The sequence below is a fragment of the Jaculus jaculus genome, chromosome 14, assembly GCF_020740685.1.
Source record: "Jaculus jaculus isolate mJacJac1 chromosome 14, mJacJac1.mat.Y.cur, whole genome shotgun sequence".
NCBI classification, from domain to species: domain Eukaryota; kingdom Metazoa; phylum Chordata; class Mammalia; order Rodentia; family Dipodidae; genus Jaculus; species Jaculus jaculus.
This window is the reverse complement of record NC_059115.1, coordinates 39,167,082-39,239,170: the sequence shown is the minus strand read 5'-3', so window position 1 is coordinate 39,239,170 and position 72,089 is coordinate 39,167,082.

Here is a 72,089-nt window from a genome sequence, read left to right as displayed (position 1 = left end):
AAGCAGGGGACCCTGCTATAAGCAATCAACCATTCTGACAAGATGTACACACCTGTGCAAGAGTGGCATCCACCCTACGTAGGTAACCAATGGCTTTCTGCTTGGCTAAGAAATCCATTCAGTGGAAAGGAAACCATAGCTAGAACTGGGAATCAAGTCAGAATAATATGGAGATTAATAATAATTAAATAATATGGACTCAAATGAGAAGCTTCTATTATTCTTTTACCAAAAGTAGGGCTGCACCCATCAAAAGCTCTCTAAATTAACAATGCTATACCTTTAACCTATCATGATCTCACTTTCTGTTGGATAATCTGCTTTTCTTTTCCAGAAAGCAGTGTGAACCAAGGACAACCAAATTTATCAATAGGACAAGGGTTGGTGACTCCACATCAGCAGATGAGCTGCCTCTAGCACAGCACATAGGGCCCAAAGTAAAAGCACAAAGGAAGTGGCAAGATTAGCCAGAATGTCACTTCCATGGTGAACCTGACAACCTGAGCCAGGATGATGGAGACAGACACTGAGAACACTCAAAACGCAACAAAGCAGAAATTCAGAAGCTGCTGAGAGCTCAACACTAACATAGACTTAAAGCATCTCCACCAAGGTTCAGGGAACTTGCAGAAGAGGGAGCATAAAGAACCTAAGAGCGGAGCCCAGCATGGTAGTTCATGCCTTTAATCTCAGCACTCAGGAGACAGAGGTAGGAGGATTGCCAAGAGTTCGAGGCCACCCTGACACTACATAGTGAATTCCAGGTAGATCAGCCTGGACCAGAGTGAGACCCTACTTTGAAAAACCAAAAAAAAAAAAAAAAGAACCTAAGAGCCAGGGCTGGAGAGATGGCTTAGTGGTCAAGTCATTTGCCTGCAAAGCCAACAGACCTCGGTTTGACTCCCCAAGACCCACATAAGTCAGATGCACAAGGTAGCACATGCATCTGGAGTTTGTTTACAGTGGCTGGATGCCCTGGTGCGCCCATTCTCCCTCTCACTTTCTATTTCCCTCCTCACAAACACCCCCCGCATGTGTGTCTGCCTCTTTCCCTCTCTCAAATAAATTAATTAATTATATTTTTTAAAAAATCTTCTAAGAGCCACAGGGTGGGAAGGAGTAGTCAGAGGCATTTCCCCCCACTCTCCTCACACACACACATGGCTAACTACTGCTCTCATAATTCATAACCCACAACTCCATGGTGAATACCAGCAATCTCACTAAGGAGGGCCCTCAGTGGACTGGGGAACTGAAGGTGGGGGATAATGGTACCAACACTTGATTTATCATACAAAGTTTCAACTTAATAAAAAATACAAAAATGTATAAACAAATGCATAAACAAACATTTAGAGGGCAATTCGATGGGAATCATGTATTTATTTAACCAAACAGTAATAACTTCCCCATTTCAACTTTCCTAGGCATAGACTTTTGACCAGGTTTTCAGTATTGGACACAAGTTTACTTCTATGGAGGAGGTTTACGTCCAGTTAGAGAGCAGATAGTTACCCACATAATAGACATACTGGTCGAGTGGGCACATTTTGCCACTCTTGGTTCCACAATCTGTATTAGTCAGTGTGGTAGTTTGAATAGATGGCCCCCAATATATTCAAATATGTAATATATATATATATATATATATATATATATATATATATATATATATATTTAAAATAAACTATGTTTTACTACAGTTTTTAATTTATATCTGCAGTCACTTGAGTAGAGGAAGTGTCACTGGGCAGATCTTAGGGTCCAGCCCTAAGGTGTGGTGGTGGATTTGAAATTCCAATCTAAAGATATTCAAAGTGCCTGGAGTTCCAGAAGTGTGCTTGTCTGTGGCATGGTTTTAGGGATTTGGCTTGTGGTTGCACTCTTTCTGCTTAGTTTGTGAAAGCAGGCCAGCTTCTTCTGCCATTTTAGAACTTTCCCTGTATCTGTAAGCTTCAATAAATCCCTTCCTCCATAACTGTGTCTGGTCTGGAAGTTCATCTCAGCATCCAGAAGCTGTCTACTACAGTCAGGCTTCTCTAGAGGAATAGAACTAACAAAATTAATTGGCATTAGAAAGGGAACTCAGGGCTAAAGTGATGGCCTAGAGGTTAAAACACTTGCCTCCAAAGCCAAAAGACCCAGGTTCAACTCCCCAGTACCCACCTAAGCCAGATGCACATGGTAGTTCATGAGTCTGGAGTTCATTTGTAGTGGCTAGAGGCTCTGGTGTGCCCATTTTCTCTCTCTCTCTCTCTGTGTCTCCTAAATAAATAAATAAAATATTTTTTTAATTTAAAAAGGGAAGTTATTGCATTAGTCTTGTAGTTACCTTTGCATTGATGGGATAAAACACTTGATTAAAAGCAGTTGATGGGAAGAAAATTTTTTATTTTGGTTTATAATCTCGAGGGGAAGCTCCATAATGGCAAGAGATACATGGCAAAGGAGAGGCTGGACATCACCTCCTTGCCAATATCAGGTGGAAAACTGTAGCAGGAGAGTGAGCCAAACTAACACTGGCAAACTGGCAGCTAATGAACCTCAAGATCCACTTCCAGCAAGCCTCCATCTCCCAAACTACCATCAGCTGAGGACCAAGCATTCAGAACATGCATGGTTATGGGGGTCACCTGCAGACCACAACAATTAGCTTATAGCAGTTCAATAATAGCTGTCTGCAGGCTTTAAAGTCAAAGAACACAGTCCACATCGGTTAATGTCTCAGTAGTCCCAATCCAGCACTGTAGGTTTGGTAGGTTCCTGGAGAGCCACTGGTCTTCAGTCCAGTTGGAAAGCTGAGGAATCATGGTTCCAATTTGAATGAACAGCAGCTAAACAGGGCAGATACACATCGAAGTGAAGGCACTCACCAGCAAAGAACACAGACAGCCAGGCATGGGAGGAAAAAGACTATGTTCTCTCAAATATTCCTTATATACAGCTCAGCAGGAGGGTCACCCGCTCTGGAGGAAGGACTCACTCAGGTGGAAGAGCTTCCTCCTTCAATTAATCCTTCCTGGGAGCAACATCAGAGACCACCCACCTAAGAGGAATGTCTATCAATTGCTAATATGATAAAGTTAACAACAACTTAACCATCATAGCTGGCTAGTTATGAGCTTACAGGGTCCACTGATGGTTACCACTGTTGACAACTTTCCTTCCCAAACAGGCTCCATAGTACTTTCCAGAAGTATGACAGCTAGTCAGCAGGAAGGAGCCTTCCAGCTCAGCACTAGCTTGACTTCTCAGTGGCTTGCAATTGAATCATGTGGTGTCTTTATCAACAGGGTCTGACCATCGAAGTCTGATGGGCAAACAAGAGGCTTAACAATAGCCCATATTGGTTTTGGAGACTACAGAGTCATCCCTTAACAACAATTCATTGAGAGTCATCCCACTTTCGCACGGGAAATTTTCTTCAACAACCTGTGATTTATGAGCATAGCATTATCCACCTCCACATGGTACTTCTGTCCAAATTTTCACTTTCTTACATATGTATGCATACACACACACACAAAGAAGTAGGATCCCATATGGCTTATTCAATGCATCTTTAATTCTAACATCTCTCCCATGGACCTGACTTAGGTATTTTTAAGGCTCATTTTTAAGCTGCTAGGGTAGCTCTCATATAGACTTTATTTACTCCTACTATGATATAAACCTTCTAAAGGTTCTAGTGAATATACCAGATGCTCAATGTAGTCACCCCAATATAGTTGAACTTAAATAGCTTCTAACTCAGTGTGAGATCTGGGAGCTACTTAACACATAGCTACCCAGACCAATGCCCAGCCTTGATGAGTTTCACCATATTCAAGAGCATTCAGTAATTAGCAAAGAGTCAAGAGGAATCTTAAAAATGTTTCTGGAGCCATCTGGCAAGTGATTATCTCTTCTCTGATGTGCTCTACCACAAATCCCATGTCCCTATCCTTCACAGGTTCTATCATCTGTCCCTTTAGCTCACAGGTCTTGTTGGACTTCACTTGGGTTTTACCTTTCTGTAGCATAGTCCAGAAAGTGCCTTCAGGCTCAAGGCTGGAACACTCTTTCTCTTAGTAAACACAGGCTTCCACTGTCAGTTTCTCAATATCCAAAACCTATTTTTTACTACTTGGCACTGTTTTCTGGTTGTTTTTCTTCTTTAAATAGTGTGAGGAAACAGGTACAATTTGGTCTAAACACTCACATCCTGATAAGTTGTAAATGAAGCAACAGAAACCCAGGGAGGGACTGTAATATGGCCAAGGTCACACAGATACTGGAAGCAGCATTAAGCTCAGAACATACATTTCCTGACTTGTATTCAATACCTTTCTCACTTTGACATGCTGCTTCCAACGGGGTGCTTAACAAAGAGTAGATGTTAATTCCCTATGGCTTCTTCCACAACTTATCACAAGCCAAACCACTAAATAACAAAATCCTGTTCTCTTCCAGTGTTGAAATTTATAAATCCAAAACAAAGGAATTGACAGAGGTGGGTCATTATGGAAGTTCTGAGAGAGAATATCTTCCATAATTCTCTCATTGCTTTTGATAGCTGTTTGTAATTCTTGAGTTCACTTCATGTATAGCCAGTGACTCAAATTTATGTTTTGTCTTTACATAGCCTCATCCCTTGCGAATGACTTCTTATCTTCTTATAAGGGTCCTTGTCTCCAAATTAGAACCGGCCTGATAAGGCAGGATGATTTAGTCTGTAGGTCCTTCACTGAATTACATCTGCAAAGACCCTTCTTCAAATATGGTTATAGGTACTGAGCACTAGATATAGGCATGTCTTTGTTGCACAATTTGAATTATAATAGCTAGAAAGAATAGATGATATAGCCAAGACCACATAAAATAATTTAAAAACATTCACCTCACATAAGAACAGACATTAAAGCTGACTCCAGCTGGGTCTGTTTTGGAGAATGTGAAAGCTTCCATGTAGAGTTCTAGGCATGTGAGAATAAAATACAAAAGTAGGTTGATAATGTTTGATTTTATCTAAGCCCAATCACATTACTGATGCATACCTTCTTACCACTCTGGACATCAGGTATTAACATTACTATTAACTTGGCTGAGTCACTCAAAATGCTGTAATTTAATCTAGCCTTTTCTTCCTCTAATAACCATATCAGTCATGAAGATAAGCTTCAACAATGCAGAGACATGTAATAAAAATAAATTATTGACAACTCCTTAACTGAACAGGAAGAATATCATAAATTCAGAAATTACGTGTGTTATGGTGATCCAATGCAAGTACCAGAGTCTTTGTCAAGTAAAAAGGAAGGGCTATTATGTGATATCTAATTGCTATCTTAGCTATTGTTCTTTACTTTCCAGTGATCTATATTTATCAGTATGTACTCCCTTTAAAAAATAATTCCAGATTTATCTGCAAGTCTTACCTTGTGAGATAAAGACTAATAAGGAGATTCATCTCATAAGAAAAAGTAGTAGTAAATCTTACCAACAGGATAGCAAAAACCCTTTATTAAGAATCTCAACTTGGAGCTGGCCATTGTGGCAAATGCCTTTAATCCCAGCAGTTGGGAGGCAGAGGTAGGAGGATCGTGGTAAGTTTGAGGCCACCCTGAGACTACAGAGTGAATTCCAGGTCAGCCTCGGCTAGAATAAGAACCTACCTTGAAAAATAAAAAAATTCCCAACATGGATAATTTCTCAAAAAGTCAAATATATCTAAAACAGATACTCTGATATCCTTAAGTAATGATTTGAAACCTCATTTACTACAAGCAAAGCCACAAGATTGCAATTAGGAATACATCTTTCAACCCACATTGCACCTGGGCTTCAAGTCCTACTGGGCACTGAACAGAGGCAGTTAATTTGGTTTGCTTTATGAGCTGGACCAAACACAAACATTAAGTGAAGTCAAAGAGAATACCCACTGGCAATCCTAAAAGCTCTAAAGCTGATTTAAAAGAAACTAGAAAATTGAGTTGAATAGGAGCCACAAAAACAGACTCACTTTTAATAAAAACAAAAAATAGAAAGCCTACCAATATCAGTCCCCACTGTGCCAAAGATGCCCTGAATTGGAATGGAATGTAATAGCCAACAAAAACAACTGCCCTCCCAATCACAATTTGACAGGGGAAAGATTTAAAAGAACATTAGTTTAATGCTCCTGAAGTTAGAGTCATAAATAGAAAATGATACTCTGTAAATGCCAATTCAAGGTAGGTAAAGGAAGTTACTTACAGATAAGGCCACAGCAACCAGAAAATGTGTAATACCAAGTTCAAGAATCAGAGAGCATTAGTGGGGAGAGGGAAATAGGAGTTAAACTTCTCTCTAAAGTATAAACACTGCCCGTCTGAAAAGAAGTCACTTGCCACAGGTCACAGCATTTAAAACAAAAAGGCACCAGAGACCATACCTTTTTCAATATTTTTTATTTATGAGAGAGAGAGAGCGAGAGAGAGAGAATGGGCACATCAGGGTCTCCTGCCACTGCAAATGAACTCCAGAAGCACATATCGCTTTGTGCACCTGACCTTATATGGGTACTGGAAAATCTAACCCAAGTCACCAGACTTTGTAAGTAAGTGTCTTTAACCACTGAGCCATATCCTCAGCCCACCTTTTTCAGTCTTGTACTGTATTTACTCAATCAATTATTACCAAGGCCATGGTGGTGGGGGGTAGGATTCAGACTTTCTCTATAGTTCTTACATGGGAAACCTCTCATTGTATCTCATCCTTTTCACACAGCTTTTACTCAAGTTAGCAAACTACATGTTAAATTTGTTTCTCCAGTGGCTAACTTCTCTAAACTTCAAACCTACTCAACAGTTTCACGTGTGTGCTTCACAGGAACCTGAAACTTAGATACGCTAAGGGTAACTTTCAATGCTTGATCTTCCCATGGCAATCCTGCTCCTGCCCAGGTGATCTTCAGCCACTGGAAAGAAGCTACTACTCCTGTAACCCCACTGCATGCCACCTTCTGCTTTGTCTGCCTACAGGAGTCACACTGCTCTCTATCCTCCTCAAACACCCCATGTCCTTTCTACTCCTTTGCATGTGCTGCTTTCCTGGTCAGCAGCATTCGTTCCATTCTGAAGGGATGCTTTCTCTGATACTACAAGGCTCCTATTAAAAACCATAAAAGGAGGACTTCTTAGAATACCCTCTACTGTCACAGTAGTACTTAAATTGTCTGCATCAAAGTGCCTGTTACTGTCTATACACTCACTGTGACTTGGTCATCATCCTGTATAGATCTCTCACTTAAATGCCCGCAGTAATCATGTCTTTCTTACTGTGTCACTACCAGATCACCAGGACTCACACCAGTACCAATTACGTAGTACTTGATAAGTGTTTCTTGATACAATGAAAACAAAGGGCATTTGTAGCATTGTTCTTTTTACCCAAAGAGGACACAAAAGCTTAAGGGTTTCCATTCAGTGTCAGTATATTCAATATGACTGTAGGGCTATTACCTTTGAAGCTTGCACAAACACCAACAAATTGTCAATTCTCATTATGTAGAAATCCTTGTTAAACAGCATTCCATCTCTCAAGGATGAATTAAATTTATCCCTGGCTCAAAGAAAAAAAAAAAAAAAGATGAGTTTCCAGTCTCTTGAAAACTTAAGAGTTTATGAAAAATCCATATGTTTTCATCCTTACAATACTCTGATAATAAGGTAAGTACCCTTCTGATGAAAATGGAATCCATTTTCTATATATCCTCATTCATTGCATTTGGACCTCAAATTTTGAGCCTTACAGACATTAAGCACAACTACCTGCCAGTTCTCAGCTAAGATGAGAGCAGATTTGTAGTGATGCTCTATGATGCATAGGACAATGAGGATGGAGTTACAGTGACTCTAACTACAAGCATCACATTACAGGTGTTCATTAAGCATCTTTCACAGTGTGTGTGCCCAAAGCAAGAAAAGACACCAGTTGCTCTTTCCATAGAGTTTGAAAATTAGGCCTCTGTGCAGATGCTCTTTAAGACATAACTTTCTCCATATGTACCATCTTGACTGAGGTCTTGACCTACCATCTTAACCTTGGACTCTGTCCTAATAGCACTTCAGCTCCCTGGCTGCAGTGGACCCACTGCCTTGACCTCTTTGCTGGAGCCATATTGCTTTGAAATGTCCTGCCACATCCACTTCCTCCATTAGAGACTGGGGTCCCCTATCAAGGACCACATTATGGAATCACCACATTGTACCCAAAGCCCACAATCTATACTTCCTATCATGCTCCTCTCACTTATTGACATTATTTATCAGTCACAGCTCAGAGAAAGCTCTCAACATCTAGCTAACCCAGTCCACAGACTGGACACTTCTCACTCAGGTCATCTTGCCCAAATACCATCCCCCTTTCCATATGTTTTATAACTATTCTAATTTATCATTGTCACAGCTACGTACTCACTTTTCTCCTTTTTAATCCTCTGTGATTTCTTTTGAAACAATTGTCAGTTTGGAAGCATAATCTTGTAAGCCTTTACCTTCTGGAAACAGCATTAGAAAATTTCATTATTTTCAGTTGAGATAAAGCATAGAGTGAAAGAAAGCTGAACACATTTTTCCCCCTTTTACTACTTTATATATTCAGTACTAAGGAGCATTTTCTTTCTCCCTCAGCTAACATGGAGTACAGTAAGGTTACGTTAGCTAATAAACGACCTTGACTGACAAAAGATGCTTTTGAAAAGTCACTCAGAAAAGAAGTTCTGTCAATAGCTTTATTAAAATAAAATGCCACATCTTGTGAAGTTAAAAGTCTCTGGATTGTGGTTAAAAGTCTGGTCAACTCTAAACACAATGAAAAGTCTTGTTAAGAGCCATGTTTTTCAGCAGATGACTTAACTATACATAAGGGCTAGAGTAAAAATCAGATTCCTTCATCCCCTTATAGAGATTCCTGAGTAAATCACAGATGCACAGAATAAGCTGAAAGAAAGATTGCAGAGTGAAGACCAAATAACTGAAATTACAGAAATCATGATATTGAAATAATTCCACACCAGTTAAAATAATTAAGTATGGTTCCACTGGATTTTAGTTTTTAAACAAAATAACTGAGATGGAATACTTTATAAATGTATAAGGTCTCCTTTAACACATCATTCTTGGAGAGGCTAAGAAGACCAAGAACATGACACGTGCATCTGCTGAACATGCAATGAGGGACTTCCTGTTGCATTCGAACATGGTAGAGGGCTCCATAAATAGGGAGACAAGGCGGAATGAGAGAAAGCTCAATTTCCTAACAAAGCCACTCCCTTGATAAACCATTAACCCAGGAATGGATTAATCCATTCATAAAAGCCGAACTCTCATGATCTAAACATCCTCCAAGGTACTACCTTCCAATGCATCTGGGAGAATACAAGGTGTTGCATTGCTGTTATCAAGATATTAATAAGAAGTAACTGAAAGGAAGAAGGCTCTGTGTTGGCTCACAGTTTAAGGAGATACACAACATCATGACATAGATGGCATGGTGGCAAACAGCTCCATGGTGCCAGAGTGTGAAGTAACTTACATCTTCCAAGACTGGGAAGCAGACTCAGTCTAGCACACCTGGGATACACATCCTAAAGGTTCCCAAACCTCCAAAACAGTACCAACAACTAGGGACCAAGTGTTCAAACACATCAACCTGTAAGGCACATTTTACATCTAAACCATAGCAAGAACACAATTCAATCCATGGCTAGTATGCATCCGGAGTTCGATTGCAGTGGCTACAGACCCTGGGTGTCAATTCATTCTCTCTCTATCTCTCATAAAAAATTTAAAAAAAAAAATTAAGCCAAACACAGAGTGACCATAGGCCCCAAAAATTTCATTATTAAGTATATATCAAAGAGAACCTAAAACGTACAGTCACATGAATGTCCATGAAGCATTATTCATAATACTTCAGTCAAATAAAAAATTATACAGTTTGGGTGTGGTGGTGCACGTCTTTAATCCCAGCACTTGGGAGGCAGAGGTAGGAGGATAGCCATGAGTTCAAGGCCACACTGAGACTACATAGTGAATTTCAGGTCAGCCAGGGCCAGAGTTAGACCTGACCTCAAAAAAAAAAGAAAAAAAATTATATGGATGTCCATCAATTGATGAACAGCTACATAAAACATGGAATACACATCCCATCAAGCATTATTCTTCCATAAAAAGGAATGAAGCATTGACACATGCTACACAAATGTATGAAATCTGAAAATGTACTGCTAAATAACAGAAGTCAGACACAAAGAGACTTGGGGTGTATTTTTTTGGTTTGTGTTTTAACTACTTATTTGTTTGTTTAATTATTTATTTGTTTGAGAGACAGACAGAGAGAGAGAGAGATTGTGTGTGTATGTATGTGAATGGGTACAATAAACCTCCCTAATACTGAAAATTAATTCTAGATATATACACCCTTTTGTGTGTCCAGTTATATATGGGTACTGGGGAAATTGAACCCAGACCATCAGGCTTTGCAATAAAGTGCCTTTAAGAGTTGAAACATCTCCTCAGCCCTTTTTTGTTTTTGTTCGTTATTTTGAGGCAAGTTGTCACTATAGTCCAGGCTGATCTGGAACTTCCTCTGTAGAAACCCAAGCTGTCTTCAAACTCATGCAGATCATCCAACCTGAGCCTCCCAAGTGCTGGGCACAACACCTGGCAAAAGGATATTTTTTTAAAGATTTTTACTTATTTATTTGATTATTTGAGAGTGACAGAAAGAGAAAGAGGCAGATAAAGAGTGAGAGAGAGAATTGGCGTGCCAGGGCTTCCAGCCACTGCAAACGAACTCCAGACGCGAGTGACCCCTTGTGCATCTGGCTAACGTGGGACCTGGGGAACCGAGCCTCGAACTGGGGTCCATAGGCTTCACAGGCAAGCACTTAACCGCTATACCATCTCTCCAGCCCAAAAGGATATTTTTGTAAGAAAATAATCAGAAGAGACAAATCCATAGAGACAAAGTAGATTAATGGTTACTAGAGTCTGGGGAGTGAGACAGGGACTGAGTACAAATAGGATGATAAAATGCTCTAAAGTTAGAAGTGATGCCTATACAACTCTGAAAATACTAAAACCCAAGGAACTATAATTCAAAAAGGGGTAAATTTTATGATATGCAGATTATATTTCAATAGAACTGCTATTTAAAAAATAAAATATTTAAAAGATCTTGAAGGGTACCTATGAAGCTAATGAAAGTGATTACCTTGGAAGATGGGATTAATATATTTTTGAGAATAAGATTTTTATATTTCTAATTACTTAAATTATTTAAAATACATTGGACAAAGTAAAAAAGGGACCTCACCACTGAATGGTGCTATATTATGAAAAATAAAATATGCATTTTACTCTTTCTAAAGAACAGATATCCATTGCAGAAAATAGGCATTTGGGAGTAGCATTCTAGCCTCTGAGCATATAAAAATGTATAAGACACATTCCTTTTTTTCCAGGAATTTGTGGCATATATAAGAGGTAAGGCTTGTCCATTGCCTACTGTTAAGTAGTGAGATAAATGCTATACAACTAGTCTATACCTCTATCTCTGGAAGCTCTGGGGCAGACACCCAGGAGAGAGGAGCTGAACTTTAATAGATAAATACAAATTAGCCAAGCAGAGGGAAGGTAAGTGCAGACAGACAGCAAATACGGTGTAGGCAACGACCTGTGGGTGCATGTGTTGGTAGGTGGAATTTTGAGAGAATAATGGGCGTCCCACAGCCACAACAGATGTCTCAGCAGGGGAGAATCTCGCTGTGGGAAGGGTAGGCTAATGTCAAACTGAAAAAGCCTTAAAGAATGCTTTTCCGAAGAGTTAGGCTGGTGTTCTGGAAATACAGAAAAAGGCAGCAAAGAGCAGACCAGGTGGGAATAGACTTTAGACAAGGAGCTGTTAGGAATTCTCTTTACTCAGGATGCAGGTGAGAGGAGTTTCTAAATAACAGCAGAAGTAGTGGCAGTGAAGAGCGGAGGTCAGATTCAAAAAACATGTCAGAGACAGAGCAGGCACAGTTCTGTGACTGGAGTGGGAAGGAGAAGGGGATATTGCAGTGACTCTCTGTGCTTTTGACATTCAGGCAATAAAGTTGAAAAGAAGGGATCCATGTGTGCCAGGAAAAAAACAATTTCTGCACGTACACATCTCTGTGGAAGAATGCCCTTCTGAGCTCCAGCTGTGTAGCATGATGTGCTGGGGTAAAGATTCCTAGATAAAATGTATTGAGCACACAAGGCAGGTGCCACACATGGTACCAAGTACATACACAATTTTACTGGATCTATGGGACACTTCTTTGTGGACAAAGAAAGCCAAGTCTTGCTGATATGAAGAAATCATGTTCAGACAGGAAAGATGGCTTAGTGGTTACGGTGTTTGCCTACAAAGCCAAAGGACCCTGGTTTGATTCCCCAGGGCCCACATAATCCAGATGCATAAGGTGATGCCCACATCTGCATACAAGTGGCTGGAGGCCCTGGCATCATGCCCATTCCCTCTCTTTCTTCCTCTCTCTACTGCCTTTCTCCTTTCTCTCTCTCCCTCAAACAAATAAATTAAAAATAAAACTTTTTTTAAAAAAAAGAAATCATGTTTGTGCCAAGGCAGTCTGCCTTACAAGGTCCTTAATCATCAAGTCCAAATGCCTCTGAAGTAGAATTAAGCAGCTTCACTGGCTCACACCTGGAGAACTTAACCCACATTAGTCCTGTCTTCCTGTCTAGGTCTTTCCCTAGCTCTAATACTTGTCTAGGACATCTGTTTCTTTCACCCAGTTGAGACCAAAGTGACTAGTAACTTTGAGAATGTCTACCATAGCAGGTACATTAATGGCAAGAAGCACAGTGGCTGTTATCTGTCATGAAATCCAAGAAATGATAAATAGCCCACAGCCCCTTCTCTAGGCAAGTGAGACTTTGCATTACCATGTGAATTCAGAGACTCACCATAGTGGCTTGAGAATATTTCTTTTTACTGCTGTATTTCATAGATTTGCTCCTTTTCTGTGACAACATCCCTATTTTTCTCTTGAGAACCACATGTGATCTAGGCTCAGTGTATGTGCTATATGTATTTTATCTCCAATCCCATCAGTGAGCAAATGATTCAGTCTTATCCAGTCAGTATCACACACAGTATCAATTCTTCTGTAGAATGCAATGCAATTCAGTCCACTGAAAGTAAAATCAAAGACTTTTTTTTTCAAATTATTCAGTATGGTGGTTCGAAATAGGTGTCCTCCATAACTCGTGGGCTCTGAATGCTGATAGCCATTTGGTACTGCAGCCTCACTGAAGGAGATGGGCTGTTGGAGGGGTCATAGTAGGCTTCCCCTTGCCAGTGTTCAGCATACCTACTGCTGTTTTCTACCTGATGTTGACCAGGAGGTGATATCTGTCCTCTACTCATTACACATTCTCCCCCATCATCATGAAGCTTCCCCTTGAGTCTGTAAGCCAAAATAAACCCTTTACTTCTATAGTGGTCAGGTGGTTTTTTGCCAGCAAATTGCAATAGGAAAATCAGTCTTAAGAATGGGGTTGTTGCTGCTAGAAACCTGACTATGGCTTTTGGCCTTTTGGAACTAATTTGCAGAAGGAATGTAGAAAGATTTAAAACCCTCTTCTAAGAGATGCCCTGCAGTAATCTGAGTAGAGCTTGCTTGGACCATTCTTGTTAGAGTTGAAAGACCTAAATGCAATAACTCTGTACTGTGAGGTTTGGCTTATGAGGGGAAGAAAGACTTTGTTGGGACTTGTCTAGAAGCAGTTTTGCAAGGGCTTGCTGCATTTTGCCCACCTGTGTCCTGAGAACTTGAGCAGGATTGCATTGTGTAGAAATGGGCTGGTGTAAGCAGATGGATACAGCACAGAAAGAAATGAAAGTTTCAGGCTGAAGACAGTACCTATTCAGCTACAATGGTTTGAGATTATAGCCATTGAGATTAGACCTGCTATTCTGCACTGGGGAAGCAGAAAGAACACTGACACTTTTTAAAAGTAGGGGGCTTAAATGCTAAAGGAATGTTCTAGTTCTTTGAGTCAGCTTTGTTTCTTACCTGGATTAGCAAGTTGGTAGCCCACCTGGTACTATGGAAATATAACAAATGCAGGGGGGGGAAAGAGGGTCACTGAATTTGTAATGCAATTTGTCTTCAGGAAATGCCCATGGGTGATGTAAAGCAGGTTTGATGGATTGCCTATATGGAGGCTTGATGGAGCCATGAGGATGAAACATGGGTTGTAGTCAAGACCCCAGCCAAGACTATGGGATGGCTGCCAAAAATTGCTACCAGCTCTGGATGAAGCTCTGAGCAGTGAGTGGCCTAGCTGGAGAGGTATAATTAGAACTCCAGAGAGTTTGTCCAATCAGACCTATGGAATTTGATATTTGCCCTGTTTTTTTAAATTTTTACATCTTATATTGGTTCTTATATTGCTATGCCCAGTGCCATCTTTTGTAATGTGAGTTTTTATTTTGTACCATTATGTTCCTTTTGTTTTACAGTTAAGTGACTTTGGACTATAGGGATATTTGAATCATATAGGTATTGAAAAATTATGGTGACTTTTAAAGTTGGAGTGAATATATTACATTTTACCTCATGAATGGTTATCAGTTTATGGGGGCCAGGAGCAGAATGTGGTAGTTTGAATTAGGCGTCTCCCATAAACTCATGTGTTCTGAATGCTGAGTTCCAAGCTGTTGGCAAGTGAGGAAGATATGTTGTTGGAGGCAAGCTTATGAGTCATATAGACAGCTTCCCCTTGCTAGTGGACAAGACTTGCTGCTGCTGTCCACCTGATACTGGTCAGGAGGTGATATCCAGCCTCTGTTCATGCCACATTTCTCCCTTGCCATCATGGATCTCCCCCTTAAGCCTATAAACTTATATAAACCCTTTCCTCCCACAAGCTGCCTTTGGTTGGGTACTTGGTGCCAGTATCTCAATGGTAACCACAACACTCAGTAAGAGTGTTTTTTATTTCATATATTTAGACCTGTAAGGAAAAATGTAAGATACTTCCAAAGACATGGCAAAACTCTATCTGGGCAGATTGCCAAAACAAAGGGATAAGGAGTTGAGCGATGGCAATAGACAGAAATGTTGAGCAAGCTGTCAAGCCTCTCCTGAAACCTCAGCTGAACTTTTCAGTTTGTTACACAAGCAAGTACCATTACCCTTGATGCTTCAACTATTTTCAATTTTTTACACATTTTAGTCTGCAAAAAATGCAAGCCAAAAAAATCACAATAAAGATACACACACACACAGGACAGGCTCAAGAACAACTAGAATGTGCAGAGTGGACAGTTAGATAGCTTTCCTGAAAAGCAATATTCAGAGTGGGCTGCCAGGATCTGCATAGAAGCAGCTGCTAATGTAGGAGCTGTCACACCCAGACATGCTTATGCTGGCCTTGTAAATCCTACACTACTTACAGCAGCTGTGGGATACAAGCAACAAGAGAGGAAGTTACATAGTCTTTGTGCATATAGCATCACTTGGCTGTCAACCCAGCTTTCTCACGTTCTGATAAATATAAGTTCTTCTATCCTGCCATGGTGGCGTAAGTTGTTCCTCTCAAACTGTCCTGCTCCAATCCCAGAAATTCGCATTCTAACCTTTTTCAACACTTACTTCTAGCTTTGCCTCCTTGAAAGAATTTTCCCTGGTCACTGCATTCACTGGTACCTTGTATGAGTTCCTAAAATGCTTAACTTTATCTGCCGCCTTTATGGCATCCAGGCAAAAGAGGTAAATTTGCATGTACAGGTTAAAAAGATGCTCCTTTGACTGGAACCACCTTTGTGAAAAGAAGACAGAGGCTAGTTAGATTGTGGCTTGGGAACATTACTTCGCAAATACTCAGTGTAAGAGGATGCATGGCACTGGGTCTGACATAGATTGGAATCATAGCTCAGCTCCTCAATATTCTTGGAGAAATCACTTTCCCTCTCTATATACCAGGAGTATTCTTTATAAAAGAAGGATAAATCCTACCACTTCACAAGGCAGACAAAATGGAATAATGTACCTAAGAATTTCTCCTCATGCCTGACCTGGGGAAGATGGCTCATAATCACCATCATTATTCAGAAAAAAACAATGGTGGGGATAAGCTGTTAGTGTATCAACAACCATTAATTGAGAAGAAAAGATAATAAACTCTTTCCTGGAAGTCCAGAGCTGTTAGTGACACAGGATTGATGGATAATCCATGCTAATCGTTGAGACCTTACAGTACAGAGGCTTCACATGCCGATCAGCGATGTGGCCATCAAGGAAAGTTACCAATATCCTATATTGCATTGTTTGTAAGTTTTACCCATGCCTTAGTTTTGTTGGACTATAAACTTCTGCAATATACACCATATATTTTATTTTTTATTAAATACTTGAACAGTCAAAGGGTATTTACTGAAGAACTTATTGGCACTAAGAAACAATTGTGTGTGGTCTTAGCTTTCCCATTCTGTCAGAAAATCCAGCACACTATCAGAAAAGTCTAAGGGGCAGACTCAGAGATTAAAGAGATGCAACAGCATAACAGTTCTATAAAGACAGAATACTGGGGTCTTAAAAATATTCATAACTTTTGATGTAGTCTTTTCCTGTAAAGTCACGCTATCAAAACAAAGAGCTGGCAAAACTTTATGTAGGAAGCCCTTCTTTCTTTCTTTCTTTCTTTCTTTCTTTTTTTTTTTTTAAATATTTTTTGTTCATTTTTTATTTATTTATTTGAGAGCGACAGACACAGAGAGAAAGACAGAGGAGGAGAGAGAGAGAATGGGCACGCCAGGGCTACCAGCCACTGCAAACGAACTCCAGACGCGTGTGCCCCCTTGTGCATCTGGCTAACGTGGGACCTGGGGAACTGAGCCTCGAACCGGGGTCCATAGGCTTCACAGGCGAGCGCTTAACCGCTAAGCCATCTCTCCAGCCCAAGCCCTTCTTTCAATAGAATATATAATCAGGAAAAATTTAAAACAATGTAAATATGAAACAATGGAGGAATATATTACATAAATTATGGATTTTCTTCCATGAAGCATCTAAAGGGCTTAATAAAAGCTTACGTTGTAATGTTCAGCAGGAAAAGTTGCATACAAACTATGATCTCAATTATGCTAAAACATGGCGGAGAGGAGGTATGGGAGGAGAGTTAGTCAAAATTAAAGATGTTATGATTAAACCATATGACCATATGAAAGCCCACCTCTGTTATATAAATAAATAAATATATATTATATATATGTGTGTGTGTGTGTGTGTGTGTGTGTGTGTATAAACAGTTTGAGCAGATCCCTTTGGGGATAATGTTGTTCCCCAAAGCCATAGGTTATTGCAGGAAAACCACAGTGCCAGCAGGAGATAGCTCCCAGTGAGTTGTTGGTCAGAAATACCTCTGAGTCCCCAAAAACAATACAGAATATTTCCAAGGCTATTGGTTGCTCACCAGGACTAGATGGTAAGACCTTACTGCTGAAGGCATCACATGCTTCAGTTACAGGACACTGAGAAATTAAGCTACAGCTGTTCTGGAAGCACTGTCCCTGATGAGTAACTATCAGAGTGCTGGAAAGTGCTATGCATCCTGCTGTGGGAGAAAAGTTACCAATAGTCTTAACCAGCAGTGGACCCTGCAAGCTACACAACTGATCAGCCTGTACAATAGTGGCATGACTGTTATGAGAGTAACCAACTGCTTTATGATTGGATTTGAGATTTGTGCCCTCAGAGAGAATTCATGTATGATACTGAAAACCTAGTTAAAAGCCAGTGGCTGAGAAGGTTATAAGTCTAACAGGAAAACAACTGCCATTGTCTGGCTAAATGAACAAATGTTTCTCACGTCCATCAAGTCATTCTCTAGGTGTTTATTATTTTGCCCATAGATTTTCTGCTTTCTCTTTTGCTTGAAGAGTCTTCTATTCTCCCTCTGGTGGTAATTACTAGGGAGATATGAAACTCATCAGTGCACAAAGAAATGATAGTTGACTGTTCAGTACTAAATGAGACATCTCCATCACACTTCCAAGGCTCAGAAAATAGCAGACGTGGTGAAAGAGAGCATGTAAGGACCAAAGGATGGTGTGTTGGAATGCTGCCTTTGGAACATTAAGTGGTCATTGCAGTCATGACCTCATTACTGTTGTCATCACCTGTACAACACCTGCATAATATCAGGCCCATTAACATATCATGGATGATAGAGAAAGACAGAAAGTGATATTAAAAAGAAGGAGGGCTAGAGAAATGGTTTAGTGGTCAAGGCACTTTCCTGTGAAGCATAAGGACCCAGGTTCAATCCCTGAATACCACATGAACCGGATGCTCAAGGTGGCACATGCATCTGAAGTTCATTTACAGTGGCTAAAGGCCCTGGCATGCCCATTCTCCCTCACTCTCTCTCTCTCTCCTCTTTCTCTCTCAAATAAATAAAAATTTAAAACAAAACAGAAGTGGTTCAGTGAAAGTGAATGGGGCTGTGGACAATATAAGGTAATGGGAGACAATTATGTTCAAAATGTATTATGTATATGTATGAGAATTATAAGTTTAAAAATAAAAAAATAAAGGAAATATGTTAAAATGCGTAAAATATTACTAATAAGTGGTTCATTCTGCATTGTAGGATTTAGGGTGTTTTTTTAATTTTCTTATATATATATTTCCTACATTTTCTACAATAATAATATCTTAGGATTATAATCAGAAAAACATTAAAATACTATTTTACTCATGTGAAAAACAAATGATTAACTGCTCCATGTCATGTCATTACTGGAGCATCTGAGCATAGCAGCTTTAGACCAGGTCATGAGAGGTTAATAGACATGGTTGGTCTTGCCGTGGCAGCTTTATATAGACCCTGACCCCAGTCATGAGAGGTTGATAGATATGGTCTTGCCATAACATGACAGAAAGCTGTCAGACTAGAAAAGAAGCCCACCCTTCTTCATCTCCATGGCACACTAGAACATAAACCACACCTTCTATAGTCTCTCCCCCAGGACAAGAGAAAAACAAAGTCAAGGAAACTAAGTGGGGTGCTAGCGTACTTGCTTATCACGCACAAGACATTTGCTTCTATCTTCAGCACAAACATCTGGGCATTCTTTTTCATTCAAGGTACCATCACTTTCTCAGTCAGTTGACCTGATGCCTACCTTTTACTGCATAGGAGCTGAAGCCTGTTTCTACACCCCTGTTCTGCCCAGTCAGACTCAGTAGCCACACAACCCTCTCCCCAACACAGACAACCTTTTCCAGAAGTAGTTCTAAAGAACACCCAGACACCTAGGAGCCTTGCATCTCACCCTTACTTTACAATACTAACTTTCAAACACCATAACACCTGAGAATTAGGAAACTCGACCACTGATGTTTGTGTTCATTTTTACAAGGGCCACTCATTTATAGGCAGCCTGGAAACACAATTTTAAATGCATGATCTATTCCATGCCTCACTGACTAACTGAAAAATATTTTGTAAAATCATCTCTTTCTTTATACCTGATATATTTGCTTTGCCATGATTTTCTAATTAAAAAAAAATACTTGAAAAGAATTCTGAGTTATTTTACTTCAGAATTTCAAGGGATATCTGTTGTAATAAATGATTTATTATTATTTTCTTAGATTCTGGTCTGTTAATCATTTCATTAAAAATTCAAGTCAAAGCCAGGCGTGGTGGCACATGCCTTTAATCCCAGCACTTGAGAGGCAGAAGCAGGAGGATCACTATGAGTTCGAGGCCACCCTGAAACTACATGGTGACTTCCAGGGGAGTCTGAGCTAGAGTGAAACCCTACCTCGAAAAAAAAAATTCAAGTCAAAATGCAAGTTCTCAAAAAAATTAATATGCCAGTTTAGAGAAAGCAACACACAACTACATTTGCAGAAGAGTAGCTGGAGAATACTTTGAGAACTGTATAGAGATAGACATCCTTTCTGACCCCATGACTATTTTGAGCACAAACTCATGATATCAGCTTCCTTCACCAATGCCTAATGATTGAAAAATTGAATCTCTATATATTATTTATGAGAGCAGGTGAGCAGATAAATAAGTCTCTTCATACTTCAAAGGAAAATGGAGAAAATGTGAGTAAATATAAAATCAATGCATCAGATATGTTTTGAAATTATAGCTGTTAGAGTCAGAAGGAGTCTCAAAAGACCATTTCACTCCATCCGCTGACTTTATGCTGATAAAGTGTTGCTCTACTGGTAGGGGAGAAGATGTTGCCCCTAGACGTATAAGGACCAAGGCTATTGGCCCACAGCTGGCAGCGTCAAAAAACACATTTCAGTTTGCAGCATTGACTATACGCGTTTCTGCCTGTATGTTACTTCTCTGCTAAATTTTATTTTTGTGTTAGTGTTCTTAGACCATTTTTGTATTCCTTGTACATTTTTCTGTGCTGTTTTCCAATCACTATACTAGTTAAGAAGAATATAAAAAGAATAACCTTTAGTTCTTGGAGACTTCATCATCCAGGGATGCAAAAGTGACAGAACCTATATGGTATATGCCCAGTAATGTGAGACAAAATACTATGAGAACACAGAAGAGACAGAAAAAAAAAATCTGCTTACCATGTGTTATCTAAGGTTTCACAGGGAACTGGGCCTTCAGGATGAGTAATAGGTACTCTAGGCAAAAGGAGGCACAAGAACAAAGGCTGTGAACATGTCTGAGATGCAGTCAGCATAAAGCATGATTATTCCACATCAAAAGCAAACCTGGTATGGTAAAGCATCCTCACAGGTGCATACACTGTGCTCCATGGGCCTTCAGAAGGGCACTCTGTGTTCTCTCTGGCTTCACTCACACTGCAGCCTGTCTAGAAAGCTTTTTCAAAACTCTGCCCATGTCCCAAGTTCACATTACTTTCCCTGATGAATCTCTGGGAGAATTCATTCTTTTTGCCTCTGTGTGCCTAAAACCAATTTACATCTCTTGCTAGAACCTTTTAATTATTTGTTTACATGCATGCTCATACCCCAAACATGTCTGTGAAAGTCTTAAAGACAGTTAGGCTTTTCAATAATTTTATGTTTGGTAAAATATGAATGAACTTTTGGGCTGGAGAGATTGCTTAGCAGTTAAGCACTTGCCTGTGAGGCCTAAGGACCCCGGTTTAAGGCTCGATTCTCCAGGACCGATGTTAGCCAGATGCACAAGGGGGCGCACGCATCTGGAGTTCCTTTGCTGTGGCTGGAGGCCCTGGTGCACCAATTCTCTCTCTCTCTCTCTCTCTCTCTCTCTCTCTCTCTCTCTCTCTCTCTCTCTCCCTCTTTCTGTCTCTGTCACTTTCAAATAAATAAATTTAAAATATGAACAAAATTTTTTTTTAAATAATATGAATGAACTTTTATATGGAAAGCTAGGTGCTAAGGACAATAGAAAATTGCAGTGTGAACTCTCAGTGAAAATAGACACATAGATGACTCATAAGTGGAAGAAAAATTTTCAGAACTGAAACCTCCAGGGAAATATTTGCACTCAACTTAAGCCCTAACTTTAATCCAAAGACTTCCACATGCAGCTGTTTTGCCATTGATTTAAAATCCCACCTAGACAGATTCATAAACTGAGATCCTTTTCTTGTTACATTGTTCAAGCTTATGAAGACTAGATTGAAAAGGTAGATTTTTGTGTTTAATTTATTCATATTAGCCAGAAGTATAAGGGAGAGAAAATTACTGGTCTTTCATTCATCACCAGGCATGTAATCTATTATAAATGTATAAAACTCATTGGTAGGTGTGAAAATGAGAGGAAATGAGTCTGCCGACAAAAACGATGCAATGAGACAGTAAACTAAAGTTAATGCTTCATAAATACTCCGCTTCTCAAACTTATTGTCTCAATTTGTTTTTCTCATGAATTATCAGACAGTGAAAGCATAGCTATTGCTCCTAAAAATATTTTATTAAACTTCATTATGCACAAGAGTGCCTGAAGGCATTGCTTCTCCTTTGACCTCATAAGCTATTCAAACTGTTCATTCCCAGGGTTAAAAAAAATAGCTCATTGGCTGTACCTGATGTCAGCAGATGTGTTATGAAACTGCCTGTCACTCCAGCTTCAGCACTGCAAACATAGCTAGATAACCCAAGATATTAAGTCACCGACTTCTACTTGCATTATGAGAATATAAATGGCCATTCCAGGAGTTGCTGCTAAGAATAACTCCAAAAACACAGTCATTTCTGGGATGTTTTGAGTTAGTAGAAAATAAACTTAAATTTTGGTTTATCTAGCAGGCAGTGTGCTGCATGCTGGTGAGGTGACTGGTAAGAGATGATAAACAGTGTATAAATCTGCTTGGGTTTGATCATAATCTGCAACAAAGTATCATAAACAAGGTAACCAGTCAACAGCAGAAACTGATTTCTTATCAATCTGGAGGCTGAAAAGTCTATGACCTGGTTCCTGGTTCAAAGATGGCACCTTCTCATGTATCCTCATCCCTGCGTAATGAATGGAGCAAGGAAGTTCTCTGGGACTACTTGTAGAAGAGCATTAGACCAATTATTGTTGGCTTTTGCTGGTCACTTCCCAAAGACCTCCCCACCTAACTGCGTAACATTTAGGATTAGGCTTCAGCATATAAATCTGGGAGGAGGGAAGTATCACGAGCATTTCTACACAGCAGATGGTCATGATAAAACACCACAGACTAAGTGACTTGAACAATGAACATCAAAAACTTACTTCCTGGGCTGGAGAGATGGCTTAGCGGTTAAGCACTTGCCTGTGAAGCCTAAGGACCCCGGTTCGAGGCTCGGTTCCCCAGGTCCCACGTTAGCCAGATGCACAAGGGGGTGCACGCATCTGGAGTTCGTTTGCAGAAGCTGGAAGCCCTGGCGCGCCCATTCTCTCTCTCTCCCTCTATCTGTCTTTCTCTCTGTGTCTGTCGCTCTCAAATAAATAAATAAAATTTAAAAAAAAAACTTACTTCCTCGCAGATCTGGAGGCTGGCTGGTCTGGATTTCAATGGAGTAGGGAGGGTCCTGTGGGGCTTCTTCTGGCTTGCAGGTGGCTATCTTTTTGCTGAATCCTCATGACCTATTCTCTGTAAACACATAGAGAAAGTTCTACAGTCTTTCCATAAGGTTATGGTCTTACCCTTATAGTTTCATATAACTTCAATCAATTCTTTCAAGGATCTATCTCCAAATATAATCACAATGAGGTTAAGTTTTCTTTAAAAATATTTACTTAATTACATACTCATTTATTTTGATAGAGAGTGTTGTGAGAGAGTATATGCATATGAATGGGCTTACCAAAGTCTTTGCCACTGCAAACTAACTCCTTTATGTGGGTACTTGGAAATTAAACCTAAGCCACAAGGCACCATTAGCCATTAAGCCATATCTCCACCCCCAACAATAAGGCTAGGTTTTTAATAAATGAATTTGGATGGGGATATAATTGGGTTCATCACAGATGATAGATGACCAATAGATAGATTAGATTGGTAGATAGATGATAGATAGATAGATAGATAGATAGATAGATAGATAGATAGATAGATAGATAGATAGATAGATAGATGTTACATAGATAGATGGATAGATGAATGATAGTCATTAACTTGCAAAAGAGTTAGCACCAGGATTAGACATAAATATGTAAGAAGTAAGTAAGTGAATATGATGTTCAAAACTGAAAAATACTTTAGCAAGCCTCACACTGCTCCAAAATAACCAAATTCACATGTACACAGACCAGGAATGGTGTCTAACTTAACCTCACAACACATTCAACAAACATTTTTTTGTGTAGGAATTTAGTGTCTACCACAGACTTAGGTGTATTGGAGTATGGTTAAGCACATCCCCAGATGAATTCTATTTGGAATAAAGAATTCTAATATGGAAGAAAAAATATATGCATTTTAAAAAGTAATTCTTAATTTGTTTCACAAAGGATTGCTTACTCACATAATAGAATTTTAAAACAATTTTCCTGCCTTTATCTTTATTTATTGATGTGTGTGTGTGTGTATGTGTGTGTTTGTGTTGATTAATATACCACAGCATGCATGTGGAAGTCAGAGGACAACTTCAAGGTGCCTATTCTCCACGTTCTTTGAGACAGGATCTCTTGCACTACAAAAGGACTGCCAGACTGCAAGTAAAAGTAAAACAACAGACTACTTGGTCTGCAAGCCTGGGATTCTCCTGGCTCTACCTGCATTGTCCTTGGAAACACAGATGCATGTACCACTTTGCATCCAGCATCTAGCTTCTCCTTCCAAGAAAAAGCCTTTAACCACTGAACCACTCACTCATCCCCCAATTAACTTATTTTTAAAATTATATAACACAGGTTGGGACACTATGCCCATAGGCATTGCCTTGCCCCAGTAACTGACTGCTGCTCCCACAACGCATAACCCACAACCCCTTAGAGAATACCAGCAACCCCAATGAGAAGGGCCCCCAACGGAATGGGGGCAGAGAGGAGGGAAAAGATGGTACCAGCATATGCTGTAGCCATACAAAGTATGTTCTTAATAAAAAAAAAAAAGCTAGAATTAAAAAGTTTAAAAACTACACAACACATATTATTATCTTTTGAATATAAATAGCTTGAAGAAATTAGGGCATCTATGTATTTATTTACTTTAAAATTTTTTCAAGTGATTCTAAAACACGGGCAATATGGGACATTACAAGCTACTAAGATAAGCCCTGACCTTTTCTTCTAAACACCACTTCCTCTGGAAGATAATAAGTATAGATCCTGTTACCTCAGTAAAAATGATCTCACTAGATGGCTAATAATAAATGATCCAGGGCAACATGAGACTAATAGCAAGAGAAGGCATTAGTGATTTAAGATAATATGCTGAAACTTGATAGCAGACATGAAATCTCTGTACGTGTAAGAGGCTATTATTACTGGGAAGGTCACTATTTTGCAAGGTAGAACATTACATTTGAAGTGCTTTGCAATACTAAATCAGCACCCATTTCTCTGTAATTTCTACTGTTTCTAGCACTACACTTTTCACTCTCTAGCTTCTCTAGGTTTCAGTGAGAGATATCTCAATGCCTTAGGGTTTATGGCCAAAGCCCTATGGGGTTCTTTGATTAAGGTTGACCAAGATAACCAAACTTAGCCCCAGAAATAGGTGACTGGAATTAATGGTGCCATTACACCATGTTACAAGACTAGGGAAACTACATTTACTGAGCATAGCCTTTCCCTTAACCATATTCCCAAGCTCCCAAGTCTAATTCATTCAACTTGACTTGTGTCTGGGTTTCCTATTCTACATTTATTCTCTAAGGGAATTTCCTCCTGCTTCACTGAGCACTGCTTTTCTGTCCAGCTACTGCTACCTATGCGCAGACTGCCTGTTCAGCTATTACTCTCTGTATGCTATCACTACCTGTACATTGAATTCCATCCCCTCTATATCTATGCAGTTACTGGGCTACATTTCTTTTACTCCTGACTTGTTCAAGCTGTTGTTAAAGCTCCAGACTTAGATCAGTGGCTTTCAGTTGGGATGTTTCTGTCCCTGATAATGTTTTAGGAACTGTTGATGATTCATTTATCAGAACAATAAAATCTGCCTTGATTCACATCATTACCCATCTTGTTTACTGGCATTGAGTACGTGATGGCCATAGCAAATTGACATCCCACAATTAATGCACAAGGCCCAGTTGTACTCTGTCCCTTGGGACATTGGTATAAATGGAAAAGCTCATTTTTGGTATCTGAACCTAGACATAAACTTCATTTTATATATTAATTCAAAATATCCTTTTGTAGTGAGTTCTAAAAAGCCACCAATTTCCTTGAATTGTCTCTTGCCTATAAATCAAGAGGACGTTCTAGTTGGGAATTTTACCAAAATTGTTCACTAAGCTAAAATTTTATTTCACCAATAATACAATGGCATTCTTGGGATCTTAGCCATAAGAACAAAGCCCCTGTGACTTCTATCCTTCATGAGGAGTAAATGAATACTTAACAATGTCTGTAAATGTAACTAGGACCAAGCATTTACTAATTGAAACATATAGCACATTAAATTTAATTACTTTACATTTGCAAAACTTTCATATTAAAGTTAGGGTGTTAAGCTGACTTGTTTTCTCTGTGAAATTATGGACATTTATATATTGCAGTACCTAAGAATTATCTTTGAGAGTGATGATAGCAGTACTAAATATCTGCTTAGAGATGATAGGTCTGATAGGTTGAGAAATAAGCATCAATCTTTGTTCAGAATGAATATTAACAATAGACCCTGTGGAACCTTGACAAACCTCTTTGGGGCCAATCCCTTGAGCTGTGCCACTCCTGCTGTCCAATTTCCAACAAAGTGCCCTCTGGGCTAAGGGTGTCCTAGGATGCCTATCAAACAAATTTACCTATTGACAGACTAAACCATGTAATTCAAAACAAAATCCTGAAATTTGTGTAATTCATTTGAAGCAAAAGCTAAACTTGTACAATTATGGCATAGAAGAAATTATTAGTTTTAAGCTTATATTTCAATAATGTTTTCATGTATGTTGATTTTATTTCATGTTTACTTCACAGTGAGATGTTAAAGAAGTTTATATATTTCTATTTCTGTTTACAAGAGAATTCTTGAAGCTTTGAGTGTCTGACCAATTAAAAGTCACAGAATTAGTAAGAGAAAGCTGGAATTCAGTTTACCCTTTCAGGATCAAAATGTGGTTCTCATTTTACTTATGCAATACTACTTCACAGATGAGACCACTAAGAACAGAAGAAAAATATAACAAGATCACAATAAACAGGTAATATAAAATGCTAAAAAAAAAAAAAAAAAAAAAGGTTGGAGATGATTTAGCAGTTAAGGTGTTTGCCTGTGAAGTGTGAGGACCCAGGTTTGATTCCCCAGAACCCATATAAGCCAAATGTGCAAGGTGGCACATGCTTCTGGAGTTCATTTGCAATGGTTGAGGGCCCTGGCATGCTCTCTCTCCACCTCTTTCTCTCTCAAGTAAATGAATTAACTTAAACTCAAAAATATACAAACACCAATAGCATAATGATGATCTGCAAGCCTAAGGGGAAAATTGAGTATCACAATCAAGGACACATGACTAAAGTAGCTCTTTTAACAGATGAATATCCTCCTCAGCTATAATTCACCACAGCCTCATTGTACACACAGCCCAGGATCATGTACAAATGGCTCTCAGACAGCACACTAGCATGCTGCCCTCTACTGTTGAGAAAAGAACAAGCATGCAGATGGCTATCAGATTTGCTACTAAGCTGTGTCCCTGAGGTGACAATATAAAGGACATCTGCAGTGCTAAAAATATCATTTCACTTTTCTCAGTCAGTATCTCAGTAGTGCATTTTAATTGAAACCATTATTTAATCTATATTAATGAGATCAAGCAATTCCTTTGGCTGAATAAATACAATAATTTTAATTGTTAGTATTATTATTTGGATTCTGTGTTCAAGTCTATCTGAACGAACATTCAGTTCCCATAGTTTTCGCATTTAAAATTTCAGGGCTAAAAGAGCCTTAAAGTTACAAAGAGGCAAATAGATGTCTTCACATGACAAGTCCAAGGCATAGGATTAGCTGCCTGGAGAAATGGAGAAATAAGCATTCTCAGATTGCCTGGAGTCAGTGACAAAGTGTGACATAATTGAGTAATACTGTATTACAAGGAAGAAGTGAGATGATACTCCCCATGCAATATTCTTGCCACTTATGGGTAAAATCACACCACCATCCCTAAGCTTAGTGTGGACCACTATGTTGCAAAAAGAAAAACAAGGTCCATTGAGATGTGCTAAATAAAATTGTAGGAGGCCACTAAGTGTCTGCACTAAGAACCATCCAGCAAAACCAATATGAAGCTGACTCACAGCCTCCATGCTTTCCTTAATTGGAGGAGGCTCTGTCAGCAATTAACCAATTAAGCTATAACCAATAAGTTGCCTCTACACCTCACTGTTGTTTTCTCTTAAGACTGTCAGATCATACTGTAGGCTGGAGTCCTTTGAACCTGCTTTGATTTGGGGAGTCAACTGCCTGAATTCACAAATCATTTTTGGTCTTTCTTTGCTTCTCTTTGTTCTGTTTTACTTATAGATGCTTAGAAAAACTCTGCTGAATTTAACTGATAGAAGTAATTTTCTTCCTAACAGATTATCAAAGATCTCATTGTTGTTTAAAAATAAGCTAAATCAGAGCTGGAGAGACAGCTTAGCAGTTAAGCACTTGCCTGTGAAGCCTAAGGACCCCAGATCAAGGATTGATTCTCCAGGACCCACGTTAGCCAGATGCACAAGAAGGTGCATGCTTGTGGGGTTTGTTTGCAGCGGCTGGAGGCCCTAGCACGCCCATTCTCTCTCCCTCTCTCTGTCTCTCTTTCTCTGCCTTTTTCTCTATCTGTCTCTCTCAAATAAATAAATAAATAAACAAAAATTTTAAATAAGCTAAGTCAAGAATGCAAGCATCCTGTACTGTGAAACATTCTTTTTTGTCATTAAATGTGCATTTCTTAGTTAAACCACAAATAAGAGTGCTCAAACAATTCCAGGACAAACTAGTGAAAGTAAAATATAATGTACATTCTTGACACAGCTTTCAGATGGTTCTTGGAGGACACCAATGTGCATGTTTTCTTCCTCCCATGGACTGAAAACCTTTGTGAAAGATAAGAACATGGGCAGTGCCTTTTCATCTTACAATTGATCTTTTTGGTGATCTGCTCATAAAAAAGCTACAATTTTACATTGTGGAATCATTTCCATGGTTACCCATTGATTTTCTATAGGAAGCATGCTGTTTACAGGGCCATCACGTCTTCATTGTGGAAGGTAAATCACCTTTTGAAATTTTGCTTTATCTGCAACCAGAGGAATGTAAAAATGAGATCTGCAAAATTGTTAGAACAAGATAAATAAATGATTCATACAAGTTGGTTTTGCATGAATAAGTGATTAATCCTCTCTTTCAACCTTGCTAGGAAAGAATGCAGAATTAATGTCATTCTATGCAAATAAAAGCCCACTTTCCTGAATTCTGGCCTAATTACAGGTTTTTGTGAAGCAAAATATATGTGACATTTCTTACTGTTTATAAAAATCTGATAAAACTGCAACTGAAAATCATGAACCAAGTTTTTCTTTATAAGCTATAACTGCAGACCATGTACATGAGATTATCATCTGCTCCAAAGGTTCTTTTGAAGCATCTTGCATCTTAGCCTTCCAAGACTTATGACTTCACTGGTCTGAAATGAGTCTTATGACCAAACACCTATGATTTAGCCTTTGGTTTAAAACAACCTTAGCAGCCTGAACTTATTACACTATTGGAAGCAAGATACCCAGGACACCACTGCCTCAGCTAAAATGAAGAAATAAGCAGACCATCAAATGAATCGATGAAAACACTCAGGAACCCACAACAACATCAACAAAATGAAATTTCCGTAACCTGGAGGCAGAAAATAGCAATCCCCTTCTATAGAAATATATTTTGGCTCTGTGCTAGAGAACAAGCTCCCTACCCAGACTATTTCACCTGTGGCTTGGGGATTTTGAACATAAACTTAAATCAACTATGAATATTTCTATAGAAATCCAAAAATAATAGTGGTAGTAGAAGGAAGAGATCACCTTAGACTGGGCAACAGTTGTCTTCTATAGGAAGTAAAAACTGCATTCTGCATATTTTGAGGAATGCTGCAGAAACAGTAAGGTTTGAATAAATATATGAAAATTTATAGTGGTTAACATTTATTGAACATCTATTGTACAGCAGGAACCCCAAGGAATCCTTTACACTTGCTAGCTTATTTCATTTTCACAACTATCAAATTGGGTGTTTTGTTTTGTTTTGTTAAGACATGAAACAGCTGAGTTGAACAATGAGCATCACAGAGCCAATAGCTGTGATTCCAGTTGACCCAGATTTCTCCTGGGTCAACTATACTACTGCAGGCTGAGAGAGAGACAGTGAGTGTGGTGACAGAAAAGAGAGTAACACAGGAGTAGAGGCAGAAAAGAAATCATTCAATCATGGTATGAGTATTGAAGGAAGTGGGGGAAGAGCTGGAAAACCACAAGAGTATATCACAGAGAGTTCTGAATGCCATTCTTCATGGAATAGGAGGGGAGAATTGAACTCCAACAGAGAAGGTGCCAATTAATTCAGATGGCACTGACTTGTGAGGCAGTGGAGGTCTTAATCACAAGAACATAAAATGCTGATTATCCAACCTTTGTTTTTTCTTATTTTTTTGTTTTATTTATTTATTTGAGAGCAACAGAGAGAGAGAGAGAGAGAGAGAGGCAGAGAGAAAGAGAGAGAACGGATGCGCTAGGGCTTCCAGCCACTGCAAACGAACTCCAGACACGTGTGCCCCCTTGTGCATCTGGCTAACGTGGGTCCTGGGGAATCCAGCCTCGAACTGGGTTCTTTAGACTTCACAGGCAAATGCTTAACAGCTAAGCCATCTCTCCAGCCCTATCCAGCCTTTTAATTAACAAAGAAACTACCCAGTTTGGTTAAGTTATCAGCAAAGAACCAAGGTCTGATCATGCTATTAAAGAAGAAAGGAAAGGAAGAAAAGAAGGAAGGAAGGGAGGGAGAGAGGGAGGAAAGAAGGTAGGAGTTAAGGAATCCTTTTATCTCTCCCAGGCAACAACTTTATATTTCAGATGTTTATTTTCCTACCTTCTAGGCCCCAACTGGAGATAAAACACAGGGAAGAACAGATGGGACTGAAAAAAGAAGGCCTAAGATGATAGAAAAAAGCAAGTCTGAGGGAAGAGTATATAATAAAAGAACCTGGGAAAGAGAACAAAGGGACTTTGAAAAGTGAGGTTATCTCTGCTTAACTAAGCACACTGAGTAATTCTCCTTATTTTTCAATGTTAAGAGTCTTTATGAATACTGGTAACATTGGTACCTAGGAATAAATCACAGGGCTTTCAGTAGAAAGGTCACCTTACAGAACTAGGCCAGGATTAAGAGCCCAGAACACATGCATTGCCAACATCTTTCTTGGTATATGTACAAATGAAATCCAAGAAAGAACACTGGACTGGGAATCTGGGAAGTTAGTCCCTCCTTTTCCCAAGAGAGGATAAATGCATTTACCCAAGGTGTTCACTTAAGTGATAGAGGATGGAATCACATTCCTGCCTTTTAGAAGAGGATGCTTTCTACCATTCCCATGAACTTCAAAAGGAACCTTCCCTGTGCTAAGACCCTATTACTGAAGACGCCACATACTTTGGCTGCAAGGTCACTGTGAAATCCTGCTGGAGCTGATCTGAAAATCTCCTCCATGTAGACCAGCTGACAAAAAGCTAGAAAAGGCCACACTTCATGCAGTTCAATGGGAGAGAGAGAAATCACCAGTGGAGATACTCAACAGTGGACACTGCACGCCTTAAAATTGGCCAGTCAAGCCAAATGAGCCAACTGGTGCAATAGTTGCATGTATTGGAGGCCTGCTCCATGGGAGGGATTACGTCCCTGATACTGAAAACCTACAACAGGGGTAGTTATAAGCCCTATGAGTGTAATGTCTGCTGGTGTCTAGTTAAATGTATATATTATGCTTACCAAACTTCCCAGTAAGCACTTCTCTTAATGTTCTTACCCATATATTAATGCTATTCTCACTTTTAGTTAGAGAAGCTTCTCTATTCAGATGGCACTGACCTTGAGATGACTCAGAAGGCACCCATGGTGCTAAGAAGAAGTGACAAAGTAGTGCTCAGCACTGAAATATCTCTATCACACCTTCCAAGGCTCAGGGTCCATTGTGGAAGAGGTGGCAGAAAGAATGTTAAGAGCCAAAGGAAGGGTAGGACTCCTTACACCATGCTCCTCCAGACACAAAATGGTCTGGATATCTATGACCTCACAATGCCTGACACTACCTATCCAAGACCATCATAATAGGAGGAAAAGATGATGACATCAAAATAAAAGAGAGACTGGTTGAGAGGGGGAGGGGATATGATGGAGAGTGGAGGTTTAAAGGGGAAAAGGGGGAGAAGGAGGGAATTAACACGGGTTTATTTATAATTACGGAAGTTGTCAATAAAAGAAATAAAGATAAAAACCATTGAAAAATAATTTTTTTAAAAAAGAAACCATCCTTGTAGTGAAAGTCTGCTCTACCACTTACTGTATATATGACCCAAGCTATTGTTCTCTTTGCTCTTAAAATAAATAGAACATCTTTGTTCCCAAAGAGCTAAAGTAAATCACACAGAGATAGGAAGGCAAGGTCAAACAGGAGGAGCCAGCATTAAATTATTCAGCTTTATGCCTAGTACCAGGCTCACAGTGTTATAACCATGTGGCAGAATGTGCCACTACAGGAAGGAACAGGTTCCTCCTCTTTTTCCAAGGCAACTGCTTTGTTTCATTGGAAGAAAAGAAATTGTTATAACACCTTCAATGCTAATAGTATTTATTGAATGCTCAGAGATATCCACTATGCTTAGTGTTATGTTTGTTTTATTTCATTCAATTTTCTAATAGTCACACTGGAATCAGCATGCTTCAGGATCCCCAAAAGCCAGGAAGCTGCTATGTGAACAAGAGATTGCTGCAAACTTCCAGTGCATTTGCTCTAACCAATCTTAGCACCATCCAGTCCAAACATGAGTATTCTGTTAGACCATACATACACCTAAATGCCAGGATTACCGTTTTCCATGGAGAACTGTTAATGACAAGTCAAGTAACTTGGTTGCATGCCAACAACCTGTAAGACACTGAAATGACGTGGCCATTATACAGAATCAAGACCTCTTTCATGACCTCAAGAAACTTATAGCACATAATGAAGGTAGCAAGTGAGCAGATACAGCAAATTAAAGCATCTTAGCAGACACATATTTGAGCAGCACAGACATACGAAGGAGGAAGGAAGTGGGTAGAGAAGTAAGCAGAAGGGAGAAGGAAGGGAAAGAAGATGGAGAATGGCAGATTACAGAGCACACACCAAGGTCCTGCAATATGTGCTTCCTTGTCTCTTAATTGTTTCAACACCCAATGCAGTTGTCATTAATACCATCACATTCCTTCTTATCATGGTTCTTCATGTCTCTTGGAATGACCTGGTCCTATGTGATCTGGTTTCCTGCTTCCTCTTTGCCATACACCTTATCGTAGCTCTCTTTTACCCGTGCCTTCAGCACATGGCTCATTTCAACATCTGAGCACTCACCGTTCTCCTCACCGCAGACATTAATTCTCTACTTCCAGATGCTCATGTGCTCTGTTTCTTTCAGTCTCTGTGTCCTTGTCTCTTCCACAGAATGACTCTCTCTGATTCCCCTAATCACTCACCTTTGGTCTTCACACTCTGCTCCCCTTCTGGGCTTTCATTTTTCTTTAAAGCACATATTTATTTATCTGTTCTGTTTCCTTACTAGAAGGGAAGCTCCACAAAGGCAGTGGCTCTGTTTGTTTTAATACATGCCCAGAATACACAGTGAATAAGTCATTATGATTAATCCAGCAAAATTTTGCAAGATAACGAAATTAAGATTTAGTGCCTTTATCAGATCATCCAAATGACCTTCCAACTTCTCAACACTGATGCACTAATTCCAGCCTCAGACCTTGAGCCTTAACATTCTCTCTGATGTAAGTCCCAATGCATCTGGCTCCTTCTCATTGGTTCAGCAAAGACTTCGTGGGTTATCTTAGTTAAAGTTACCCTTTTTCTGCTTCCAATCACCCTTTAACCAATTACCCCGCTTTATATTATTCATGACACTTACTACTGTCTAAAATTATCTGGTTGTTTGTTTTATTTTTATTATTTTCTCTACCAATATATAAGCATCATGAACAATGGGACCAAAGAGACCACTTCCTTCTCATGTGCTGGCCATTTGGAGGAATACAAGTACAGAGTTGGCAGAGCAAGGAAAAACAAGCCAATACATGAACAAGAGCATGCATTTAGATTTCTTGGCTCCATACTTGACCCATAATAAGTACTTAGTAGCTATGAATTATTTATTTCCTTTAGTGGTAGAGACTGTGAGAGTGGTAATAGTAAAATTTTAATAGGAAAAGATCACAGGGAAAAATTCAAAGCAAAAGGAATAGTGTGAATAAAACTTGGCTCTTTTAAGACTGCTTTCCCTGGGTAGCTTTACCCATAAGTTTGTGTCCTGGGTAAAAATAGTGGAAATTGGCCTCAGCCAAACTCATGGCTTCTGGGGATTTTTTCACTTCTGTGAGTCAAAAATAAGGTGCATAAACCAAAAGCATGACTCCTGATGCCTCTTCCATGTAATTCATATATTCTTAAACATCCAACACTGTGCTTCGGGAATGGTATCTAATGTGCAGCTTAATTTGGAATCAGATTTTAATTCTTTTTGACAAATGTAGTTATTTCCATACACACAAATACAAAAACTCTGATGGAGTTGGGGAGATAGAACAGCAGTCAAACACAGGTGGTTTCAAAGCCTTCTGGTTTGATTCCCCAGTACCCATGTAGAGACAAATGCACAAAGTGGCAGAGGCAAAAGACCCTAGTATGCCCATTCTCATTCTCTCTCTCTCTCTCTCTCTACTCATAAAGAAGTTACTGAAAATACTTCTAAAAAATATATTCTGTGAATGCAGGTACTGTTACAATATAAGCGAAGTGTTTTATTCTCATTTCCGGTATGCAACAAGCAAGTGAAGAAATGTAAAACAGTTGGCCACAATGGAGCATGCCTGTTAGCCAAGCTACTAGGAAGACTGAGATGGGAGACATTTGAGTCCAGGAGTCTGAGATCAGACCCATCTTGAAAAACAAAACCCATCTTATAAAAGAAAAAAGCAATAAATTCTTTAAAAAAATAAAAGATCTGCTAAGTAACTCATTGCCACATAGTGTCTTCGGAAAGGGTCCTAAATGCATAACAAAACAGAAATAGCACATAAAAAGACTATCTATGGTTGGAGAGATGGTTCAGTGGTTAAAGGCACTTACTTGCAAAGCCTGTAGGCCTGGACCCAATTCCCTAGTACCCACAAAAAGCCAGGATGCACAAAGTAGTGCATGCATATAGAATTTGTTTGTAATGGCAAGAGGCTTCAGTGCACTCACTTCTTCCCTCTATTTTTCTCTCTCTTTCTCTCTTTGCAAATTAAAAGAAAAACATTCTGGCGCAGTTGGATAGGTCTACTCAGGCCTGGGAGAAAGCAAAACATCAAGCAACAAGGACAATGAAACTGGGAATACACAAAATGTATGGCCAAAAGCATGTATAATTATTAAATCAGCACTCAGAGTAAGACATTATTCTGAAACAAAAATTTAGATGATAAAATTGAAGTCCCAAAATGCAGAGAAATGAAAACAGTGTTAGCACATCCTTGAGCTATTGATACAGCAATGCTAACAGAGGAGGGAGGGTTATTTCTGGGCCTTGGTAGAAACCCTAATCTTTATTTAAACACAGTCAAAAACAGTAGAACCCTCATAACCATCATGCCCACCTCTCACCATCTCCACCACCAATCATGAGCAACATAGGCTAGAAGCTAAAGGAGGCTGCCAAAAGTAGTGAATTTTTAATAAAACCTCTGCATTTGTATCCTGACTCTGAAGCAAGTAAGCTGGAGCATCCAACAGGAGAAGAGGAACAGTATGTTGAGTATTTACAAAAAAAAAAAAAAACACTCCTGCTGATTAGCTATCTTTGTACTCTGTGCTTCATTCCCTTGAGAGAGAAGGATTAATATGCCCAACCCGCGTCCCTTGAAGCAAACCTCTCAGGAAGGAAGTCTGGCATTTGGCAAAACTTCAAGGAAACCAATGGTCACATGCTTAAGAAAATTAATCCATACCAGTGGTGGCAGATCATGGACCTCAACCCCCAATTGTGGCAGCTTCCCTAGGCGTGAATGTTGATGCAGCAAATAGGGTGGGTATCATGTTAGCCAGCACATCTTGAACTCCAGCCTGCTAAGTACCAAGAATTTCCTATTACCCCACATCCCAGCATAAATGCTGAGTCCACAGCAAGGAGCTAGAGCTGACTCATACTGCGGCTGTTACCTCCTAGAGGGCTCATCACTACAAGAAAGAGAACTCCATGTTTCCCCATCATTCAACTTCAAAGCCCAATAGTAAGTTCTCTCTGCATCTAACTTCTATCCATGCTCTACTGCTGTGACGACCACAGAATACAGTGAACAAAACTCGTCAAAGCTTTCAGCTGCTTCATGCTTTCATGGATTTACTCCTGGGACTGATGTGTATACAATCCAGCTCTTTACCTTAGTTCACATACTGTCTTGTGATAGCTGTTTCATCACTATGACAAAATATCCGAGGAAACCAATTAACGGAGGAATGATTTGTTTTGCCTCATGGGTGCCAGAGGTTTCAGTACATGATCACATTAGTGGCTTGTGCTATTGCAATGGGCCTGTGGTGAGGAAGAGCCTGCTGATAGCAGGAGTGTGTGGCAGAGCAAACTTCTTTATCTCATAGTTACCAGGAAGGAGGGAGGGGAAGTAGGATGCAGAAAGAGGGAGGAAGGAAGAGAGAGAGATCAGGAGAACATATGTTCCTCACAGGAACACCCCAGTAACCTGCTTCTTCCTACTGTCCTGCTGCTAGGCCCCACTCTCTAGCTTTCTATAACTTCCCATCAATGCCAACACATTTCAACTCTTTCAAGGGATAGATCACTGACTAGGTCAGAACATTTAAAATCCAGTCACTTGCAAATGGCCTAGTCAGCTGGCAAGCAAGCCTTTAATACAGGAGTCTTCAAGAGACACTTCAGAGATTCACACCACAGTAGTACTCTAATATCTACAAATAGAGAGATAACACTCTCTGCAAAACTTGTGTGTGTGAGCTGGGCATGGTGGTGCACGCCTTTAGTCCCAGCACTCGGGAGGCAGAGGTAGGAAGATCACCATGAGTGCGAGGCCTCCCTGAGACTAAATAGCTAATTCCAGGTCAGCCTGGACCAGAGTGAGACTCTACCTTGAAAAAAAAAATTGTGTGTGTGTGTGTGTGTGTGTGTGTGTGTGTGTGTGTTGTATGCATATATGTGTGCCCATGTGCATACATGCTGGGGCCAGAGTAGAACCTCCAGTGTCCTCTATCACTTGAGATGGTATTCCTCACTGAACCTGGAGTTGCTCTTTCAGTTAGATTGAAAACCAGGGAGGTCCAGTGACCCTCTGGACTCTGCTCTCCACAGAACTAGAGTTACAGCCATGTGTGGCCATGTCCTGCTATTTCTGGTGAAATTCAAACCCAGGCCTTGTCAGACACTCTCAGGGACCCATGCTTGCACAGAAATCTTTTACCCACTGAGTCATCTCCACAGCTCTTTCATAATACTTCTTAATAACAATGTGGAGGTTACCAAAAAAGGAAGAGAAGATTAAAATATTTAATTTATATTATTTCCCCATTTTGACATTTTCATACATGTATATAATGTGCTTTGATGTTATTTCCCCCAATTGCCCTCTCATAAGCCTCTCCTACTAATACCCCTCTTCTCCCTTAATCCCTATCTTACTTTCATGCTTTCTGTTTTAACCTCATTGAGTGAAGTTGAGGTTGCTTGCATGATCATGGATGGAAGATTATTTACTATGGAATGGCCAACTTGCCAGTGGTTACACCACTGATGAACTTGATTTTCCCTCTCCCAGCAACCATGAGCTACTTTGGGAGACCTGGGTCTCATGTGAAACTGCTTCCTAAATAGTCTTTATTTGTTCCAATAGATTAGTCCTGTTTGAAGCCTTGATCGCAAAAGTTACTAAACATAATGGGCAATGATTAATGCAGACATGCATAACTGGAAAAATCACTGAGCCTCAAACAGGTAATCTAAACCACCCCTCCAAGGCTCGGGAAGCCTCGCGGAAGAGGATGAAAAGAGTATATGAGCAGGAGGATGGGGACGAGGCTGAGAGATGCTGCTTCTGGTTAAAATATGGTGGTTGTTCTTATGAACTCTCAGCAGCTGTGAATTCCTGCACAACAGTGAGTCTGTAAATAAAATATATACTTTTTGAAACCTAAATTTATATATATCTACTCTACAACTTCTAATATCTCCCCTCTCGGGTTGTATGAGACTTTGGAGAAAAGATGTTTAAATACATGCATGCGTGTGTGTGTGTGTGTGTGTGTGTGTGTGTGTGTGTGTACACACATACATATATATGCATTATATAGATTTCAAATGTCTCTTTATTGGATGTGTGCATTGTTTGTGTCTGTATGACCCTATGTATTATTAAAATTATACTTATGTTTCTGGGCATTTTGAGATGGCATGTGATTACATGTACACAAAAGCCAGCATGGGACATGTCCAAAGAGACAGGCTAGTATGACATCCATGTGGGGACTACATGAGGCAGAATATCTGGGAGACTGAGCAGGCCTGCACAAGAATTTCTTGTAGCAGTGGCTGCATCTATGACATGCTGTCTCTTTGTCTTGGGGTTGTTGTATACTTCCAAGTCGTTCATAGCTATTCAGAGTTAGGCAGGCTCTTCACCTAGTTGTTCTATTATAACCAGATTTTAAAATGACCCAGACCCTACTAAGTCCTACACCTCCCCCTGCCACACACACACTTCCTGTAGGCAGAGGATTGTGTTGAAAATTAGCCTAGCATTGCCCCTTATCAAGACATTTTGGTATAATGCCTGGCCTAGTCCATGATCAAAATTTCTTCCTCAGTTTCCTGATGTATACTAGGTCCTTTCTTTCCTATAACCCTGACCTCAATCACAGACAGTTCAGCTGCCATCGAGATGATGAGGATGCAGGCCAGAAATAGCAGAGCAAGGACTTCATCTGAGCTCTCTGTGGTGCTGAAACTAATGGGTTTTTTTGTTTTTTCTACAAGAAAGGTCTAGGGAGTCTTTTAATCTGTTAGAAAGTATAACAGGTTCAAATGTACTACCCCATCTCCTAGTGAAAAGGGTGTCTTGGAGACCTAACAGACAGAACCATCAGTGTGACCTTATTTGGAGATAGAGCTTTATGGAAGTAATGAAGACAAACTGGGGTCATTAGCATGAGTCCTAATCCAATAAAACTGATGTTCTTATTAAAAGAGGAAATTTGGTTACAAATGGAAATATGCAATGGGAAACTGATGTGAAGGCATATGGTGAACAGAACAGACCATCTGAAAGCCAAGGAGAATGACCCAGAACACATCCTTCCTTGCCGCCCTTAGGAGGAACCTTTTCAACCCCAAGACTTTTAGCCACTTAAACTGTGAGACATATGCCAACAATGGCACTTTATTACAGTAACCCAACACAATGGGCCTAGAGTTTTCAAGTTTAAAGCTCAAGTCTCTATAATATAATAATATAATGTGTACTGCAACTTTCCAAATGTACAGTACACAGCATTGGAGGACAGCATTCCCAGGATCAGTTCTTTTCCTTTCAACTTCATTTGAGATAAAATTTCGCACTCTGGATTCTTGCTCTTACGTTTTTCTATGCTTTGGGATTCTGGAAGATATTCCTGTCCCCACCTTCCATCTCCCATCAGCATCAGTGTTCTGGGATTACAGAAGCTAGCCATAGCTTTTAGAGAACAAGTTTGGGTCTCCAGCTTGAATAGTAAGTGCTTTATCCACTGAAACATCTTTCCAACCCATGAGGTGACGTCTGATATCACTTTCTAACTCATAGGCATATCTGTATTCATCCTTAAAAATAAGAAAAAGACTTTCATTATAAACAGAGACCACACATTTTAGGGCTCAGAATGTGGGGAAGATACTGAATATTTCTGAAAACATGACTGCATTGTTAGGTAATATAAGAGACAAAACAGTTCAAGCAACAGAAAATCCCACCCAAAAGGTGCTTTTTCCCACTGATGAGCCTCCTGGGCAAGAAGCCGGTGCAGAGGCATTATGAACCTCTTTTCTCAAAAATTAAAATTTCTTGACCGGAAGTAATATTCTTCCTCTTTGCCTACTCCTTGGCACTTAATTTTCCTAATATCTGATGGCCTTCTAAAAACTCGGAAGAGAAAGTAACTATGGTTGGGTGGAAGAAATAATATAAAACTCTAGGAATACTTAACCTGACTAAATCCACTTACAGTGAACTTTTCCAAAGTGAAGCAACTATTTACACAGCAACTAGAAAGGTCTTGTAAAGTTAATGAAACTCGAATTTGATGCTGAGATGATCCTGAAAACTGATTCTAAAGCTACAAAGTTTAACCAAGAAAAGATTTATGTATTTGATAACCCTGTATATAAAATCATCCCCAGTCTAAAATTATCTTCATTACCATAGGAATTGCTAACTTTATTGCTGTACACAGGCACACAATATGTGTGCCTAAGTACAACAATCCATCTGTGGTGGTTTCATTCAAGTGTCCCCCATAAACTTAAGTGTACTGAATGCTAGATTCCAAGCTGATGAAGATTTGGGAATTAATGCCTCCTGGAGGCAGTGTACTATTGGGGGTGGTCTTATGGATATTACAGCCAGTTTCCCCTTGCCAGTGATTGACATGCTCCCCTGTTGCTATTGTCTACCTTATGTTGGCCAGGGGATGATGTCCACCCTCTGCTCATGCCACTGTTTTCTCCTGCCATCGTGGAGCTTCCCCTCTAGCCTGTAAGCCAAAATAAACCTCTTTTTTCCTACAAGCTCCTCTTGGTTTGGTGATTTCTACCAGCAATGTGAACCTGACTGCAACAGCAAAGTGGTACCAGAAGTGGGATTGATGCTAGACACCTGACTGTGTGGCTTGGTTTTTTGGAGCCAATTTTTAAGAAGAATGTAGAAAGATGTGAAAACTTGACTTAAGAGATACATTGCAGTGCTGTAAGTACAGCTTGATGGACTATTCTGGTCAGAGTTGAAAGACCTGAATGTAGTAAGAGCTATGGACTGCGAGGTTTGGCTTATGAGGGTGAGAAAGAGCTTTTCTTGGACTAGGCTAGAGGAAAGTTGTGTGAAAATCTTGCTGTTATACCGATGTCCTGAGAAGTTGTGTAGGGTTGTTTTGCATAGAAATGAACTGGTATGGGAAGAGGTATACGGCACAAAAAGAAAAATTTTGGGGTGAATTGCTACCAATTTAGCTGCAATTGAGATATTACAACCTTTCAGATTGGGCCAACTGACCTGCACTAGGGAACAGGAAGAATGTAGACTCTTTTGAAGGGGCCTGAGTGCTCAAGGAGTATCCTGTTCTTCAAAGTCTGCTTTATTCCCCCCTGGATTAACAAATTTTCACCCTACCTGGTATAGTGGAGTATAAGAAATGCAAGAAAGAGAGGGTCATTGAGTTTACAACATGGTGCTGTGTTTTGAAAATGGCCATGGGAAGTGTGAAGTAGGTTTTCTGGATGCCTGCATGGAGATTCCATGGGTCCATGAAGATGAACCATGGATTACAGTGGAGTCCCAGTGTAGATGCTGGGACCATGAGATGGCTGCTAAGGAGAGCTGCCAGCCTGCATGAAGTTTTACAGGACTATGAGTTGCCTAGCTGGAAGGGCAAAATTAGAATGCCAGAGACTTGTCGCTGGTTACAATTATCAGACTTGGAGATTTGTCACTAACGAGAGTTGTTGGACTTGAAGCTATAGATTGATGTTTTTCCTGGTTGTTTCATATCTTCTGTTGGTTGAATATGTCTTTGCCATGCCCAATGCCTTCTTTTGCAGTGTGAATGTTTAGTCTGTGCCATTATGGGTTTTTTTGTGAGGGGGAATTGTTGGTGTTATAGCTCAGTTAAAATACCTGGATTATGGGGGATATTATCACTAGGATTGATAAAAACTATGGAGACTTTTAAAGTTGGACTGAATGAATTGAATTTTAAATCATGTATGGTTATCAGTCTATGGGGGCCAGGGGCAGAATGTGGTGGTTTGATTCAGGTGTTCCCCATAAACTTAGGTGTTCTGAATGCTAGGTTCGAGCTGATGGAGATTTGGGAATTAATGCCTCCTGGAGGGAGTGCATTGTTGGAGGCGGGCTTATGGGTATTATAGCCAGTGTCCCCTTGTCTAAGTTTGGCACACTCTCCTGTTGCTATGGTATACCTTATGTTGGCCAGGGGTAATGTCCACCCTCTGCTCATGCTCTCATGTTTCCCTGCCATCATGGAGCTTTGCCCTTGAGCCTATAAGCCAAAATAAACTTCTTTATTCCCACAAGCTGCTCTTGGTTGGGTGATTTCTACCAGCAATGCAAACCTGAGTACAACACCATCTGAAGTATGATTAACAAACATTTATCATGAGGAGACAGAGTCATATTCAAAGACACAAGCAGAAGCCTTGCCTAAAGCAAATAAAAACTGGAAGCAAGTTAAGTATCTAGCAGGAGAAGATGCTTAAGTATGAAATAATTACACAATAGCTTACCAAGAACTAGTAAATTAAAAAAATAGGTTCAAATTCTAAACCTCTGCTGGTCATTTGCTATACAGGACCTTGGTAAATCTTTTAAGATTTCTAGGATTTGTATATGGATATGTATATATAGAAACACGAATATCATATATATATATATATGTATATATATATATATATATACACATATATATACATATATATGCATATATATATGTATATATATGTGATATATGACTATATATATGTTCTGTGCATGTATGTGTGTGTATTTTGAGAAACCATTGCTCAACAAATGTTTTTAGTATCTTCATATCCTGAGAATGGTGGCAGATACAGAGTATACAGTGTGGAGCCAAACCATTCTCAGCGCATCCTTATCATCACAGAGTTTTGGTTCAGAGTGAGACTTAAACATTAAATAGTTATACAGAGCATAAAATGAAAGAACATTAATTTTCTAAGTTTTCTTTTAGAAGGATTAATGTTTCTCCTTTTTGTCATGTTTGTCTCCCCTCCATTAAACTTATTCTTGTCTACAACCAGTCCCTCTTCTATTTTGTCATCATTTTCCCTCCTCCATCACCCTTGACACCATGCTGATGGGCCCAGTATTATCAGGTCTTGTGCAGGTAACAACAACCACTGTGAGGTCATGAGTGCTCCTAGCTAAAGCCACTTCACGTCTGGAAGACAGCATTCCAAAATGTTCCTCCCTACTCTTCGACTTCTACATTCTTTCTGTCACATCTTCTTCAGGTATCAATCTTTGTAAAATTATTTTTATTTGTTTTTAGAGACAAAGAGAGGGAGACAGAATGGGAGTTCCAGGGCCTCTAGCCACTGCAAACAAACCCCAGATGCATGCACTACCTTGTGTTTCTGATTTACGTGGGACCTGGAGAATCAAAACCTGGATCCTTAGGCTTTGCAAGCAAACACCCTAGTTTCTAAGCCATCTCTCCAGCCCTGATATTATATCTTTTTAAAAAATTATTTTTATCAGCCTTGCATGGTAGCACATGCCTTTAATCCCAGCACTTGGGAAGCAGAGGTAGGAGGACTGCTGTGAGTTCGAGGCCATCCTGAAACTACATAGTGAGTTCCAGGTTATCCTGCACAAGTGTGAAACCCTACCTTGAAAAACCAAAAATATATATATATATATTTTTATATTTGAAAACAAAGAGAGAGAGCTAGAAAGATAGAGAGAGAATGGGCACACCTGGGCCTCTAGCTGCTGCAAACGAACTCCAGGTGCATGCACCATTTTGTGAATCTGGCTCTATGTAGGTACTGGGGAACTGAACTTGGGTCATTAGGTTTTGCAGGCAAGCACCTTGACCACTGAACATCTCTCTAGTCCCAGTCATTAATCTTAAGCAAGTGAAGCTTCCACTTGGATTTGATGGATGGGTAAACAATAACTCAGTCAAAAGAGGGAGGAGCAAAAAGGAAGTACCCTTAAAAGAGGTAGTGCCACGAAAAGGCACCCTGGTGGAGAAAACAGAGCTCGTCTGAGGACTTGAAGGAAGGCCAGTGGAAATGGTCATTGAAAAGTATAAAGCAGCCGGGCGTGGTGGCACACGCCTTTAATCCCAGCACTCGGGAGGCAGAGGTAGGAGGATCTCCGAGAGTTCGAGGCCACCCTGAGACTACATAGTGAATTCCAGGTCAGCCTGAGCCAGAGTGAGACCCTACCTTGAAAAACAAAAAAACAAAAAAACAAAAAAAAAAAAAAAAGAAAGAAAGAAAGAAAGAAAAGTATAAAGCAAGAGAGTGGGGCTGGAGAGATGGCTTAGCGGTTAAGTGCTTGCCTGTGAAGCCAAAGGATCCCAGTTCGAGGCTCGGTTCCCCAGGTCCCACGTTAGCCAGATGCACAAGGGGGCGAACGCGTCTGGAGTTCGTTTGCAGAGGCTGGAGGCCCTGGCGCGCCCATTCTCTCTCTCTCCCTCTCTGTCTTTCTCTCTGTGTCTGTCACTCTCAAATAAATAAATAAATAACTTTTTTTAAAAAAAAGAGAGTGACTGTTCCAGAGGAGTTGTGAGATAAAGAGGTATCAGATACAATAGGTGTTGATAGGAGGATAAAAGTATATAAATCATTTGAAAACAAATTCTCACTCAAACAAAAAGGAGCTATCAGAATATGAACTGATGTTGTCCAATGAGTATGGAACTGTGCTGACAAGGTAAGGATAGAATGTAATAGCATCACAGTAACTTTGTAAAATTGTCTTCCGGAAGAAAAAAACAGAAGATAAAGGCTTACTATGCTTAAAAGAAGGACTTGGCTTTTGGCTATAGGGAATAGCAAGATTTGACAGAAATAACCATTGCATAACCATCAGTGGATGCCAACCCCATATGACACAGCACAGGTGAAATGGCAGAACAGCAGCCACCAGGTTGCCTGGAAACAGTTCAAAATGCAGACAACTGACTTCTCAAAGTCAGAGATCAAATGCCAACTACATAATTTATATAAGCTGACTTTGTTACAACTAAAATATCTTCCATAAAATGAATATTTTAATTTAAACTTACATTAAATTTAAAGGTATCAAAAGAATGAGTAGATTTTTTATTATTATCTTTTTTTGTTGTTTGTTTGCTTGTTTTGGTTTTCCTAGGTAGAGCCTCACTCAAGCCCAAGCTGACCTGGAATTTACCTTGTAGTCTGAGGCTGGCCTTGAGCTCATGATAATCCTCCCACCTCTGCGTGCTGAGTGTGTGCATCACCACACACAGGTGACTTTTATTATTGCTTAAGGATACTTTTGGGGACCTTATAAATAGACTCATAAAAATGAGGGTGATAGAATGTCACCTCCAATAGGATATTAACTAAAAGAAAATTGATTATTGACATTTCTGCAAGTTCAGACTAATGGAGATTTGGGAACTAATGCCTCCTGAAGGCAGTGTATTGTTGGGTGTGGCCTTATGGGTATTATAGCCATTATCCCCTTGCCTGTGTTTGGCACACTCTCCTGTTGCTATTGTCCACCTTACGTTGGCCAGGGAGTGATATCCACCCTCTGCTCATGCCATTGTTTTCCACTGCCATTGTGGAGCTTTCTCTCAAGTCTCGAGTCCATTAGCCAAAATAAACCCCTTTTTCCTAAAAGCTGCTTTTGTTCAGGTGATTTCTGCTAGCAATGTGAACTTGAATATAACAGTAAAGTTGGTACTGAGGAGTGGTGTCATTTGCTGCTAGACACCTGACTGTGCAGCATTGGCCTTTTGGAGCTGATTTTCAAGAGGAATGTGAATGAATTTGTAACCTTGGCCTAAGAGACACCTTGCAGTGCTGTAATTACAGCTTGATGGATTATTCTGGTCAAAGTTCAAGACCTGAATGCAGCAAGAACTATGGACTGTGAGGTTTGGCTTATGAGAGTGAAAAGGAGCTTTTTATAGACTGGGCTAGAAGTAGTTTGTGTGAAAGGCTTGCTGTTATACCCATGTCCTGAGAACTTGTGCAAGGTTCCTTTGCATAGAAACGGACTGGTGTGAGCAGAGGGATATGGCACAGAAAAATCTTTGTGCCAAAACTGCTGCCATATCAGCTGCAAGTATATCAGAAATTACAACCATTGAGATTGGGTCAGCACACCTGCACTGGGGCAGCAGCAAGTATGTAGTCTTTTGAAGGGGCCTGAGTGCTCAAAGAATGGCCTGTTCTTCAAAGTCTGCTTTGCCCCCAACAGATTAATAAATTGACACCCCACCTGGTATTATGGAGCATAATAAATGCAAGAAAAAGTGGGTCATTGAATTTGCAACACAGTCTTGTGTTTTGGAAACAGCCATGGGCAGTGTGAAGCAGGTTTGTTGGATGCCTGTATAGAGACACAATGGAGCCATGAGGATGGACTGTGGGTTACAGCAGAGACCCAGTGGAGATGCTGGAACCACGAAATGGCTGCTAAGGAAAGCTGCAACCCTGGATGAAGTTTTCCAGGACTGTTATCAGATGGTTATCAGTTTATGGGGGCCAGGAGTGGAATGTGGTGGTTTGGTTCAGGTGTCCCCCACAAACTTAGGTGTTCTGAATACTAGGTTCCCATCTGATGGAGATTTGGGAACTAATGCCTCCTGGAGGCAGTACTGTTAGGGGTGGGCTTATGGGTATCATAGACAGTTTTCCCTTACCATTGTTTGGCACACTCTCCTGTTGCTATTGTCCACCATATTGCCTATGTTGGCCAGGGGGTGATGTCCACCCTCTGTTCATGCCATTGTTTTCCCCTGCCATTGTGGAGCTTTCCCTTGAGTCTGTAAGCCAAAATAAACCCCCTTTTTCCCCAAAGCTGCTCTTGTCAGGTGATTTCTGCCAGCAATGCGAACCTAGCTATAATACAGACCAAACACAAACCCAGAGGAAGGGAGAAAAATAAGGTGATATTTCATAAGCCAGAAAATGAGTTAAATGGTCTTGAACATGCTAAGGTATATGAAATGGCAGACCTGTGGACTTTGATCCTTTAGAAAACCCAAAATCAAACCATCAAAACTTAAGTCACAAGGAGTTTGTAGAAACAGCTTAGAAGACAATAAAATATGGGATAGGGCTGGAGAGAAGGGTCAGTGGTTAAAGTGCTTGCCTGCAATGCCTAATGACCAGGGTTCAATTCCCCAGTATCCACATAAAGCCAGATGCAAAGTGGAGCATGCATCTGGAGTTCATTTGCAGTGGCTGGAGGCCCTGGCATGCCCATTCTGTCTCTCCATCTCTTTTCTCTCTATGTATCTCTGCTAGCAAACAAATAAATAATTTTTTTAAAAAGAAAACTATAAATCTTTCCTTCATTTATTAAATATTTACTATCTATAATGTACCGCCCAGAGCACTAGAATGTTACTCTGCAAAATCTATTCAGAACAAAAAACCACACAGCAACAAAGAACACATCCTCATTTACTGAAAGTGAAAGGTCTCTTCATGACTCATCACAATCACAACATATTTCAAAATTGTACAAGATGAGAAATGCAGTTTTAAAGTTGCCATCTCAGTTCTTCATTCTAGAAATATCTGTGGTCTACTGTACCAGTGGGAAGCTTGGAAGTCTCCTGAATAGCCACAGAACTGTCTACCAGTATTAACCAGCACCAATGCCAGATCTGTGCCAGGAATGTCCACACAAATTTCTGACCAAGGCCAGTAGTTTCTAGTGAGGACCAACCTAAGAACCATAAACTAGCATAGGCTTAAAGCCTATGCAAGTTCTCTTCGTTGTCTCTGTTCCATACTATAGATAAAAGATGGTCCTTCAAGTTCACTGCCCTACACTGTGTGTTTCCCTTTATCTCCTGTCTAATCAACATATACTTTTGGAGTATCTGATGTCTGGCACTACACCACTTCTGGGAAAACATACATAATCTTCCCAGGTCAAATCATCAAGGAGTAAACAAGCAAGCAAACTTAGTCATATTACTTGTTTTCAGTGCCACTGAGTAGATGTGCATAAGATGATATAGAGGCAGAAGGGAGCATGGCAGAGGAATGGGTGTGATAGGGATTTCATTCCTCAGGGAAAATGCTTAACTGTGTGTGTGTGTGCGTTAGTAGTAAGAAGGACAGTCAGGGCAAAGGAATGATGCAGCCTGTTTTGTCCCATGCAGGGATGCAACCCTTGGCCTTAACTTCATAAAACTGTGTCATTGACATTGGACTCTGAAGTAAATGTAGCTATGCTACTGATGGTTAGTTTGTCCTCATTTACTGAAAGTGAAAGGTCTCTTCATGACTCATCACAAATCCTGCTGATGCTCCTAATTAGAATGTTTTCAAACAAGTTGATGTATTAGTTATGGTGATCCCAGATACGCCCAGCATAAATCCTCCCTGCTGTCCTTATGTATTGCCAGGACTTTGCCACTGAATCCTTCATCATTATGAGGAGTATTCCTCATTATAACTCCCCTGACACCATCTGCCATGTTCTTCTCTCAGCCTTTTTAGGTGGACTGATTACTCAGTGATTATGAATACCATATCTGACATCTTTTTGTTAATATTTTTTGTTCATTTTTATTTATTTATTTGAAAGCGACAGAGAGAGAGGGAGAGAAAGAGACAGATAGAGAAGGAATGGGCATGCTAGGGCTTCTAGACACTGCATACAAACTCCAGACACATGCGCCTCGTTGTGCATCTGGCTAATGTGGGTCCTGGGGAATCGAGCCTCGAACCAGGGTCCTTAGGCTTCACATGCAAGTGCTTAACTGCTAAGCCATCTCTCCAGCCCTCTGACATCTTTTTAAAACAAATCCCTCACAGAGGCTTAACTTGACTGGCAAGTTCTATGCACCACAGACTTAGAACTGCACTGAAGGTTTGTGTATTTTACACCAAAATCAATGCAGCTACAACAGAGATAAACTGAATTTGTGGCCTTCTTGCTTTCCAGAAAAATTTATTGATTAATTATTGTGGTCTTTCTAAGCATGTCATTTTTTTCATCAGTAGAATTACTTATATGTTATTAACAACTAAAGGTAAAAGGCAAAATTCTAAAATTAAACCATCCACTGTAACCCTCTCGATTCAAAAGCCTTCGAAGCAGTATCTGTTCTAAGACAACATATCCCGTTAATCTACCCACATGAGCTACTCATATCACGTGACATTGTATGGCCTCTGGCATGAAGCTAGAAGGAAACAAATGTGCATCTTATTGTTTTGTTTATGTTTGTCCTCAAAAAACAAATTAGTGAAGAGAGGCAAGGACTTGAGTACAAGGAGTTTCTTTTGAATGTACCATCAGGAAGCAGAAGTTAGGAAAACAGAAAATTGTTTGGGGGTGGAGCATCACATAGTAGTGGAATCCTTTGGGTATTCCTTCTCAAGCTGGCCAGGTAGAGCACATCTACCAATTTTCTTCTGCCTGACAGGGAACTGAGACATTTATCCTATTTTCCATTGGTTGAGGATTGCCCCTGGGGAATTAATACTATCACATTTCTGTACACTAACAGTCCTAGGGATTTCAGAAAAAACCTTGAAGCAGACATGCAGAGTTGCAGGGTACCTAAGGTGGCATGCCATTGTGTGACAGCTACAATAATTGGTGAATCAAGAGTTTTGTGGCCCAGCGTGTGTACCATAGAGTGTGTACAATAACTCAGAAATGATCTGCCACCAATAGTATGGCCAATAGGAGCAACCATCTCTGTTAGTGTCTGGGACAGATGGATCAGCTGATCAGAGTCTGGGAATGGCCTGAGTATTCAATGAGAACTGCTCAGCACTAGTGCAACAGCAGGGGGCGATGCAGCAATTTAAAGACATGGTGCTGAACACTCACTCAAGGTACTGAACTCTCGTGCACAAACAAGTGGTGGCTGTGAACACGAATCCAGAACAAGTGAAACACGTGGTCAAGGAGTGGATAAGAGACGCGACTCTGGAGTCAGACAGACTGAAGATTCAAACAAAACCAGAATCTTCAGTGCAACCTTACATGAGGAGCTAAATGCTCTCGGTCTCATCATTTACTCATATGATCTTTGAGGAAAATAATAGTGTCTGCGTCACAATGGGGCAGGGGAATTAAATGCATGTAAAGCATGAGTCCCAGTGCCTCGCACATAAATAGTTCATGCTACCTTATTTTTTTGTGAAAGGAGAAAGTTTATAGTGCAAAGGGAATTAGAACAGAGAGGAAGATCCCATCTCAGCATCAGACTCTTTTACTTAAGTATACATTTTCTATCCCTCTGGCCCTTGTGCTAGAATGATTTTGACTTTTTATAAAGTTATAATATATAAAGGGAGCCCTTCTCATTTTAAGGAAGGCAGCATTTAAAGGTATATAAAATGTGTGAGATTAGAAACAACAGTGAACTAGGTAAAAATCCATGCATCTTGCCTGTGTGCTATCTTAAGTAATTCTCTTAAGGGCTCTGTCATTCAATTGCTCATCCACAGATGGGGACAAAACTATGTGATTCATATAGTAGCTGTGAAGGGTAAAGAGATAATTTCTTTAAGGGTCCCAAACCATTTCTGATCCTCAACATGATGCTTATTACAGTTTTCTACCCATTCCATGAATACTGATCAGGCACCCACTACATATAAGGCACTGTGCCTGGTTCTGGTAATAAAAGACAAAGGCATGAATAACATATAGACCCAATAGTCATATTCTGACAGGTTAACATTTAATACTTAAGCAATTCTGTCTATTAAGATAATCAGAACTATCAAGTTACCCTAATATCAAATATTATCCTAATACCAATGAAAGACAGGGAAGGAGGGAGGGAGGAAAGAAGAAAGGGGATAGAGGAAACAAACTAAGTCAGTTATCTCTAAGACAGGGTTCCTGAAAATGCAAGATAATGAGCTCCATCTAAATTCACATCTGCTCAAGGGTAATCAGAAGTCTGAAATGTGAACTGAATTCAGAGAAGGCTTCTCTAATAGGGACTAAGAATTCATAAGTCCAAATCCTACCTGCCCTGGATTCTGAGCAAATAGCAGTGGTAGTCTTTCCCAAGTTTTCCATCCAAGGGAAACAAGGATGAAATATTCATCAATGGCAGCCTAGAAGTAAGCAAGTGATACAAACTTAGGGAAAGAATAAAAATGACTGACATAGTAGTAGAGATTAGTCTACCAGTTAGGATGTACATATAACCTCGTCTGTTTCCTAAGTCATTGCCTTGCAAAGCTAGAATGGAGGCACTCCACAAAGAGGGGTCAAGCTGTAACCCTAATTTCCTTGCAACTTAAAAATGACTCACTTTCACAATGAGCATGGTTTTCATAAATTGCACCTTCCCCACCCCAGAGACATTCCTTACATTTGCAGAACACTTCATAGTTCATGGACCACATGAATGTCCATTGTCTCACTCAATGCTCATGCTTAATTAACCCTGTGATATGTGAGCTTTTCATATGCTTTGCATGGAGGGGCATATGAGACTTGGAAAACCTAGACCACCTGCTTGAGTTCTCATAATGAATTATAGAGAAGCTCAGACAAAGCCAATATCTTCTGATCTCATTCTAAGGCATTTCACACACTTATATACAGACTCTCAGAAAAATAAAGTGGCATCAACAAAGCTGGGTGGCAATGACACCAGGAAGCAATTTATCCTTGGAGACTTTGAGGAGCCTCACTGAAACCAGAATTCATCGTCAATGATGTGGGAGCTCTGACTCTCTGCCATGAGATGAGAAATTCTTTTATGAACATGGAGCTACTCCATGAGCAGAGCCATTAGATGCAAGACAGTAAAATTCACTTGAAACTAATTGGTGACTAATGAAGTTGCTAAGGTTTATGAGCCTTACACTAACACAAACACAGAAGTACAGTGTCAACAATAAAACTATAACCTCTGACAAAACTAGACTTTGGTAGAGAGAAGCAGACCTCTTCCCTTGGTCTTGAGATACTAACAACATTATATGATTACAGAAATAACAAGATCACGTTCTCTTTCTTGGCCTGTAATATTATTTAGAATAAACTGTTTCATTCTTAGAAATAACCTTTGATTACGTGACAAGGGACCAAGCGTGTATACTTCCACTGTAGTCAAATTTCAAGCCTTTATAGAAGTGAGATTACGCATAGCCTCAAAGAAATAAATAAATTTAAAAATAAAAAAACACCAGGCCAGAGATAAGAGAACACAGTCCTTTTAGACCTCAAGTCACACAAACAATTGTCAACTACCAGAAGAAAATATGATTTTGAACAGAAAGGACCAAACTCCCACAGTCCTGAAAAAATGTTATCCTTGTTTCCTATAGAACTGCATAATTAGCTCCCCTCTAATCTCCATGTATGTGAGTTTTAAAGTAGAAGGAATAATCACCATGTTTTGATGCCCTTGAAGATAAGTTGGAAAGTACCTACTTGCTCTCCAATGTGCTTTGAAAGTAGGAGACACAAAAGAGTGTATGAGTTTGCCTGGCCTTTACTTTGGCAGGTCGGTCTGGCATTGCCTCCAGTAGGAACAATGCCAGTCTATCGATGGGGATTCAGGACTGCATGATAGGGCTGCATGATGTGGCTGTTTAATTGCAACACTTTAGGCAAATGCCTATAGCTCAGCTGATATAATGTGGTACTGATGAATCTAAGGTTAAATGTTCAGTCTCCATTTAGACTCACTTAGCTCAGCATTTTGTGGACCAGGGATACACTCCCCACCCGGGATGACTTTCTTATTAACATTTATTGCTGGTTACTCTGGGGTCAATGAAATGATGGTGCAATATTGTTATGAAATCAATCATCATTAATACAAAGTGCAGCTTAGCTTCATGTTTTCCAAGGGTAATGCCACTTGTACCACCTTCACACATAACAGAAAGCATATCATTTTCTTTTGCTAAAAATGAGGGAGTTTTGTTGTTGTTATTTTGAGGTAGGGTCTTGTTCTAGCCCAGGTTGACCTGGAATTCACTATGTAGTCTCATACTGGCCTCAAACTCACAGCAATCCTCCTACCTCTACGTCCTGTGTGCTGGGTTTAAAGGCATGTACAACCACAACTGACTAAAAGCGGATTTTTCTAGTCGCAATTTTCAAAAGGCAAAACTTAGAAAAATAATGCATTTATTTCTCATTTGCTACCAGAATAAAACCTTCTCATGCTACAGAAGGTCCAAATTTAGATGACCTAAATCCTACACATCTAGAGATTTAGAAAATCACATATAAAAACATTTACTGGGCTAGAGAGATGGCTTAGCAGTTAAGCACTCGCCTGTGAAGCCTAAGGACCCCGGTTCGAGGCTCGGTTCCCCAGGTCCCACGTTAGCCAGATGCGCTAGGGGGCACACGCGTCTGGAGTTCGTTTGCAGAGGTTGGAAGCCCTGGCGAGCCCATTCTCTCTGTCTCTCCCTCTATCTGTCTTTCTCTCTGTCTCTGTCGCTCTCAAATAAATAAATAAAATATATATATATTAAAAAAACATTTACTTATATACCATCACCTCATATCACTTTAAGTTACTATTAAGCAACTTAGTACACTACAATTTTGTTTGACTTTGATTTGTCAAGTGTTCTGGAAGCAATGGCTAGCAATGCTGTGTAATAAAAAAACAGAGTCCAGAGACCCAGGCCATAGGCTAACTCTGCACCCATGTCTGTTTGGGGTGGGACACTTCATTTCCCTGACTGGTTCTGAGTGTCTGTGTCAGTCTAAGCAGAGTTCATACCCACATTTAATCTACCATTTCAAAGTCCCTTAGCTGGCCACCTGGAAAAGCAAACTCCAACACTTTTCTCTCAAATCCACCTGTTCCTCTGTCCCTCTTCCAGAGCAACAGAGGTGAGGCCTCATGAATTTGGCTGACCTTCATTTTCAACAGCTGTGCCAGGCAGCTTTGGAGCAGATTCCTATCTCCAGTGGCTTTTGCACCTGCAGGCTTGCTGGCTTGAGCTCTCTGTTTTCTGCCTGCATTGGCAGCAAGCGGGAAGTGAGAGCCACCACCTATGGTGTTCTCTGGGTCTCCAGGAGCCCCCTAAGGACCTGTCAGCAGCAGAGGCTATCTCCTCCCCCTGGCACCAAACACTCTATTCTGACCTTTTATTAAACATTAAATTACAAGGAAAGCAGAAAAAAGTGGTGCCATCAGAACTTGCCAGCTTTAATACATCCATGGAATTTCAACACAAGATGCTAAAAAAATCATGTAAGAACACTGATCACACACTACAGGCTTGAAATTGTTAAGAAGTGCATTGTTTTTCTATCACTGTGACCAAATACTTGACACAAACAACTTAAAGGAGGGAAAGTTTGTTTTTAGAAGTCTCAGTCCATGATCCTTGGCTCCACTCATTCTAAGCATAACATCATAGTGATGGGAGCTTGTGATGAAACAAACTACCTCATGACAGAAAGAAAACACAGAGATAGGGAGAAGAAGAAGGAGGAAGAAGAAAAAGAAGAGAAAAAGGAAGGGCTGGGGGCTACTAATAACCTTCAAAAATACTCTTCCTGGAGGCTCCTTCCTTTAGCTATTTTCCAATTCTTGAACTTCCCAAACTAGTATCATCAGCTAGGAACAACAGATTTAACTCATGAGCTTGTGTGGGATGTTTCATATGCCAACCATAACAGAGAATCTATGCTGATAACTCCATCTATTTAATAATTTTACATAACATACTCTGCCATTAGTGCCATCTTACAGATATGAAACTTGGGGTTTAGGAAAATAAAGCAACTTTTCCATAGACATTTAGAAAATGCCAGAAGAAAGAATTAAAGATAGGGAGAACCGCTATATTTCACAATTTACACATTTCCACTTCACCATCAGGATGCTTTTTTGGAAGTAATTTTAATGAAGACAGTCACGTTGGGTCCTTGACTTGGTCATTTCTTCTGCTTGAGAAGCATAGAACATCTGAACTAGTTATGCATTATTTCAATTCCACTGAGAAGCAGGCATCAAGACAGGTCAGACAAAGCTGCTCATCTCTAAACTTCTTGCCAATTCTGATTTGTTTCCTTCCTTTTCCATGAAAGAGGGTAGCAGGAAGAAATACATACCACCCTCAGCAAGAAACAGACAGTTCACAGATTTCTACACTTCAACCTGTAGTGCCTATAGACATCAGAGGAGGGCTTCCCTCAGTATGTCCCTGAAAATATCTTTGAAAGAAAAAGAAACCAGGGACATTTCTGCATTTATGTTCATGTGCCTATTTTTATCCTGTAAATTTATTTGATTTCTACTCCTCCTTTCAAAGGTAAGTCAAATCACACCACAGCACCACAGACCATAAATCATTCTGAAGAGGGCTATTTCTGAAACACATAAATATTTACTCAGGGGGACTGGCCCTGAAAAACCACTCCCAATGTATTATTTCAGTGATCTAGTCCAATGTAGGCAACCTGACAGAGAGAGAAATTTTTAGCACTAACATTGACACATTTACTCTTCAGTACCACCATATTTGCTCAACTTTCCAGACTGTCATGAGAATCTAACCTTCCAGAAGAGATAACAAGAAATTATGTTTAGGGGGAGGGCTCACAAAGCCATGCCCCTCCCTGAGGCTCTATAGGCAGTTTTCTGGGGATGGAAGAGATACTTCTTTTTTGTAAAATTAAATTTTATTTTTTAAAGGTTAGAGTTTTATATCCTCTCTCCCTTGCCCCCATTTCACTAAGCAACCCCCCCCCCAGTGGGATTGTTGGTGTTCACTGTGGGGTCCTGGAAGCATCACACTGTGGGAGAGACATTTTCTTCAGTGCCTATGCTTCTATAAATAACTTCTCACCCACAAATCCTGCAAGCAACCCTAAATAAAAGCATTGTTGGATCACTAAAAACAATATAAAACACAACAAAAAATGTATACGAAAGTAGAAGGTAGGCGCATGCGTTAGTCACAGGACACAGAATCAAACTGGAACTGAGCTGGAAGCCTGCTCCCTGCTGGCTAGCTGTCCTAGTGCTGAAAAGTGCTATGCAGCCTGCTGGGGGAAAATGTCATCAACAGCGTTGTATCCTGAAAGCTACACAATTGGCCATCCAGGCAAGATATCCCCACTGGCACAATAGTGGCATGTCTGTTAGGGGAGTAAGTAACCAGTTGCTCTGTGATTGGATTTGAGGCCCCCTCAATGAAAGGGAATTCTTACCTGGCATTGAAAACCTAATCAAAAGCCTAGGGGCTAGCTAGAGTGGTCATAGGCCCTAGAGGGGAACCTACTACTGTTGTTTAGTGAAATGGATATGTTGTGCCTATCATATTGCCCTCTAAATACTTGCATTTATGCCCATAGATTAGTGCTACTCTCACTTATGATTAGAGAAGCTTTTGTGAAGATGGAAATGACTACTGCAGAGACTCAAAACTCAGTGAAAGTGCTGAGAATAAATGACGGTTGAGTGGTCAGCACTGAGACATTTCTCACATCATCCATGTCTCAGGGAACATTTCAGAAGAGGTCACAGAAAGTATGTAAGAGCCAAAGGATGGAGAGGAATGGCAAGGAATCCTGTGTTCAAGGCATGAAGTGCCCAGTGCATTCATGACCTCACAGGAGCTGTTGTTACCTGCACAAACCTACACAATGCTGGGTCCACCAGTATGTTATCAGGGATGATGAAGAAGGGCAAAAAATGACATCAAAATAGAAGAGGAACTAGTTGGAAAGAAGAAGGGGTTCCATGGAAGGGTGAGGGAGGGAGGACAAAAGAAAGTAATGAGGGGATATATGACCAAGATACATTATGTAAATGTATGAAAAACATCAATAAAATAGTTAAAAAGGGACTGGGGAGGTGTAGGAGTGCACACCTTTAATCCCAGCATTTCAGAGGCAGAAGTAGTGAGTTTGAGGCCAGCCTGAGACTACATATTGGGCTAGAGCAAAACCCTACCTTTCAAAGGGGAACTGGGAATTGAGATGAGGTAAAGTGCTTGCCTAGCATGCACAAAGTCCTGGGTTTAGTCTTGAGCACTGCTTAAATTGGGTGTGGTGGCATACCTATAATGTAGCACTTGGGAGGGAAACAGGAGGATTAGAAGTTCAAGGCCACCCTTACTCACAGAAGGAGTTTGAAGCCATCCTGAGCCACATGAAGCACTGTCTCAGAAAAAGAGAATAAAGTAGAAGGTTGGCCATTTGGGAAGGAGGTCAGCAGGAGTGGAAAGGGGATAAGAACAGATAATGGAAGGATGAATATAATCAAAATGTATTATATACAAGGATGAAAAAATATCACAATGAGACACAATTGTACTTATAATTAATATGTATAATAAAAAGCTTTTAAAATCATACTAGTGCAAGAGCTATGCGGAGGGTATGAAGCTCCTGAATAGGCTCCAATCCCCATAGTGGATTGGTTTAGAGTTACCAAGGGCACAGGAACCTTCCTGCACTCTCTCAGCTCCCCTTAAGCTGATGCTGCTTTGCAGGCAGCACTTGCCAATAGCCTATGGTTCGTGTTGAAAAGTGATCAAGGGCTGATAAAACAGTTTTCCCCAATCAACTGCAATTTACCTACACCCAGAAGCAACCAGGCCTGGACCTTCATTTCCACAGGCATCAGATGAAGTTGGAGAAGTACTGACTGATGCCACGGTTACTGTTTCCTTACTGCATGCCAGACATTTTATGTACATTGTCACTATCCAGATGTCAGTCTAAGGAAGCAGGTGTGACAACTCCTGTTTTTGAGCCAAGTGAACTGAAGATTAAAGTGTATCATGATTTACTCAAGGTCACACATTTAGTGCCAATGGAGCATGACATGAATTGACTCTTTCTAATTCCACTGTACTCTATTAATACTGCATTCCGAATAAAGGGAAGAAATTTGGTCTGAGTCCTAGAACTGCAGTCAGACAACCTAAAAAAAATTGCCCTTTTAATCCTATGTCTTAATTGATCCAGCTACAAAATGGAAATAATGTTTTGAGTTTTAGATTAGTATGTAGCTCTGAGAGTCAATTCCTCAGTTGAAAACCTTGTCACATCCTTACTATTTGAGTGACCTTGAATAATTCAATTCACATTGCTTCTAAAATGGAAAGAATAGTGGTACTGACTCCAGAAGGTGTCGAGAGGCTTCAGCAAGGCACAATATGCAGGTTTGACACTGACATGTGGTAAGCTTTCTTCATCTTCATTGGCATCACCACCATGGCATCATTATGCTGACATAATATATTTTCTCCTACCTTACTTCACAGAATGCTGTGAAGGTTGAACAAGTAAAATAGGTAAACAGTGTTGTAAGTAACAAAGACCAATAAAATCATTAGGAAATAGTATGCACATGACTATTCTATGAGGCAAAATAAGGACTCATGTGGATCATGAGGCAGTGTTAGGCTCCTCACTGAAATCTCAGGAGCCCAGTGTCTCAGATACTCCAGGTTAAATAATGTAAAATTCTTTTGCCCTACACTAATGGATGAGTAACAGAAAGCCATTGGGCATTAATCTGAAACCTCTTATTTTAAAAATGGCCTTGTCCTTTACCTGGCCTGGGGGACACAGAGACAATGTGATGATGCCATTTGTCTGGATGTAAGAGAATAGCTCAAACTTCATTATCCCATGATGCCTGGCACCAGAAACTTCAGTTAAGGGTAAAATGTAGAAGCTGTCAAGAGCAGGAAAGATTCAAATCTCTCCATCTTGAAAGGAAAGATTACAATGGATACCCAATGAAGTGTGCTTGTAATGTACAGCTATCAACATTACCAACCTCATGTGTTCACAAAGTGAAGGAAGGCACTTAACAAAGGCAAGTTATTAAATAGGTTACAGATGTCACACTGTGTATTAGATAAGTTAAGATGCTCCTGATAATGCTTCCTACAACTTCTGGCACAAGTTTTGTTAATGAGACTATTATAATGGGTAAGGGGAAAGGATTAAATAGCCCTATGTCAATGAGACTTGGGTCAGAAAAAATACATCTTTGAGAGATTTATTTGACCCTCTGACCTTTTCCAGAAAATTATATCTCCCAAGTTGCTGAATGTAGGCCAGTCTTTCTTTTTTTCTTCTTTTATGATCTTCCACGTCATAAATATAGACACAGAAGACTGAAGAGATTGCTTAGTGGTTAAGGTACTTGCCTGCGAAGCCTAATCACCTCAGTTCTGTTCCCCAGTACCCACAGAAAACCAGATGCACAAGTGGTGTATGCATCAGGTTCATTGGTAACGGCTAGAGGCCCTGGGGGTATACTGATTCTAATTCTTCTCTCTCTTTCTCTCTGTTTGTAAATAAATCAATAAAAATATAGACAAAAATATAGACAAAGCAAGGAGCTCCTGGAACTGGCAACAGCACAGAGGCATTTTTGAGTATGTCATACTGGGGCTTGAGCCCATGGCTTCATACATATTAGACAATACTCTGACTTTGCACTATATCCTCAACCTTATTTATTTTTTATTTACTTATTTCACAATTTCATACATGTTTTTGATCATATTCACTCCCCATTACTTTTTCTTATCCCTTTCCTACTTCTGCTAAAACCTTTCCCAGTTAGTACTTTTAACAAAATTATATTTTGAGACAGGGTATTACAAGTTGCCCAGGCCATCCTTTAACTTTCTATCAGCCTCCCAGGTATCTGGGATTACACAAAGCCCATCTTATATTTCAACTTATAATATAGGTTGAATATGCTCATGAACTAGGTTTTATGGAAGCAACATCCTTTACTCTTGATTTGACCCTTTACAAATTATTGAGTCTCACAGATCCTCTGTTTTCTCATCTATACATTGAGGTAGGATAGCGGGAGAAGTCAATGTGACAACGAATGTTCAGTATGAAGAAGAAAGATCCCTTCCCCACAAACTTCCATGTCCTGATTTGTAGAACCTGAGAATGTGCTGTTCAAAAGGAAGGTTGAAAATGGAATCAAGGTTATAGACTTCCAAGTAAGGAGACTGCTCTGGATTTTCTGGGTAGGTTCGATATAACCACACTGGCCCATAACAGAAGACAAGAGCAATATCAGACAACGAAGTGGCAGAGGGCTAGGGAGATGGCTCTGTGGATAAAGTCCTCACTGCTCAAGGTGCAGTACCCAAGTTCAATTCTCAGATTTTATGTAAAAAGCCAGAAGCTGGGGCAGGCTGCTATAATCCCAGTAGACTGATGCTGACAGTTCAATGGAAGATAGAGACAGGAGAATTTCTCCAGAAGTTTGCAAGCTCATGGTGAGCAGGAAAAGAACAGCAAAGCAAGAATCCATAAAGAGAAACCCTCCCTCAAATGAGGTGGACTGGCAAGGATTGACCCAAAGGAAGGTGTCCTCTGACCTTCACATGAGGACTCACACACACGCATCAACACCCCACAGAGGGAACATGCATGCACACAGAAATAAATAATAATTTTTAAAGATGCAACAATAAAGTTCCCAATAATGAGAGAGACTCAATGTGCCATCACTAGTTTTGGAGACTAGGGAAGGAGGCCATGAGCTCAGCCACATTCACTACCTCTTGGAGCTGGGATCCACCATTAGCTGACAGGGCAGAAATAGCAACTTCAGTCCTACAAGGTCATGGAACTGAATTATGGTAACAATGTAAAGTAGCAGGAACAGACTCCTTCCTAGAGTCTCCAGCAAGTGTAAAGTTCCTGCAATACTTATAGTGGATTTCTGACCTACTCAGCCATGAAATGATACATTTCTATTGTACTAAGCTCTAAGCGTACGGTAATTACACTTTTATTGGTGAGGCATGGTTAAGGTTGCAATGCAGAAATGGTGCAGAAAGTTACTTAGAATGCCAAGCAATTTAACTACAATTTACAGTACACAGTAAAAACTTATTAAAATGCAGTAATTTGGTGATTATGTCTATGACCAGAAGGATGACAACAGGACACTTTTAGTTTGCATATGAAGTCATGAATATCAAAAATGTCTAAAGAGCTGGAGGTGTAACTCAGTGACAAAGTGCTTGCCTACCATGTACAAGGACCTGGGCAAAGTTCCCATTAAAAATAAAGAAGAAAAGAAGGGGGAAAAAACCCTGCTTATAATCATAATACTTGTATTTGTAAGCTCTCCAAATGGTGACATATCATATTAATTGATTTTTATGTATAGTAAATTATTTTATCGAATCCTCACAACTATCCTGTGAAATAGATAAAATCACATCCATTTTCACAGGGCAAAATTGAAGCACAGATAAGAAAAGTTGATTTACTTTATTCCAAATTCCTTTCTGAGTGACTTCTGTCAGGATAAGGTATCAAGACCATGAATTCCTAAGTGGAAGGGAAGAAGAACAGCACTTGAGTATGAATGCTTATGCAGCCCTACCAAGCCTAAAGTGATGGTATAGGAGCACTTTAAAATAAAGTTATACAGAAAGAGCTGAACAAAAACACTAGAACTGGGATTATTCAAGAGACAGAAATAATTGTGCTCTCTGAATAAGATGACCCTAGCCATGTGCCTGCTGAGCCCAAAGCTTATTAGTCTTAAATAAGGAAACCAACCTTCAAACCTTCAGAAGCTCAGGGAACATGAAATGGATTTCAAGTGGGCAGAGAAAGAGAAAGAAGGGAAGAGGGAGGGAGTAGAGAGTGTATGTATTTAGAAATGGAATCAAATATATGGCCTCTGTTGACTAAAGTGTTAAAGGATGATTTTTGTTTTGAGGTTAGGTTACTCATTATATCCCAAGTAAAACCCATGAAAGTCCAGAAAACAGAAGTTGAGTCCTCCATATGCTGTAGCTAATATGTATGATGTAAGGTCTGAGTATGTTAAAGAGTCAATGTAGTTTGGGAGCGCTAGATGTACAGGGTTGAGAAATGAATGTCCTAGATATATTTCTTAGGTTGACAATGGCCTAGGTGCAATAAAGAAAGTGACTTTAACTCTTGTAATTTTTTAAACCTGAAGTTTACAAAGTGGAATTCATAATGATTTGCCATATCAATAGGTTGCTATTGGGATAAAAAAAAATTGTGTGTAAAACAGTCCAGTTATAAGTTTGACAAAGTATGTGTATGAGAAAACATGGTCATTCACACACAGAGACCTAGTCCTAGCATGCAAATATAGTGCTCCTATGTGGAATCATTAGCTTAGGCTTCCCACAAACTGATTACCATTTTATTATTGTTTGTCATGGGCAAGAAGACTATCCCTCCAAGTTCTGGGGTTAGGGGAACATCTCCTGGTCACACTTTTTTAAATAGAAACTTGATATTGACCATCATTTTCTTTCTCCCTGCCCCCATTCCACTGAGAGCCCTCCTCAGTGGAATTGCTGGAATTCACCATGTTATTATGGGTTAGGAGTTGTGAGAGCAGCAGTCTCTCACTGTGGGGTGGGGGAGGATGCCTCTGGATATTTCTTTCTACCCTGTGGCTCTTATAATCTTTCTGTTCCCACTTTGGCAAAATTCCTTGAGCCATAGTGGGTGTATTTTAAGTCTACTTTAGTGTTGACCTCTTAGAAGTTTCTTGATTTCTGCTTTGGTATATTTTGAGTATCCTCACAGTGTCAGTCTCCATCACCAAGACTGGCATGGACCATAGAAACTATATAGAACTCCGAAGTTGGGGGAACCTAACATGGTCATGTAATCAGTTTCTCCTTTAAAAAAAATTAGAGATTTGCTCCAAAAATAAATATTAAAAGTCTAATAAACTGTCTACATATAATTTATCCTGATATGGAAGGTGCAATTAGAACTTCTGGTTCAGGCATATATACCAGGTTTATAAGGTGGGTACTGACCTGGTGTAATCCCAGTTATCTTTTGGGATGACTTTGTCTCAGCTGCACTCTTGATTGGGGCCCTCTTTGGTGCTCTGTCAGTTCAAGTAGGTGTGGTTGGTCCATGGACTGCTGCTCTGTTCCCAAGGGCTGGGCAGTGGTGGTGGGGGAGGGGGAGGGAGCCTATGCTGCTCTAGTTTGCCTGCCATGTATTCTTCTACTTTGTGATCTGCTCCTCCATTGTTCACTGCCGTTCTCCCTTCATGTTTCTTGAGTTTGTGGAGAGCTCTGGTGTGAGTGGAAAATCCCTTCACCTGGCTTTTCCTGCAGCTCAAGCTGAGGTCTCACATGTGGACCCGCCACGCTGGAGCAGCTTCTGCCAGCCGGTGCGAGCTCTGAATACTCTGGATCTCTCTTACTTCTCTGCTGCTGTTTCAATTTCCTATACACTGCACTTTTTAGTACAAGTGTGTATTTTGCTGGGTTTTTTTTTTTTTGGCTCCCCCCCCACCCTTAGGCTGCTTTGGTGTGGTACCTATACCACCATCTTAACCAGAAGTCCTCTCTGTGCCCCCTTATTTCTGCTTCACTGACCCAACATCTTTTTTCTTGCCATTGTGGAGCTGCCCCTCGAGCCTGTAAGCCAAAATAAACCTGTTTTTTGCACAAACTAAATAAATAAATATGTTCAAAGAACACAAAGAATAAATCAAAGGAAGCAAAGAAGACACAGAATGCCAATTTAATGAAATAAAGAGGTCAATTGTAGACATAAATAAGGAAATAGAAATAATAAAGAAAAATCAGTTAGAATTACTAGCAATAAAGAACACAGTTAATGAAATAAAAAACTTGGTAGAAAATCCCACCAGTAGAATGGATGAAGGAGAGGACAGAAAATCTAAATTAGAAGACCAGGTGGCAGATCTAATACAGTCCAACAAAGAGAAAGACAAACTTATATAAAAGTATGAGTGGGAATTTCAAGATATTCGGAACACTATGAAAAGATCAAACATAAGAATTCAGGGCATAGTAGAAGGAGAAGAATTTCACTACAAAGGCATAGTTGGCATCTTTAACAAAATCATAGAAGAAAACTTCCCCCAAATTGTGAAAGAGGTGCCAATGCAGGTACAGGAAAACTTTAGAACCCAGCCAGAAAAAACATGAAAAGAACCTCTCCTAGCCATATCATAATCAAACTACCAAACATACAACCCAAAGAAAAAATATTGAAAGCAGTCAGAGAGAAAAATCAAGTTACCTACAAAGGCAAGCCTATCAGGATTGCAGCAGATTACTCAACACAAACTTTCAAAGGCAGAAGTGAGTGGAGTGATGTATTCCAAGTTCTGAAAGATAACAACTGTCAACCAAAGTTACTTTATCCTGCAAAGTTATCCATTCAAATAGATGGAGAAATAAGGACATTCCATGACAAAAGCAGGCTAAAGGAGTATTTGAAGACAAAACCAGCTCTACAGAAAATACTTGAAAGAATCCTCCATGCTGAAGAAAAAGAAAAGCACACATATAAGGAACCAGGAAAAAACAAACAATACTCAAATACTATAAGAGAGCAAAGGTAAAACCAGAAGAACTACAAAAAAAAAAATGGCAAAAATGAATACACACCTTTCAATAATATCTCTTAATATCAATGGCCTCAATGCCCCAACCAAAAGATATAGGTTCACAGACTGAGTTAAAAAGCATGATCCTTCAATTTGTTACCTCCAAGAAACACAGCTTTCTAAAAATGATGGACACTATTTTAGGGTGAAATGTTGGAAAACGTTGTTTCAAGCAAATGGACCTAGAAGACAAGCAGGGGTTGTTATCTAGTATAATCCTAATATCTGACAAGGTAGACTTCAGTCCAACATTAGTTAAGAAAGATGAGGAAAGTCACTTTATATTGATTAAAGGCACCCTCCAACAGGAGGACATTACAATCCTAAACATATATGCACCTAACATGGGGGTTCCCAAATTCATCAAACAAACACTATTAGAACTAAGATCACAGATAACACCAAACACAGTGGTACTAGGTGACTTCAACACCCCACTCTCATCAATTGACAGGTCATCCTGGGAAAAAATAAACAAAGAGGCATCTGGACTAAATGAGGTCATAGAAGGAATGGACTTAACAGATATATACAGGACATTTCATCCAAAGGCTGCAGAATATACATTCTTTTCAGCAGCACATGGAACATTCTCTAACATAGACCATATATTAGGACACAAAGCAAATCTTAACAAATTCAGGAAAATTGAAATAATTCCTTGCATTCTCTCTGACCACAATGGAATTAAACTACAAATCAGTAGCAAGAAAGGCTATAGAGCATACACAAAATTATGGAAACTAAACAATACACTACTAAATAATGAATGGGTCAATGAAGAAATCAAAAAGGAAATTAAAAAATTTATAGTCAAATGATAATGAGAACACAACATACCAAAATCTCTGGGGCACAATGAAGGCAGTTCTATGAGGTAAATTTATAGCCTTAAGTGCCTATATTAAGAAATTAGAAAGGTTGCAAGACCTAATGCTTCACCTTAAAGCCTTTGAAAAAGAAGAACAAAGCAAACCAAAAATCAGTAGATGGGAAGAAATAATAAAGATTAGGGCAGAAATTAATGAAATAGAAACAAAAAGAACAATCCAAAGAATTAATGAAACAAAGAGTTGGTTCTTTGAAAGGATAAACAAGATTGACAAACCCTTAGAAAATCTGACCAAAAGAAAGAGCGAAGAGACACAAATTAATAAAATCAGAGATGAACAAGGTAACATCACAACAGATTCCAGAGAAATTCAAAAAATCATAGGGACATACTATAAAAGCATATACTCCACAAAGTATGAAAATCTGAAAGAAATGGATGATTTCATTGATCTATATAACCTACCTAAATTAAATCAAAATGAGATTTATCACTTAAATAGACCTATAACAAACATGGAGATCCGAACAGTTATCAATAATCTCCCAACTAAAAAAAGCCCAGGCCCAGATGGATTCACTGCTGAATTTTGCCAGACTTTTAAGGAAGAGCTAACACCATTGCTCCTTAAGCTTTTCCAGGAAATAGAAAAAGAAGAAATTCTACCAAACTCCTTCTATGAGGCCAGCATCACCCTGATACCAAAACCAGGCAAAGATAGAACAAAAAAAGAAAATTACAGACCAATCTCCCTCATGAACATAGATGCAAAAATTCTCAACAAAATATTGGCAAACAGAATACAAGAATATATCAAAAAGATGATTCACCCTGACCAAGTAGGCTTTATCCCAGAGATGCAGGGATGGTTCAACATACGCAAATCTATAAATGTAATGCATTACATAAACGGGTTGAAGGACAAAAATCACATGATCATCTCATTAGACGCAGAGAAAGCATTTGACAAAATCCAACATCCCTTCATAATAAAAGTCCTACAGAGACTGGGAATAGAAGGAACATATCTCAATATAATAAAGGCTATTTATGACAAGCCTACAGCCAACATATTACTAAATGGGGAAAAACTGGAAGCTTTTCCACTAAAATCAGGAACAAGACAAGGGTATCCACTGTCCCCACTTTTATTTAATATAGTACTGGAAGTCTTAGCCATAGCAATAAGGCAAGAGACACATAAAAGGGATACAAATTGGAAAGGAAGAGATCAAGTTATCATTATTTGCAGATGTCATGATTCTATATATAAAGGACTCTAAATACTGTACCAACAAACTATTAGAGCTGATAAAAACCTACAGCCAGGGCTGGAGAGAGGGCTTAGTGGTTAAGTGCACTTGCCTGTGAAGCCTAAGGACCAGGGTTCAAGGCTTAATTCCCCAGGACCCACATTAGCCAGATGCACAAGGGGGCACACACATCTGGAGGTTGTTTGCAGCAAATGGAGGCCCTGGCTCACCCATTCTCTCCCCCCACCCTCTCTCTCTCTTTCTCTCTCCATCTGTCTCTCTCAAATGAAATTAAAAAAAAAAACTACAGCCATGTAGCAGGATACAAAATAAACACACAAAAATCAGTAGCCTTCATATATGCTAACAACAAACACACAGAGGATGAAATCAGAGAATCACTCCCATTCACAATTGCATCAAAGAAAATAAAGTACCTTGGAATAAACCTAACCAAGGAAGTAAAGGACCTCTACAATGAAAACTTTAAAACACTCAAGCGAGAAATTGCAGAAGACACTAGGAAGTGGAAAAACAACCCTTACTCCTTGATTAGAAGAAACAATATTGTGAAAATGGCAATCTTACCAAAAGCAATCTACACATTTATCTCCATTAAAATTCCAAAGGCATTCTTCATGGAAATAGAAAAAACAATCCAAAAATTCATTTGGAATCATAAAAAACCTTGAATATCTAAAATAATACTGAGCAACAGAAATAAGGCTGGTGGTATCACCATACCTGATTTTAACCTATACTACAGAGCCATAGTAACAAAAACAGCATGGCACTGGCACAAAAGCAGACGTAGATCAATGGAACAGAATAGAAGACCCAGTCATAAGTCCATGTAGCTATAGCCACCTGATATTCGAGAAAAATACTCATTGGACAAAAGACAGACTCTTCAGTAAATGGTGTTGGGAAAACTGGATATGTATCTGTGGAAGGATGAAAATAGATTCTTCGCTCTCTCCATGCACAAGAATTGAGTCCAAATGGGTCAAAGACCTTAACATCAGACTAGAAACTCTAAAACTGATAGAGGAAAAGCAGGGTAAACCCTTTAACATATTGTCCTTGGCAAAGACTTTCTGAATACAACCCTAGTTGCTCAAGCAATAAAACCACAGATTAGCCACTGGGACATCATGAAATTACAAAGACTTTGCACTGCAAAGGACACTGTGAATAAAGCAAAGGGGCAACCTACAGAACGGGAAAAGAATCTTTGCCAGCTATATATCTGATAGAAGATTAATATCTAGGATATACAAAGAACCCAAAAAGTTGTATAATAAGAAATCAAACAAGCCAATTAAAAAATGGGCTATGGAGCTAAATAGAGAGTTCTCAAAAGAAGAAATACGGAAGATGTATATGCATTTAAAAAAATGTTCTATGTCCCTAGTCATCGGGGAAATGCAGATTAAGACTACATTGAGATTCCATCTCACTCCTGTCAGATTGGTTGCCATCATGAAAATAAATGATCATAAATGCTGGCGGGGATGTGGAAAAAGAAGAACCCTTCTACACTGTTGGTGGGAGTGCAATCTGGTCCAGCCATTGTGGAAATCAGTGTGGAGGTTCCTAAAACAGCTAAAGATTGATCTACCATATGACCCAGCTATAGCACTCCTAGGCATATATCCAAAGGACTCATCTCATTTCCTTAGAAGTACATGCTCAACCATGTTTATTGCTGCTCAATTTATAATAGCTGGGAAATGGAACCAGCCTAGATGTCCCTTAACTGATGAGTGGATAATGAAGATGTGGCAAATTTATATAATGGAGTTCTACTCAGCAGTAAAGAAAAATGAAGTAATGAAATTTGCAGGAAAATGGATGGATCTGGAAAGGATTATACTAAGTGAGGTAACCCAGGCCCAGAAAGCCAAGCGCCACATGTTCTCACTCATATGTGGATCCTAACTATAGATGATTGGGCTTCTGTGTTAGAAGGAAAAAACTCAGTAGCAGAGGCCAGTGAGCTAAAAAAGAGAAACAAAGGGAAGGGAGGAGGGTACTTAATAGGTTGGTATTGTATATATGTTAGTAGAAGAATAGATTAATGGGGGTGAAAAGGACCAAAGTGAGGTCAGGGGAGGAGATTGAGTAAAGGAAAGGTGGATGGAGGGCTAATAAAAATCTAAGAGGATATAAATAAATCATATGTAATCCTCCGGCTTGGGACAATGGAACACTCTGGAGCTGTAGAGTGTTGCTAGAAAATTTTCAGTGCCAGGGATGGGATACCTTCCAGTAAGTTATTGGCCAGGGAGGTCCTTGATGCCCCCAAAACATTATAGCCCATTGCCAAGACCCTTGGTTTGCCACCAGGTATCGATGGTAAGACCCTATTGCTGAAGACTCCACATATTTGGGCTGCAAGACCACTGAGAAATCCTGCTATAACTAAGCTGATAAACTCCTCCATGTAGACCAGCTGACAGAAAGCTGGAAGAAGCCATTCTACATGCAGTTCAATGGGAGAAAGAGATACCACCAGTGAAGATACTCAACAGTGGACACTGCAAGCCTTATAATTTGCCAGCCAGGCCAAATGAGCCAACAGGTACAATAGTGGCACATCTATCATGGTGGAACCCAACTGTCCTTCAGTTGGACTGGAGGCCTGCTCCATGGGAGGGAATACATCCCTGATACTAAAAACTTAAAACAGGGGTAGATATAAGCCCTAGGGATGTAACATCTGCTGATGTCTGGATAAGTGTATATACACTATGCTTATCAAACTGCCCAGTAAGCACTTCTCTTAATATTCAAACCCTTATATTAATGCTACTCCCACTTTGGGTACAGAATCTATTCTTTTCAGATGGCAGTGACTTTGGGACGACACAGAAGGTATCATAGTGCTGGAAAGAAGTGACAGGAGTACCAAATAACATCTCAATCACACCTTCTAATGCTCAATGAGGAAGAGGTGGTGGAAAGAATGTTAAGAGCCAAAGGAAGGGTAGGACTCCTTACAACGTGCTCCCTCCAGACATAAAATGGCCTGGATATCCATGACCTCACAATGCCTGATACTGCCTACACAAGACCATCATAGGAAGAGGGAAAGATCATGACATCAAAATAAAAGAGAGACTGATTGAGATGGGGAGGGGATATGATGGAGAATGGAATTTCAAAGGGGGATGGAGGGTATTACCATGGGATATTTTTTATAATCATGGAAAATCTTTTAAAAAATGAGAAAAATAAAATATTTTTTCTTAAAGTTCCAGTAAAAAATGAAGGGGGCACAGTGAGAGCATACAGTGTGTTATATAATGCTAAGTGGATATGCTAATAGGACTTTCACACTGTCAGGACACTCTGGGGACTCAGAATATGAAGATGAGGAAGATAAACACAGATTAAAATACTCAAAGTTCAGGGCAGCGTGGCTCACACCTTAATCCTAACACTCAGGAGGCAGAGGTAGGAGTATGTCCCTGAGTTTGAGGCCAGTCTGGCACGACAGAGTGAGTTCCAGGTCTGCTTGGTGAGACTCTTCCTTGAAAACAAGAACAACAAAAAAATCTCAAAGCGACACAAACTAGAAAAGCATGTCACAATTGAAAGGAAAGTAAATCCAAGCATGCACAAATTAGATTAAACTATAAAAATAGTCTAAGGACACAGATCTAAACAAGTAGATTATGAAGAGAATGACCGATTAACATGAGACAGAATTAGGAAATGGTATGGAGATACCAAACTCATTTATGAGGAAAGCCCCACAGTAAAGGTGAAATTGAAACTAGGATTATAAACTATCTTGTTCCTTTTTTCTCATTCTGACAGAGATTCCCACTTCATTCATCACTATAACAATTTCTAACTGGTCTCTTTTTGCATCTCCAATTTTAGCAAATTCTTCTCATATATGTGCCATTTTCAGTTTTCTTTAAAAATCACAAAAGGCTAATGTGTGGAATAACAATTCACATCTCTCAATACGATAAGAGGTAGAGGAATGGTGAGTTCACAGATTACTTTACATTTGGTAGAAGAAGGTCATTTGTTTTTTGAAGATGATAAATTTAGAAAATGCATAAAGAATGACATTTAAAAGTAAAAGTAGAACCACTCAAAAACTAATCAATTAAAAAAAACAGATAAAGAGATCAGCAAAAGAACATAAAAACAGTGTGAAGCAGAATGTGTAATAGAATGACACAGTCAGGCTAAATATATCTACTATGGTAACAAATATGAATGGCATGGATTCAAATATCAAAGAAAAATGGCTTTCAACTAGATTCAAACAATTACTTTCAACAAAAATATTTCCTGTAACCTGAAACATACCCTTTTTCACTTTTACACTTCTGAACTCAAGAGGTTGCTGTTGGGATTAAAAGAACTGTGTGTAAAGCACCTAGTCCAGGTATATGGCATCTTAAATGCATATTTTCTCAGGTGTAGTCTGTTCATAATAAGCACCAGGGTGGAGGAGACAGACCCTGAGGATACTCAACACCTATCAAAGTAGAAATCCAGAGGTTCCTAAGACCTCATCACTGAAGTAGAGTTAAAACTCACCCACCATTGCTCAGGGAATTTTGTGGAAAAGGGGGCAGAAAGTGTGAGAGCCACAGGTTGAGACATCATGCCCAGAGGCATTCCCTTTCAACCAAAATAACTGACTACTGCTCCCACAATGCATAAACTATAACCCCCATCAGGATTACCTGCAACCCCACTGAGGAGCATCCCCAACGAAATGGGGTAGGGACAAGGGAAAAGAGGGAAACAACACATGATATATCCACATGATACCTCTTATTAATAAACATTAAATGTAGTTAATAAACATCAATGTTAGTAAACATTTAAAAAAATGCTAAAAAGGACTTCCGGTCAAGATGGCGACCACCTAGCTGCACTACAAACAACAAGGGGAAAAAAAGGCAAGTATTCAAGGGAAATTAGGAACTTTTTGAAGAGGGAGGGCACAGATTGGGATAAAAGAGGGAAGCACACACCCCCGCGACCCATGCCCCGCCACCCCACCCGCCACGAATCACCACATCGGGCGCAGCCCAGCACCCCAGTGGCCTGGCGCCCCGTGCGCACCAAGCCCCACATGCCCAGGTGACCCCGCGCGCCCCACAACCCCCGCGCACGCCCGGCCACCCCCTCAGCGCGCCCCTCCCCCCCAGCGCGCCCCACGCTCCCTATCCACACGCGACAGGCGCAGCTCCAGCGAACCGAGGCTTCCCGCGCACAGGGCTCCCAGGCCTGCCCCACGCCCCCAAGCGCCCCAGACCCCCACGCCCCACCCCCGCGTACATCGAGACACCCCCCGCCCGCCCCCCCCACCCGCCCAAACCCTGCGCACCCCACCCCCTGCGCACCCCACGCTCCCTATCCACACACGGCAGGCGCGCCCCAAGAGCCCCACACCCCGGGCACCCAGGCGTGCCCCGCGAGCCCCGAGACCCCCGCGCCCCACCCCCACGCGCCTCGAGCCCCCCCCCCGCGCGCCCCACCCCCGCCTCCCCCCATGCGCCCAACACTCCCTGCCCACATGCCGCAGGCGTGCTCCAAGCACCCCGCAGCGTCCCATGCCCGGGCGCCCAGGTGTGCCCCGCTACCCCCCGTGCCCCGCACACACCCCCTGCATTCGCAC